Source organism: Triticum dicoccoides, chromosome 2B, assembly GCF_002162155.2.
Source record: "Triticum dicoccoides isolate Atlit2015 ecotype Zavitan chromosome 2B, WEW_v2.0, whole genome shotgun sequence".
In the NCBI taxonomy this organism is placed as follows: domain Eukaryota; kingdom Viridiplantae; phylum Streptophyta; class Magnoliopsida; order Poales; family Poaceae; genus Triticum; species Triticum dicoccoides.
Window position 1 is genome coordinate 375,437,588 of NC_041383.1, and position 72,089 is coordinate 375,509,676.

Below are 72,089 nucleotides of genomic sequence, written 5' to 3' on the forward strand. Positions count from 1 at the left end.
GGCATGGTTAATACTTAATAGTATAGCCAACGGTTGACTACCAGAAAGTGCCATGTCATCTGTAGCCAACATGTATAACAATCGATACTCAAAAACTAATTCTTAAAGATCATTTCTTGCAAAGCACAGTAAGTGTTATTTCTTCACAAGTTTTGGATGCAGGTTGAACAGTTGAATGCTTTTGTTTGCAAAAGATACCTTTTTATCTATTTCACCCAGATGTGTGTGAGCTCTAGAGATGGAATAATATCCGAAGAAACCTATCGATACCTGTTACACATGAGATGATCCCCACATCCTTTGTAAAAATAAACAACTCCCCGATCAATGCATTTCACTCTTCCGTGCAACGCACGGGCACCTTACTACTATATATTAGTACGACCAAAAATTGAACTAACATTATATATAGTACGATAAATGCTGATGCATGTCACCTAAAATTATATCATTGAAAACTATGTTCAAATACGAATCCAACGATATAGTTTTTGTTGACATGCGCTAACATTTTGCCAGTTAAATCTTCAGTCAAATTCAATGGGGGACTAATAAACCACGACCAATGTAGTACAAGTGTAGAGGGCGGCGTTGCACGGGAGTATCACTCCGCTCGTGGCGCGGCAGTAAAGCCGTCATATCACAAAACCCAACCACTGCCAGTAATAAGTGGCCTGGTAAAATAAACGGACAAGCAACCATCACATCCCTTCGTCTTTTTGCATTTCATCTCTCTACATTTACTTTCTTCGGTTCATCTCGCACACTCGATCCCTAGCTACTACTCCTAGTATCCCTAGCTACTACTCCTAGGGCCAGTTCTTTTGGCGGCTTAAAAAATAAGCCGTCTCTTCCCCAGCTTTTACCATAAGACAAGTCACATGCAGAGTAACATTAAGGCGCCTCACTCATTCATTTGGGTTTCTAAACTACTACTAGTACTCCCTTCATTTTTATATACAAGACCACAAACTAAAATTGCAGGTACCAAGATAAAAATCAATGTGTGCTTTACAAATCAATTTATTTTCTCGTTTACTGGGTTAATTAATAGGGTGCATGCACATTAGAAGAAATTGAGTGGGCGTGAGAGAGGAAGTAGATGAGTTTGTCATTATCATCCACTACATGCATGCTAGTAATTAAGCCATGGGTTACTAGTATGAGGAAACATCATTAATATTTGTCTCGATTACTGTTGGTGGCCTTGTATAGATGCAAAATGTATTTTTTATAGTTGCCTTGTATACAAAAATGGAGGGAGTACCTCCGTCCTAGTTTATTCCTCGCTATTGTAATTTGTGGTAAATTTTGACCAAAGATTTAACTGATAAAATGTTAGTGCATGTTATATCACAAACATTTTATTAGTTAAATTTATGATTAAAATTTGACACAGATTACAATGGGGACCAATAAACCAGGACGGAGCTAGTAGTAATGGGATTACTACTAATCTAGAAGCCTAAGCAAACTGGCCCCTGCTACTCCTACTAGTAGTACTAGTACTCAAGTGGAATTCCAATTGCATGGCACAACTTGTTAGGCAAAAAAATTGATACAGGGTGTAGGAAGCGGTTTGGGAATTTGCATGCCTTTCCGACCAATGAGATACTCCGTACAAAGTATGACAGAGAAATAACCACAGAGAAGGAAGCTAAAAGTAAACAATCAAACGAGCATTTTTGCATTTGTTTTGCATTGAATCGTTTCACAAGCTTGACTAGTGCTGTTTTTCTACTTTTACAAAAACCGCATCGTAATGTTAAAACGTGCATTTGTCCATACATAAGTAATAGTAGTACTCCCTCCGTCTAGGTGTATAAAGTCTTCCCTCCTTCTTGGTCACAGAGCACAACGAAAGATGACTTATTCACCTGGACGGAGGGAGTAGCAGAGTCTGCAAGCATATATAGAGAGAGACGTGTAGTGCGATAGTATATAGTACTAAAGTTTGTGCTATATGCATCTACTTACAAAATGCGTACAAATACACAAGGTTTCCAAACTTTCCCTCTTACATACTTAATTAAGGACGCTAATAATTCCCTAACGTTCGGGATTTATCATTTGCGTCCAAAACTAATGAGATCACCTTACGAAACTAAATTATACTCCAATTAAAAGCCCCGACGCTCGCAGGAGCGCTTGCGGCGTGCCACGAGTGCCCTGGTGCACGGTCGTTTCCCAGCGCGCTGACACAACACCTCTTCCTCAACCTCGCAACTCGCGAGGTGTTGATTGGCGGCTTGCCAGCGGGTGAGCATGATCTCACCGGTGTGGTGATCCGGTGCCAGCAGGTACTCCTCCTCGCTGGAAGCATGCACCCGGTCCACATACCGGCAAGCGTAGATGAGGCGCTTGGGCCCGACTGCACCCAGGGCTTTGGCACGGGCATCCTCCGCCACCCTCACGGCCCTTGCATGAGCCTTCTGCCAAAGAGTCAATTGCCTGACTCTCTCGGACGCGACATAGACCTGCCAGGAAGCTTGCCCCGCGACGCGCTTCTCTTTCTCGGCCTTCTTCTCTGCCTCTATTTTGGCGTGCTTTGCCGGCGGCAAAGCCTCCCACATGGCGACATCCATTTCTTTCCAAAGCTCCTCAAGGCTGGGGGGCTCGGCGGGCGGCGCGGTGTTCTCCTCGTATCGGGGAGCTTACGCGTCCTCCGACGCGCATGCTGGCGAGATTGGGAACGCCGATGCGTCCACCTCGACGCGTCGCGGCGAGGAGTGGAACGCCGACGCGTCCTCCTCAACTAGTGGTGGCGAGGAACGGAATGGCAACGCGTGACCGTCTGGATGGTGCAGCAAGGGGCGCCTATGGCTTGGGATGGGCAATGCCATGGTGGTCGACATGAGAGGGCGGGGGAGGAGATAGCGATGAACGTGAGCGTTCTTCCGAATGTTGTGGGAGGCGTAGTATTTATAGTGAGCAATGGGACACCTACGTAAGATATGGACTGAGCTTGCACTGACTTAACTGCAGGTCCAATTGCGTCACTGACATGTGGGCCAGACCCTTGTTGGGCCCATATGTCAGTGATCCAATGCACTTGCAGTTAAGTAACTGAAGCAGCGTCCCGGAAGATATGTTGCGTGATTAACGTAACAGCTACGTGGGCATATTTGTTGGAGTAAATTACGGGGGAGGGAAGGGGTGGAAATATTGCTGGTCACAACGGATTGGACGAGCATGGGGGGAGGAGACTAGAGTCATGCATGCGGATTTTTTCCACATGGGGTGGAGTGGTGGGACCACCGGAGGGAGAAGGAGAGTCTGGCAGGCATATTGTTTCCACACATGGAGAGGAAAAGATTTGGAGATGAACGGGCTTCCTGCAGCTATGGGGGACGGTGCATAATAAGTCATCTTGCATGTCGGGCTAGGTATACTCTCAAGTCATTTCAAACATACACGCCCACACATGTTCATATTTCAAGGTGCACTAAATTATTGCATGTGATGATTAAGGCTGGCCATAATGGTGGTATCTTAGCTGGTATCATGCACACGGGAATAGCAAACATGCTGATGTGGCAAAGAATTAAAGAAGAAAGGTGGGTTAGAGTAACTAGTGTTCATGCATGCATTGGTAAACATATTTTTTTTGTGAAGAACGACAACATTAGTTGAGTACTTCTGCAGACTACAAAAACTATTCCACCGCCTCTATCTTGCTAAGAGTAGGTGAATTTTTTGAATCGAGCCCTTTAAACTAGAAGGTAGGTAGTAGTACTCTAATAGCTAACCTTGTTGTGATGACAAGATAGGACATGGCACGCACCTGGACGGAGGAACTAGTCTGCATTGTGCATTTAAGTTTTGTCTGAAGTGAATGTACCTCTACTTTGACCAAACTTATAGAAAAATGTATCAACATTCACAATGTCAAATCAATACTTTATACTCATTATAAAACTTAGTTCTTATACTCATTATAATCAGTATTGTAGATATTGATATTTTTAGTATAAATTTGGTCAAACACTTTGCAAACGGTTGACGGAAGTAAAAAGGACCAGAGGGAGTATCATGCATGCGGAGTAGGCAAAAAAATTGCTCATTTATAGCCGGTCGAAGTCTCAAAGTGCGACCGCACGAGGGAGGCGAAAGTCATGGGAGGTGCGACAGTTGATGGAATTAAGTGAAGTTACATCCACACGCCGGCATGGCGTGCGAACAGGTAGAAGCTATACCGTCAGGCCTATGATATGGGTCTAGTAGACATGACATCTAGTGAGACCCGCATAGTTCTCGAGAACTCTTGGGGGCTTGCAGCCGTTTATCCATCGGGAAAGCTAGCAACCCCACGCCGTTTGCACGCCCTACTCGTCCCCGTCTTCTACCTTACAACAGTTCGCTCCCAGTCGTCCCGTCCTTTCACATTAGTTTGCTCCGAGTTCTTTTTTGCGGGGTACAACAGTTCAACTTCTCCTAACCCTCCTCCAAAATCCATGGCCTCCCAAATCTCCATGGTCGCCGTTGAGTACCGGGTTAGATCCATCATCGGCGATGAGTTCATCGTCATCTACACACATGGATCCGCGACGGTGAAAGCATGCCTTGCTTGCTTCCTACGCATGTTCAACAGTTCAACAGATGAGTGGGTCGCTACGCTAGATGTTGAGTACACCACAGTCCTGGAAAGATAAAAGATTATAAAGGAGGCAGAGAGGAAGAAGCCCACCATGATCCAGGTTGGCATACATAACGTGTGCTTGGTCTACCACATATGCCATGCTGACGTTGAGTGCCAGGATTTTAAGAACTTCCTCAAGGATGAAAGAGTGAAATTCGTTACTCTAGACTTTAGGAACGATAGGGATGTCCTGCATCGGATAGGTCTTGTTGTAGGCCAGCCCTTCGATCTCCAGAAGGCAAGCCTGGTGTCCTCCTCTCAGCCTTCAATGCTGACCCTGGCAGCAGCCATGATTGATCCTTCATATGCTAAACTGAAGAAACCTCATCACGAGTTTCGTCATGCATGGGAGTCGAAGACATTAGATGAAGATCACATCCTGTACACAGCAATGGATGCCTACCTTTGTTTAAATATCTGCAAGGGTTTGATGAAGAAGCAGAGCCCAGTGTCCGGTTCGGAGTGTCGGCGAAGAGGAAGAGGAAGAGGGACAAGGACGAAGTCGGGGACGTGGACTCGGACTCCGAGTAGGTGACAGTGCCGTCGCTCATGCTGGTTCTACAGTAGTGTCAAGCGGACTAGTTGCTTAGTTTATTTTCAAGGGTGTGTTGTGCTGAGGCCCTAGCAGAACTATGTTTATGTTCTTTCTCATTATTTGAACTCTTTAGTACGTACAGTAGTACTAGTACTATGTCTTACAACTATTCTTCTTGCAGTTTGTACTACTGCTCGTATCTTCGTGTTCCTACTGTATTTAATACGTTAGTACTAGTAGTATAATTTGGGCCAGTCGATTTGTTAAAGAAGTTCGATGGAGCGAAGGAAGAAGACGGAAGAAGAGGTGGAAGAAGCCCTTCTAGCCATCCATGTTGCATCAAACGGCTCACAAGAGTCGACTGATCCAAATTGCTCCTTCAAATTGCAGGATACGCGTGGCATTAAAGGTCTGGAAGGTAGATTCCGCGTCCGCACCTAGTTTGCGGGCTCGACGCATGCGCGACCGGCTTCTGCCGTGACAGCCACCATGCGCGGCTCCTCCGCTCGGGCGGAGATGACAATGACACGCTAGTTCCTCCTCGCCGGCGTGCTGGAGCATGCGCTTGTCCTCCTCTTCGTACGCTGCGTGCATAGATGCGCCTCCACCAGCTGCTCGTGTGCTTGGCAGCGCGGCGGCATCGCGAGGAGGGACTGCAGACGGCGTGAGCGGGCGAGCCTTCGGCTTCATGGCACAGGGATGGCAGCGACACGGCGGTGATGGGCGAGAAATTGTTGGCCGGAGCAGGTGGACGCCGGCATGTGCAACGGCGGCGGTGGCATATTGATGAGTGCATGTATGGGAGCTTACTTTAGTTTTATATAGGCTTGGTCAAACTTAAAAGAAAATCGTACTAGTACACGTAAACATTAGACTTATGCAGCGCTTTTATTAGTTAGTACCACAGCCACGATACGGAATCCTGTGCAAACGCGTGAACCGCCGCCGCGCGGTCGATTGAACGGTGCGTCACCATGCCACGCTCGAAGGACATCCACCGAACCTTTTTGTGTGTGAAAACAATCCCCGAATATTACTCAACTTTTTTTCCTGGAAAAGTTCTTGACGCTACAATATTTCCATATATTTGAATTTAGCTCCAGTTCGTGTTTATTTGGATTTGGACGTTTTAGGTGCGCCCTAGTCTTTTTAATACTGATTTTGTGTGTGTGGCTGAGAGAGAACGTGTGTATGTGTCCATATGTGTGTTGTGGCGGAAGGGCAATGTGGAGACGGTGTGCGTGTGATAGAGACATAGAGAGGTGTGAATGTGCAAATGATCATGCATGAGTGAGACATAGACAGATGCCGATACATTATGTATACATGAGAGAACGGTCTTCTAGTTTACTTGTGTGTGTGTGTGAGAGAGAGAGAGTGAGAGAGAGGAGCATCCGTAACACAACAACCATCTCTCTCGATTCATCCGTCCCTCGCACGATCGCAAGCAACACATGCATCAACGCGCACATTTTGACACCCTCACCCGGCCCCTGCCCACCCCAAGGCCCGCACAATCTCTTCGTGAATACCCTGTTTAGCATGTAGCTTTCCGTTACATACACATCCATTTCTCTCCTTAGGTTTGTTTTCTCTCAATATCTGTCACACACACACACACAGCACAACACACACACACACACCCCCGAGCACACAATTCATCCCCATCCAAGGTTATATGGCGACCACTCTCGCTTGTGCTTCTTTGCACCCTAGCATGCACACCACCTCAATCTTCAAAGAGGGCATCGAGGAGATCGAAGACGGCGACCACACCGCGCTAGAGAATGCGGGGCCATTTGGAAGCAGGATGATGTGACGACGGCTGACTGACTCCTCCCCCCACCCTCTCTCTCTCACACACAAAATTACCAATCCCTCTCTCCGCCACACAAAATTATCAATCCCTCAACCCATGAGATCCTTCCCCTCTCGTCCATGTTTTTCCAACTCTATCATCAAACCCGTTGTCTCTTCTCCTTCCACGTATACAGAATCCGGATGCACACGCATCTCACGTATATTACATGTCTCCATCTTTCTCACAGACCTAACTTCTTCCTCTCTCTTTCTCTCTCTCTCTCTCTCTCTCTCTCTCTCTCTCTCTCTCTCTCTCTCTCTCTCTCTTTCTCATTAGGTTTGTCTCCTACTCTCGCGCCCACATACATACAATCTTTCCCGCCCTATCTGCTCCATCTTCGCAATCTCTCTCTGCACGTTTCATTCACACATTGGGATATGTTCAAAATGTTGCTTCTATAATGGCTGATGTACAATTATGGTTGTTTTTTTTTGCATCCTACAAAGTAATAAATATGAAATGCATTTAGATTCTCATTTGACTAAGATTATGTGAGTTTGAGCATGTTGTGAAGTACTATAGACCTTGTATACATCTTGGAATTCAACAATGATTGTAACTATTGAATTGTATAGACCATTACATTCGAAGTCAGTAGCCTAATATATTTATTTCACAATTTCAACAAATGATTAGTTCACTACAAACTAAGAAAACAAATGTGTATTCCCTCCGTTTTTATTTAAGTCTGTGTATTAGCATTGGTCAAAGTCAAGTTTTGTAAACTCCCAGAAAGCTTATAACAAAAAATATTAACATATACAATAACAAATAAATACCATTAGATTCATTATTGAATGTACTTTCACATCATACATATTTGTTATGGTAAATGTTTATATTTTTCTATAAACTTGGTCAAACTTTAGGAAGTTTGACTTCGGTCAAACCTAATATGCAGAGTTTACAAGTACTACTCGCTAGTTGCTTAGCCGAATCACTCAACACGCCACATGGGGAGTTCAGTGTCACAAAATTTTGAGGTCGGCGGGAAAATCTCCCGCGACCCTAATTCGAGGAGTGGGAAGTTACCATCATAGCCTTCGGAACAGGCCTACGGATGACGCTTGGTAGGGGGCTGTTTTTGTAACTTCAGGTTCACCCTACCCAGCCAACCCCACCCCGGCACCCAGAGTAGTACACCTGAATACTCCCCATTTTCTATCCCCACCACAAAATAGACTTCTCCACGTCATCGCAGCCTTCGTGCTCCTCCCCTTCTACATCGGTGCACTCGTCCACCGCAGCGCATCTGCCTCATCGACGACCTCGTACGCCGCACTAGAGCCGGTCCATCATCGTCATCGTACATGGAGCCTCTTCCCCGGCACTGCCTTCCACGGTCTCGGATCTTCTTCCCGAAAGCCGACGCCAAGCGCAGAAGCACCACCGTCGTGGAAAATGAACTGACTCTCGTTGCCGACCATGATTCACAGAGGCCGCCGTGACCATCGCTCTCCTCCTCGATTGGTAATGTGTATATTGAATCACTTAGCAGTACATGTGCAGTTCCAATTTTGTTCAAACCTACCCTTCAAATTTCCTGGGTGCTATTGTTCCCATAAAAGTAATTGGTTATAGCCTCCATTGTGCAACAGAATATCAGCTTGTAATTGTGCGTCGCTCCTGTATTGCGCTGTCCTTGGGTAGGTTTTTCATCTGCAACCAGTAGTGTGGAAAATGATGGAAAGTTTTTTAGAACTAGCAAGATGCCCATGCATTGCACGCATCAAGATGCATTTGTATGAGTAGTTTATCTTGTGGGAGAAAAGGATGAATGAGGGAAGGCCTTATTTGCAAATCTGGAGAGGAGTATGGGTATCTTTTTGCAAAATCTCCATTGTTTCCTTCGTATCTGTCAGATATAAATCGGACGGCCTATATTGTAGGATGGCAGGCACACCATCATCACCAACTATGCTTTTTTATAAATACAGTATAGAAGTAGTGATAAATATTAAATATAAAATAAATATAACAGTAGAGAAGAGAGTAGAGATAGCAGAGACATCGGGAAAGGATCGCGCGCGTGTGGGAAAAAGCGGCCGGGCGTGCGCTAGTTTTGGCGCGCGGCGTCCGGTGCGCTTTATAAAATCCAACACCCTTCCACCACTCTGTGCCTTGCCACCGCTCTCTCCCTGCTCTATTCCTCGCCACCGCTCTCTCCCTGCTCTTCCTCGCCTTGACGCCGCCGCGTCACCGAGAAACTTGGGGATACCGCGGCGTCCGCGTGCGCTCCTCTGACGGCTTCTCCGCCGAGATCCGGTTCCGCGAGATGTGCCTCAGCCTCGGCAATTTCGACACCGCTAACAATGACGCCCGCGCATACAACGCGGCAGTGTGGCGCCTCCGGTGGCCTCATAGAACATTGAACTTCCCCAACGTGCCGACGCAGGAGCGGGCGCAGGAGCTCGCGCCTATGCCACGGCTTAGCACCTACGAGGATTGTCGCGACAACCGGAGGCGGGAGCACCATCTCGGACGAGGAAGCCATGGCGCTGTGGTGCCAATGTTCCTGCAGGACATCATCAACGAGCGTGAGTTCTACGCGCAAAGGAGGGCGGAGCGAGCCGCCTATCATGAGGACAAGCGTAGGCGAAAAGCAGACGCTCAATTCAACATGAGGCTAGGAGCAGCGTCGCCCTGGGAATCCGATGACGATCGGTATCTTCACGCCTACAGTCAGACGTCGGAGGAGGACATCACCGAGGAGGAGTCGGACGACAAGGAGTAGTTGAATTATCTATTTTTTATCTATCAATGCTGAGAACTATCCTCTACTCTGTAGTCTCTCTACTTCTCGATCTCAGCACTGTAAACGCTTTTTAAAGCACCGCACATTGCGATTTTGTTCAAGATGCTCTAAAATGGCAGACGAGTGCTTTAATGTTGCCCACAAGGTGCATGAGTATTACTAGTAGTATATTTGAGATTTTAAAACCACGAGTGCGAACATGTAGAGTAGCAATGAAGACCAAACACGGGATATTGGGGACATCTTCAAGAACGTGGCAAGTTAAAGAGGAGCTGCACCAGCCTGTAAAACGAGCTTTGGTAATTAACACCCTTTCAATTAGTTTCGTTTAGCCTCGTGTTCTTCGATGTGTATATGTTGTAGTTTCTGTTTGTCTTAAGTCTCGTGTTCTTCGATGTGTAATAAGAAGAGTCTTAATCATTCTAATGCTTTCGTTTTTAGCTTGATGTAGGAAGTGGGTGTTCTCACCTTGTAGTCTGTTTTTATATTTTTTTCCTTTTGAAATCACTTCTCTGAGTTCTGTTTATCTGGCTTCTACTAAATGGATCTAGGTTGCTCTAAGTATTGATCTAAAAAAGAAGTAACTTCATGTGAGGATACAGTTCCTGCGAGGAGGAAAGTATGGACAACCTCGAGATCATGTTTCCAAAATGAGGCTGGATTACACACAAGGTGCCAGTTCCCTAATGATGCTGGATTAGACACAAGGTGCAAATTCCCAGATGATGCTGGATTACACACAAGCCAGGTGGAGTCGTCAGCTGTTCGTGTCCTCGTGGCTCTAGTAAAGGCTGAAAAAAAAGCGTGCAGCAGCCCTTGAGAATGTAGCTGAGTTCCTAAAGAAGTGAAAAGAGCAATCAGATGCTCTCTTGACCCAAGCCAAAGAAGAGATGGAAGAAGCCAGAAATAAGCTAGCAGAGGTAGAGCAGGCTAGGCGTCTCCTGCTATCTAAAACTGTTGTCAATACAAAATTTCCTTCATAATAGCTAGGTTCAAATGTTTATCCAGTCAGCATGCCTGTTGTGATGTCCGTGCATCTACTGATGTGGCACAAAATATTTTTTTCGGGTCATGTAATAACAGCATTTACTTTCCAAACAATAAGAGATGAAGCATTGGACATGGTATAATTCACGCGCAAGCCCAACATTCCAAGTTCAACTTCCACATCAAACTCATGTTCACAGATATCTGCACATTCATACATAATGTCCACAACCATGATTCGCTTCAAAGCTAAAAAAAATGTGAGGAGAGTTATAAATAAAGAAAAACCTCTACTAGTTCCTGCTACCAGTGCGAGCACAACAAGTCAAGACCATGCGTAAATTAATTATATTTTAGTGATTTTTTGTGTTCTAAAATGACGGCTGGCTCGTGGAAGGACGTGTTGCCGGCACACGCGCGGATTCAATGAAGGCAGGCGAGGCAGTCTGAAGCCGGTTGCACGCGACGAGGGGCGTGCTCAGCCGGGCCTGCAGTGAGTGGGGCCCTCTTGGCCGGCGCGCCGGTTCAATGCCTGCGCTATGAGAGGTCGCGTCCGTGTCACAGCAATCACTCCCTCCAGTCCTTTTTTGTTTGGGTATAAAAAAATCTCGTTTTCCATTCACATTTTACAAGTAAAATTCGTGGGCAAACTTTGACCGAAAATATGATGGGGACTAGTAAACCAGAATGGAGGTAGTAGTTTTTTTAATCAAAGAAGGGTTTCCCCCTTCCGATTTTCATTACTGAAAACCAGCATCTAAATCTAAACCATAGTATTTGCCCTAGAACTACCAGGTTCAACATCTCGCAATATAAACCCATACAACCATACACCAAGGAGGTACGTAGTACTATGAATTCCATTTTCGCTCCATACCAATCATTCTAAAAACTACTTAGTACTTATAACGCGCCATTGAAAATCGGAACGCTTAACCCCGCTAAAAATGATATTTTAAACATGGCTACTCGATCTGTGGCAACTGGCGAGCCACCGCCTCCAAGTCGTTCACCTGTGGTCCCGACCATCAACTCCTACGAATCAAATTATCATGCGAGCTGACTATTCCTACAAAAGTGCTCCACCACGTACCCGGTACCCGCGAATGCAGCAATCGTGCACCTAGGGTTTTAGGGTTTATTTGTTAACGTTGCCTTTACGTAACACTCATGTGTGCGAGACAGCGAGAGACCGACTGCGTGCGTGCGCCTCTTCTCTTCGTATATGTACTCCACCGTTTGTCTGGTGTCCAAAATATTATAATAACTACTAGCAATGTGCCAATGCGTTGCCACACGATCAAATTAGATTAATACATATTCATCGATTTGATAGAAAAAAGTCTAGTTTTGAAATACGTATATCACTAAAAATATGTCATGTTTCACTCAAAATATACTCCTTTGGCGGTTTTGATGAGATAAGGGAGGAATGTTGTTGGTTTCAAGATTCGAGAAGTGGTATATGTCTAATTTCTACTCTTACTAGCAAGATGCATGTGCGTTGCACGAACATCAAGATCTTGTGGGAGAAAAGGATGAACGAGGGAAGGCCTTATCTGCAAATGTGGTGAGGAGTGCGGCTAAATTGCCATATTTTCCTTCCTATCCGTCAGATATAAATTGGACGGCCTACATTGCAGGATGGTAGGCCCACCATCATCACCAACTCTGTTTTTGTCCCTACTCTTATAAAAAAGCATAGCCGGTGATGATCGTGTGCTTGCCATCCTGCAATATAGGTCGTCCGATCTATATCTAACGGATAGGAAGGAAACTATGGCAATTTTGCAAAAAGATACCCACACCCCTCTCCACATTTGACAATAAGGCCTTCCCTCGTTCATCCTTTTCCCCCACAAGATAAACTACTCATACAAATGCATCTTGATGTTCCGTGCAACGCATGGGCATCTTGCTAGTTGTTGCAAAAAGCCCATGTGTGTGTGAGAGAGAGGGAGAGTGGAGGAGGACGGAGTGCATGTGTGACAAAGGCACAAAGAGTGTGTGTGCGAGAGGTATCAGCTTAAAATGAGGCGATAGTGTGTGTCTGCACGATTGAGAGGGCGTGTATCAAGAAGGGAAGAAAAATCTACATAGATACAAGGAGTGGGAGAGAGACATGTATGCAATAGTGGAAGCACGAGTGTGCGGGTGTATAACCTATCTAGAGGCTAGTCGATAAATGTTTGTGAGAGAAATATGAGTCGGGGTGCGAAAGCGAGAGTTTTGTGAGAGAGAGAGGCGATAGTCGGGAAGGGGAGTGGAAGCAGGAGTTGTGTGTGCGAGAGAGGGGGGGGGGTTGTCTGACCGGTAAACAAATGAATAATGTCAGTCTGGGATGGAGAAGAAAAGGAGACCGCAACAAATGTTGTGTTTACAGGAGAGAGAGAGAGTAATTTTAGTGGTATGAGTCATACTAGAGACATATAGGGTGTGTGAGAGAATCCCATAGAGAGAAAGACAAAGTGAAAGATGAGTGGAGACTGTGTGTGTGGCGGTGAAAAAGAAAGCTTAGGTACCGAGTGATACCAGAGAACAGTAGAGACGTGAGAGATAATGAAAACCGTGTAATGTATAATGATAGGGAGAGTGTGACACTTCTCAAGGGAGACATCGAGAGACCATGTTTGCGAGGATAGGAGAAACATGAAGTGAGCGTGCGGGTGAGCTGGAGAAAAGAGAGTGATAGCTACATGAAAGAGCATGCATGCAAGAGAGATGGGCGTGAAAGGAGTGAACATAAAAGGGATTCAATATTTGAATTAGAGATGATGATACATGTAATCCATACTCGAACCAAAATTATGCTATCAAACATGCATACTCATATGAATTCACGCGCATCTATGTTATTTAATATGTAGATATTACTGATTCATACATTTTAGTAGAACATAATTTGGTTTAATTTTTTTGAATTCAACCTTATGATTTTGATATCATTGTATTTGTAAATCATATTATACATCTAAAGGAGCAGAATTCTTTGTTGTGCTTTTGAAAGTATATATAAAAAAATGATGTATATAGAATTTAATTCCAATCGAAAATGGATCTCGCCCAAAAAAAATAGAATACAAACGGGATTCGAATTGAGTTGGCACGGTAAACATTCACTCTGCAAAATTTGAATGAAGCAGGGAAAGTCGCAATAACCGTCCGAAACCAAAATCTGCGAGATGGAAATTACTAGTACTGCCTATCCCTGCCACACAAAGCCTATCTATTGGATTTCTATAGGTTTCGATAGGGGTAGGTTGGTAATTTCACCCAAACGTGACATAACCGCCTCTCACCCGGATTCATACACGGTGGGCGCCAAAACACAGTTGTCCTCGGCCGAAATCGACTCCCTTCCCGATTCATACACGATGGGCGCCAAAAACAAACTCTCGTCAGCAAATATTCGGTGTATGCGAGATTACCGTCCTATCCCCAACCGACTAATATTGTTGTGATGTAGGAAATTTGAAACGGGGGCTATGTTTTTAAAATTCCTTGCATTTGAGACAAGCGCGCCCTGAATACATTGTTCCCCCCTTCCTCTCTACCTCCCTTTTCCCCATTCGTGCTCTGTGGGCGCCAAAACACCCTCTCCACCCCAGCCTCCTCCGTCCGCCACCCCATCCACCGATGTCCTCCTCCACCATGCCGGAGCTGATACCCCGACGCCTCCGTCCATTACAAGATATCGACCTCTCTCATCGACGACTTCAGACTGGGATCCTTGCATCCTGTCCTCTCGCTTCATCCCAGCCGTCGTCCACCTTGCCGGTGCTGCTCCTACAACCGTCTCGTCCACCGCGGCCCGCCACCACCGTCTACCCTCCTAGATATGCTTCCACGCCGCTGACAGCCATCGCTACTGCAGCACCGTCAAATTCTCAGTAGATGCATACACAGCGCCGCACCAGAGGCGGTACTCTTTCGTATCTGCTCAACTTATTTATCACAGCAAGAAAATAGATCGCCACTGCTTTACTCTGATTTCTTGTCTTGGTTGTGAAGTTGCCTTTGTCCGGTTTGCACCTTCAGATCCGCCATGGCACGCTCAACACTATACTCCCAATGCTTATGGTTTTCCCCTTTTATATTCCACACTAGTTAAATCACAGTAGACTAAATTTCAAAATTGGGTCAGTCGATTTTTCAGAGATCACCGGAGTTCGCCAGTGCGAATGAAGGGGCTCGGGTGGTTGTGGGTGGGTGGTGGTGGGGCCTCGCCGAACGAAGAAAACTCGACGTGGGTAGGGTCGGGGGTGGGGGTGGGGGTGGTGGAGGAACACATGCGGTGGGGGCTGGTGGTCCGGCCGGTGGCCCGTGCGGTGTTCTGTATGGGAAGAATCAGAGACGAGGAAGAAGAAGGGTTAGGAGACGTAGGAACTTCATCCAACCGCCTGAAATGGTCGAGAGACAGCAGGGAGTTGCATTCTTAATGCGCTCTGGTTCATCATGTGTGGGCACTGCGCAACCAACATTTTGTTATCCAAAATCTGCTTGCTCTTCTTTACCATGTTCCTCTTCCGTTCTTCTTTAATATGTACTCTCTCCGTTCCTAAATACAAGTCTTTGTATAGATTCCACCATGCACTACATATGGAGAAAAATGAGTGAATTTACACTCTAAAATGTATCTGGATACATCTGTATGTGATCCATAGTGGAAATCTCTACTAAGACTTATATTTTGGAACGGAGGGAGTATGATAGTAGTATAGTATGTTCCTTGTACTGAAGATGACCAGAGACATTTGCAATGTAGAGGTCTATACGGTCGGTTGTGATGGACACTTTGAGCCTCTTTGATCGTAGGATTTTGTAAACATAGGAATAGGATTTGTAGTGGCCTGCCCACTTGAATCCTATAAGAATAGCAAGGAAATGCGGGGAGCTGCGTCTCCTATTAGAGTTACACTGATATTAATAGTAACGCACCTTCAGTTAAAGAGAACTGGTGTCCGAAGCCTTTCTAGCCGTACCGGCAGTACCAACACATATATTCCAACAAGTTCCACTTTGCTGATTTTACTCTGATGCTTACGGTTTTCCCGTTATATCTACACTACGATCTGTGTAGCTGCTTTGTGTCGCACTAGCAACAGTCCACTCTTGAAGCTAAACACTGCAATGACTTACAAAACTGGCACCAAGGCATTGAGTGCCATTCTGGATGCAATGAAACTCATACGCTCCCCACCTGTTGATTCTTGTTCAGAATATGATCCTAATGACTATTCTAACCTCGAGGAGTCAAAGGCAGATGGCCTGTCCTGTTCACCCAACAAGGTGCCTGTTCTAATTTGGCAAGGTTTTATTGATTGTGCGTATCTTGCATATGTTGTCTTGCATTTCTTCTACTTTGTTGCACCACCATTTGCTTAGTTTACTCGTCATATATGTCGAGATGCCATGCCAATCCATTATCAATACATATTCCATCTGTCATCATACCATGTTTTTTCACTCAAATGTTGTTCTTGTGCATCAGACATCAAAAAGGAAGAGGGTGATTGCCGAACCTGAAGGAGCGCTAGCAAAGTCCTTGAAAAACGTGGTGGTGCCAGAGAAATCAGACAACACCCCACTTATATTGGCTGTACAACCAGTGACACAAAATGTAGGACCGACTCTAGTAGACTGTACCCATACTTCACCGGCCCCACCACTAGCTCCACCACACAGGACCTGCACTCCAGCAAAAGGTATACCGATTTCAGTTGCCATAGCACCAGCCGTACCATAGAAAAATCCCACTCCAACAAAAAGTACAGCAAGTCCACCGGCCGAAGACCTATCCCAACTGCAGGGACGACAAATTCCTGCAGGTTGGAACCCCATTCCAGTTATTCCCAGTTTAAAAGACAATGCTTTCAATGTTGTTAGGGACTACGTGCATATATTCCCATCATGGGAAGAATATAGTGAAGACAAACACCATTTTCACATCTTCCTGTCCAACTTACGTGTAAGTGCTATTATTCATGGTTATTATTTTCCTATTTTCTGCTGATTGAACACATCAATGATTTACATTACATTTTTGTAACTAGGCAAGGGTCAATCTGGATAGTCATGACGAGCAAAGCTTGCTTGGGCTTTCAAGGAAGCATTGCAGCAGTATTGGTGTTACTTGAGGAAATCACACTTTGATGGCAAGTCTATAAACGAATCTCTGGTGAAGTCTCCTGTGCTAAATTTAGAAGACATTCAATGGAAAAACCTTGTTATGCACTGGTATCATTCCTAGGATGAGGTATTGTCTATGAAATCACATGACAATTTGAACTTCTACTTTTTCGCATGTGCCTTACGGATCTTTTTTGTAGGAAATCTGCTTGAAGAAGAATTCCGGTTAGAAAAGAACGACATAATATCGTAAATATGCTGCCCGCTGCTTTGCTCTTGCTAGTACCTATTGTCCTGTATCACTGTACTTGCATACATACCTGGTTCATTATGTAACAGCAGTATGCATGATAGCTTGCTTATCAATTGTTCGCTCCAAATTATCTGATCTGTATGAATGGTTACATTAGTGTAGAATATATCCAATGCCAATGAATTTTTTTAGCTCTACATTGTTCTTCTAAGTACATGGTGTCCTTTATCAGTGTACTTATATTGACAGGTAGTTGTTCATGTACCATCACTCTGCAGCTTATTTTCCTTTGCCCTCCATTTTCTACACATCAATTCTATATTTACTCTTTCCATAAGGTTGGATAACACCGATGGTACTGAAGAAGTTTAGCTGTGCATTACTCTTGGCTGTACCTTTTGCCTGTATCACTGCACTTACATTTATAGCTACTTGGTTATGTAGCATCACTCTTCATCTTATCTTCAAAATTCTGCATTTTTTCGTATATTATCACATCTATATTTACTCTTAACAAAATGTAGAATAAAGGCAATGCTCATGAAGAAGATTTTGTGGTAAACTTCTTGAATTGCCCCCCCCCCATCAACATGGACAAGGGCTTTATAGAGCCTGTCTTCACCAATAAAGTAAGTTTGTCCTTCTCAAGCCTTCAAACTTTGTTGTGTATATTTGGTTAGGCATGACTACAACAACTGTTTATTTTTGGTGTTTGCATCAAATTGCATGTTTAAACTTTATTATGTAGTTCATAAACAAAAGTTTGTCCTTCTCAATTTAAGTTTTCAGTTGTACAACAAAGTTCCTTCTTCATACCATATAAATTAAACTATACAGAGCAAGTGATCTTCTTTTGCACTGCATGTATGCTTCTGTTCTTCATCCGTAATCCAGTGGTGTGGTGAACCTACCCACTACAGCACAATGTCATATTTTGCAATGTCTTAAGTATGAACAATGTCATATCATTCTACTATTATTTAAACCGTCTCTTTATTTGCCAATCTGAAATGGGATAAATAGATAGCACACTAACCATTGATACTTATGAGTTCTTGATCTGTAATCCAGTGGTGTCGTGAAGCTGCAACTCCTTCACAATGTCATTTCCTACCATGTCTTGACCTGAACAATACCGTATTGTGTTAATGCAATTTTAAACTGTGTCACTTTATTCGTCAGTAAGAAATGTGATGAATTGTCAGCACTGATACTTTTATGTGCAAAATCTGTCATATGTCTGCTTGTTTATCTTTCAAAGTGAGGAGGATATAAGTGTTAAACAAGCGCAGTCTCATCAGCTTGCTCAGCTGCTTGCGCTATAGCTCCCCAGGAGGGCTAACCTTTCTTGAACTCTATTGAAGTGTTGTCGGTTTTGTATATTATTTTGTCGGCATGTTTATTTGCACTGGTGGCGATCTTTGATGCCCAGTGTATGTAATATGTTGTCTGCTTGTGCTCTGTTATCATAGTGGAGAACTTTGATGCCCGGTGGATGTAATATGCCATAATTTCTATATTGTATAGTCTAGGTATTTTCCTATTCACGATGCTGCAGTTATTTTACTGTACATATATCCTGCGTTCGCAGTAAACTGGCCAAACCGTAAAATTACGGTACATAATCGGGCCGTCATGCAATCACGATGTATGATTCGCGTCATGGGCCCCGTCATCTTGGTCCGTTGAAAGGCCAAAAGCAAACTGGCCCACTAGTAGATTCGGGCCTTTAATAGGACGAGTAAACTGTCGGCCCTCTTTTCGCAAGAAAACTCAATGGGCTTTAGGAGGCTGAGAAGTAGGTTGGGTCTGAAACGTGCCGAATAGCTCACGGGCCGGCAGCAGCCCGAAAAGGACCCCGACCCATGATTGTGCGAATCAAATCACGGGCTTTTAACAGGCCAAAATTGTCTCGGTCCTTGTTTGGCCCAATCAGATTATCGGCTGCGAGCAGGCCGGATGCAAACTGGGCCATAGTTAGGCCTAACTATATGACGTGCTTTTAACAGGACGAAATTGATATAGGGACGAAATGTTAAACGAGCCCTTAACAAGCCGAAACTAATATCATGCTGAATTATTAAATGAGCCTTTAGCAAGTGGGCCCAAAAGCATAGCGTCCAGTTGACAGGCCGAATCTGATATGTGCCATAATTTAGCCCAAAGCCTCTTAAAGGGCCGGACCTGATCCGGGCCGTAATTTGGCCCAGAACATGGTAGGCTTTTAATGGGCCGGATCTCACATGGGCCATTATTAGGCCCGTAACGTGACAGGCCGTTAATGGACCGAATCAAATATTGGTCGGCATTTGGCCCAAAACATGGCAGCCAGTTGGGCCGACCTACTAGGGTCCTCAAAATCCTGTGGGCCTACAGCTGGGCCGCCCATTAATGTCGGTGAAATCTCATGGGCCTTTAGCTGGGCCGGCACATTATGATCCGCAAAAAATCTTGTGGGCCTTTACCTGGGCCAGCCCATTATGGCACACAAAAATCTTGTGGGCCTTTACCTGGGCTGGCCCATTATGGCCCGCAAAATCTTGTGGGCCTTTAGCTAGGCCAGCCCATTATGGTCTGCAAAATCTCATGGGCCTTTAGCTGGGCCGGCCCATTATGGTCCGCAAAATCTTGTGGGCCTTTAGTTGGGTCAGCCCATTTAAACTTTATGGGCCGGTCCACGTGTCAACATATCATAGGCGCATCTATACCATTGGATGATTGACACCTGTGCCAACGTGGAGCTGGCACGTGTTTCCTCCAGCCAATCATAATTTTACACATGTAAAATCCCCATTGGTCCGAGCTGTTAACGGGTTGTCGGATCCAAAACCGGACCAGATAGCTTAACGGCGTTCCGTTACGGTGGATGCCACGTGTCTGTCACCCTTGACGAAAGCACTTCTGTGAGGCACGATTTATCGTCATGGAAGTGGACACTTCTGTGATGATAATTTTGGTAATGTCATGGAACACTTCTACGACAACACAGGTATGACTATCTTGATTCTGTCATAAAATCATCATGGATGTACATGCATGACAAAAAACGTGACCTACTATGACAAACACGTATCATCACGGAAGTGTATTTTTTGTAGTGCTCCAGAGTTTACACCTCCGGTCATATTCACGTAGTGCTTAGGCGAAGCCCTGTGCGGATCACTTCACCATCACCGTCACCATGCCGTCGTGCTGAAGGAACTGTCCCTCGACACTTTGTTGGATCAAGAGTTCGAGGGACGTCATTGAGATGAACGTGTGCAGAACTCGGAGGTGCAGTACGTTCCGTGCTTGATCGGTCGGAACGAGAGGAAGTTCGACTACATCAACCGCATTGTCAAACGCTTCCACTTTCGGTCCACTAGTGTACGTGGACACACTCTCCCCTCTCGTCGCTATGTATCTCCTCAATAGATCTTGCGTGTGCGTAGGAATTTATTTGAAATTGCATGCTATGTTTCCCAACACTACTCTCTGTAAATCTTCACATGCATTCTATTGACACGTGTCGATTGTCTTCACCGTGTCCTTGTCAGTCAAAGATTAAGAGATAAACATTTAAAATGCTTTTAATATCCTTATATTTTTGTGTGAATCCATAGAAGCCGAAATGACCACCCGACAAATCGGGTGCGCATGGGGTCGTGGCACAACATTTAGCTCAGATGTGAACTGCCAGGGGTAGATCTGTAAATACACTGCACCGCTCCCTTCCTTATAAATTCCCAGCCCCCTGCAGTCATTAAAATCTTACTTCCCTAAATGTTTCGCTCAAACCCTAGTGCTGTCGCTAACTTCCATCGTCGCCGGAGACGAAGCGCTTTGCTGCCGCGACCTCTCCATTGTCCTCGTCATGCCGGTCGCGGTCCTTCTTCGTCCACCGCCGCCATAGTTGTCTTCCGCCACCAAGTTAGGGCGCGGAAGATTGAACTGCTCGGCCTCCATCCCACCCCATCTAGCGGTTCTTCGTCTATTCTTGAGTGGTAACTAAAAGCTTAATTTTACCGTTTATTTGATCAGACGAACTTTCTAAATCTTCAGAAAGTTGTTTTACTACTTCCAAATCTAGATCTTTCCTTCTCCGAATCTCATAACTTGTAAGTACATTCACTTATGCTTCACAACTAGTTAGATTCCTCACTTGTACTTATTCATGGATTCCTACAAATCTGGAACCAACTTACATCGATAAGTGAATGTCTTCGCACTATGAGGTCAATGTCTTCAAACTGATTTATCTTCAAAATCCTTTGAGAATGCATATGACCTCTTCCCCTTCCCTCGCATCTCTAATGTTGCCACAGGTACACGTTCGTGGGAGAGTCTCTTAGTTCTCATAGTCTGCATTCATTTGCAGAATTCTTACAGCATCACACTGAATCTCCTGAAGCCAGTTCTTGCCTGACCAGCAAAGTGAAGCCTATCACTTCTATGAAGCCAATCAATCTTGTGAAACCAATGGCAAGTGGAAAATCTGCAAAGAAAGGTTGCAGACAGCATCGTGATAACACTGCAAAGGACCTGCCACTAGATCTCTATGAACTATACAAGTCTGATCCTGAAGAGAGCTATGGTGAGCGCAAATCTCGAGTCCAATGGATTCGAAGATACTGGGCAGAGTAGTGGTTTCTATACCACTTTGTGACTCAAGAGTACGCATACAAGAATGCTGTGAGGCCACCTTGGGCTGACATTGTGTATAGGAAACTGCACCCAAAAACCAAGGCTGAAGCCATTCAGAGAGGCTTCTTTCCTTGTATGGTCAGAGGACCAATGCCTGGGAATGCCGACCCATCCATTCTTCGATGGTGTCGTTAGGATGATCTGTTTGAAGCCAATCTCGAATTTGCTAAAGCTTTAGCGGTTCAAAACAAGAAGGACTTTGGGATTGACTTCAACCCAGGTCCAGCTACACCAAGGCCTGATGGCAGTAGTGAGGCCAAACCAAACCTCATCGCCCCCTTTGATGACTTTGACTCCTTTTTGGCACACTGTGCTATGTAGAGAGCTAGCATTGAAGACGCTACTGAAGATGAGGAACAAACTACAGCTCCAGAGCCCCTGAAGTTAGTGAAGAAGTTAAAAGCTTCAAAGCCTATTGGTGCTACAAAAGCTTCAAGAGTGAAGCCATTGAGATCTGCATTGCCTGAATCCAGTGTGAATTCTGAAGACTTGTCCCGCACATCTTGAGAAAGAAGATCTCATGCCAAGGCCTCACTCTAGCAAGCATCAAGCACAATGATGAAGATGTAATAGATCTACCCAGTGATGAAGATCTCGCTAATGATGCACATGAGATGCTAATTAAGAGCAAACAGGAGGCTGAAATCTTCAAGGATTTGCCTCTGTTTGATGCAGATATACTGAACAATTTCATTGATGAATGTTTGAAGACACTTCTCTTACCATTGATGATTTGCAGCTGCCCATTGGCATCAGTGTGGCGTTCCAAGACTGCATTGCTAAAGAGCTTCCCATTTCTCAAAAGTTCATTGAGTAGAAGAACAAGATTGACCATGAGAAAGCTGTCTTCAAGAAGCACATGGCCAAGCTCAGTGTCACAGATGTTCAAAACTTCAAGTTGATAATGGTTGACCTCAAGGCTGAGTTTCTCAAGCATTGTGATGAATCCAAGGGCTCCCGTGAGCACCTGAAATATTATGTTGAGAAATGTGTTCAAGCTCACAATGAAGCTTTGAAGAGAAAAGCACTTGGGCGTCCAGGCATTGACCCCAAGTTGGCTGCTAAGAAGAAGAAGCCAACACAAACTGAAGTTGAGGCTCCAAGGCAGGAAAGGCCAAACATTATCTTCCCTGCCAGTATGACTGACTTGAAGCCTAAGGTTCCATCAACTGCTTCCGGAAGGAAGAAGATGAAGCAGGCAGAGGTTGAAGCCAAAAGGCGCAAGCATCAAGAAGCCTCTGATGCTGCTCCATCTTAGAAAAGGCTGAAGACAAAGCCTCAAAGGCTTCAAGAAGGGCCCAAGAACCAACTTCCTCGTCTACTCCAACGGAGCCACTGCTTGCGACGCCTTTGTCTGTCGCCCTTCCAGCCTCCTCCAACCACGAACGTCGTCTTGTTGTTCATGAGCCTGTTCCCATAGAGGCTCGTGAATCTGAAGAGATCCCAGCTGCTGACACCATTGCAGCTGAAGACGTTGGTTGTGAAGACAACATTGGTGATGATGAAGTCCTTCCTCAAGTTCCCCAGCTTATGCAAAAACCGGTATCATTGCCTGCTCCCACAAGCAGTGAACAGATTAGTATTGGCGGTCCCATGATGCCAATCACTCAAGATGATTTCTGGGATGAGCAACACCCCAACTCCCCTCTCCATGAAGTCATACCGCGCACTCCACCTGCTCAAGTTGCCACCCCAATCCTTGAAACATCCTAGGCAACACCAGGAGACATGGAGAAGACTACTCCATCACCGCAAGCGCCGCCCTCTTTCCAAAGGCTTCGTAGAGGCCCAAGGACAACGGTCTCCATGTCTAGCATTCCCGAGGAGGATGTGCCTGCCACAATCTCAGTAGCACGTCAAGTGTTTCCTGAAGCCATCCCCTCAGAGTCTGCTCAAGAGTCTGAAGCCAAAGAGGCTGAGGATATTCCGGCTGCATCAGCTGATGGAAGAGAAGTAGAAGAAGAAGTTATCCCCCCTGCTGCACCAAGCGTGATTCCAGAAGTGATTCTGCCTGACCCCCCGGTGGTTGAAGCCTCTGATGATTCTGCTGCTTCTACCACTCATAGTGAAGCCAATTATGTTGTCATGGCTGAAGACAATGTGCAGCCTGAAGCCAATCTTCAGACTGAAGCCCTTGATGCCATAGAAGACATTCAACCATCCACTTCGGATGTTGCTGCCGCACCACCAGTTCCACACACTATGGCAAGGGCCTTCAACCATGAAGGTGAGATGATCAGCGTCAGATGGACAATTCTCACTCCCGCTGAAGAACCTGGTCCAAAATATGATTACCGTATCGAGCAGAGGCCTCAGACGCAGAAGCCAAAGCCCAGAATACCAAGGCTTCCAAGTGTTGTCACCACTCAGGGCTCATTTAGTGTCTTAAGCTTCAGAGAGCACAACACTTTCTTTGACAAGGCCAAAAATCCTTACAAGAATCCCAATATATCTTCTGATAGTTTCTGGAGTCATCACCAAAGAAGCTATTACTCATGAATCTTATTTAACCAGGACAAAATCTTCCCACACAAGTGCATGTGTTGTGATGCCATGGCTGGACTGCTGTGCTTTGAAGAAGCCCTTGATTGCTTTCAAGAAGTTAGCTTGCTCCTGCGACAAGGAGCACCAGAATGAAGAGCTCCTGCTTCAATTTTATGCCACCCTTCATATCTCAGGCTACAATAGGGATCTGGAGACATGGATCCTTTAGTGGATGTCAGGTGATGTACACCATGAAGCCAAAGCTCAAGACATCATCGAGCTTACTTCCCTGTCCACTCCTGGTGATCTCTATGAGCCACGTTGCCAGCACTTTGAACAAGAACTTGAAAGCATCTTCCAGAAACCAGAGCCGAACATAAGTCAAATGTTGAGCATGATGAAGCCATTGCCAGTAGAAGCTGAGTACCCCAAGGACTTCCTTGTACATGACCTTGAGTACCTGCCTCACACCATATACCATATTCTGAGGCATACTCTATGGACAATCACCAAAACTAAATTGCCTGAATGGACATGTACTTCACAACAAAAACATGAGTGGCAAGAAAAAATAAACCAAAGAAACTTACCCACAACTTGTTGAACTCCCTCCAAACCTTTTTGTCCTTCTTAATAACTTTGGCAATAAGATCAGAGTTCCAAACTGAACTCTTGGTACCACGCTTGCAATTGGTTCGACCACATCTAGTGAGTCCAGGTATAGTAGGTACATCTAGAAGCAAAAAAATGAGCAAATGAACAACAAGGAAAAAAAATTAAAAGTCTATGGAAAAATACAAAAAAGGAGAAAAACAAGTTAGACTTATGATGTCTACTACTGATAGAGGCGGGGTGTCCCGATCTTTCGATGAGATGATAAATATCGATTTGGTGAAGATGACTTTGACGATCCGACTACGGACGTGCGAGGACATCGCGCCTTAGCAATCGCTAAACCAACTCCGAGAGGTTATTGACCATGCCGGAGCACGATCAACCTGACCACGAGGGTCTGTTTCCTGCGAGCAAACGAAGAACAAGCAAGAAACTGAGATTGCAATCTGGATATTGCGAATATAAGATGAAAGCTTTATTGATCAAGGTGGGGTTCTGTGACGCCTTTGTCTGGTCGTTGAACAGAAATGAAGTACGCGAAGTTGCAGCTATGGCGAACTTTTAATCTAAACAAAACCCAAAGTCTAAACGGTGCCCTAAGGGCTGTATATATGGAGGAAGGGGGGATTTCGTGGCCCTTGGAGGAGGGGTCCGAAACCAACCCTAACTCTTGTTTCCCCACACATACAGACTCTAAAAACAGCCTATACTTATGTATTTCAAAAATACATGGGCCTGGCCCAATAATAAGGTGACGCAGCACCTAGAATAGCCTCTAGACGAGATTTATGAAGTGGCATCTTGTATATTTCGTCCAAGGCTTCATGCACTCCTTATGGTGGCTTCAAAGTCCTGAAATCATCACTTGTAACTCCGTTCTTGATCCCCTTGCGCATGCCATCAACTCCATGCGTGTTCTTGCTCCAATGGTCATCCTTCTCCAAGCTAGGCCCTTCATTTGTAAGCAAAACAAATGTATCCAATTTAGGCAGCATCATATTCTCTTGAACATTAGAATCATTACCAAGAAAGAAAGTTCCTGATAATTTAATTGGCGTGCGCGAGCTCTAGTAATTGGTCCAGTATATGTAGCAGTAGGTGTTTGATAGAGGCAAAGGTGTCCCGTCTTTCGATGAGATGATGGATATCGCTTTGGTGGTAGTCGACTTTGACGATCCGACTACGAACGTGCGTGGACGTCGCGCCTTAGCAATCGCTAAACCAACTCCGAGAGGTTATTGACCACGCCGGAGCACGATCAACCTGACCACGAGGGTCTGTTTCCTGCGAGCAAACGAAGAACAAGCAAGAAACTGAGATTGCAATCTGGATATTGCGAATATAAGATGAAAACTTTATTGATCAAGGTGGGGTTCTGTGACGCCTTTGTCTGGTCGTTGAACACAAACGAAGTACACGAAGTTGCAGCTATGGCGAACTTTTAATCTAAACAAAACCCAAAGTCTAAACGATGCCCTAAGGGCTGTATATATGGAGGAAGAGGGGGGAATTTTGTGACCCTTGGTGGAGGGGTCCGAAATCAACCCTATCTCTTGTTTCCCCACACATACGGACTCTAAAAATAGCCTATACTTATGTATTTCGAAATTACATGGGCCTGGCCCAATAATAAAGTGACGCAGCACCTATAATAGCCTCGGGACGAAATTTATGAAGTGGCATCTTGTATATTTCGTCCAAGGCTTCATGCACCCATTATGGTGGCTTCAAAGTCCTGAAATCATCACTTGTAACTCTGTTCTTGTTCCCCTTGCGCATGCCATCATCTCCATGCTTGTTCTTAATCCAATGTTCATCCTTCTCCAAGCTAGGCCCTTCATTTGTAAGCAAAACAAATGTATCCAATTTAGGCAGCATCATATTCTCATGAACATTAGAATCATTACCAAGAAACGAAAGTACCTGGTAATTTAGTTGGCGTGCGCGAGCTCTAGTAATTGGTCCGGTATTTATAGCAGCAGGGGCTGTGGGTGTAACAATTGTATTGATGTCCTCATCATCCTCCCCTTCTTGAAATAAAGTCGTCCTCGACGGAAGTTCATCTTCCTCACCCAAATAAGGCTTCAAATCTGCAATGTTAAAAGTGGGACTAACCCCAAAATCTGCAGGCAGCTCAAGTTTATATGCATTATCATTTATTTTCTCTAACACCTTAAAGGGACCATCAGCACGTGGCATTAACTTTGATTTGCGCAAATCCGGAAATCTATCCTTACGCAAATGTAACCAAACAAGATCTCCAGGTGCAAACACAACATGATTTCTACCCTTATCTCCAGCAAGTTTACATTTAGCATTCATACGCTCAATGTTTTCCTTAGTTAACTCATGCATTTTTAAAATCAATTCAGCACGTTGTTTAGCATCAAAATTAACCTTCTCCGAAGATGGAAGAGGCAACAAATCAATAGGTGCACGAGGTAGGAAACCATACACAACTTCAAAAGGGCACATCTTAGTAGTAGAATGCAATGAACGATTATAAGCAAATTCAATATGAGGCAAGCATTCCTCCCACATTTTCTTATTATTCTTCAAAACAGCCCTAAGCATAGTAGACAACGTTCTATTGACTACTTCAGTTTGTCCATCAGTTTGGAGGTGACAAGTAGTACTAAAAAGCAGTTTAGTCCCCAACTTAGCCCATAAACATCTCCAAAAGTGGGTAAGAAATTTAGTATCACGATCTGAAACAATAGTATTTGGCACACCATGCAAGCGAATAATTTCACGAAAGAACAAATCAGCAACGTTAACAGCATCATCGCTTTTATGACATGGTATAAAGTGTGCCATTTTCGAGAATCTATCCACGACAACAAATATGCTATCCCTCCCCTTCTTTGTTCGAGGTAAACCTAAAACAAAGTCCATAGATATATCCTCCCAAGGAACACTAGGTACAGGCAAAGGCATATATAAACCATGAGGATTGAGTCGTGACTTAGCTTTTTGACATGTAGTGCAGCGAGCAATAAAACGCTCAACATCCCGTCTCATCTTTGGCCAAAAGAAATGTGTAGCAAGTACGTCCTCCGTCTTCTTCACACCAAAGTGTCCCATTAATCCTCCTCCATGCGCCTCCTGCAACAACAAAAGATGAACGGAGCTAGCTGGAATGCATAGCTTGTTAGCATGAAACACAAATCCATCGTTAATGACGAACTTGTTCCACATTCTTCCTTCTTTACAATTCTGCATTACATCTTTAAAATCAGCATCATGCACATATTGATCTTTGATGGTCTCCAAACCAAATATTTTGAAGTCAAGTTGTGAAAGCATAGTATAGCGGCGAGACAATGCATCAGCAATAACATTTTTCTTTTCCCTTCTTGTGTTTAATGACATAAGGAAAAGTCTCAATGAATTCAACCCATTTAGCATGTCTACGATTCAGTTTAGCTTGACTTTTAATATGTTTCAAAGATTCATGATCAGAATGTATAACAAATTCTTTGGGCCATAAATAATGTTGCCATGTTTCTAAAGTCCGAACAAGAGCATATAATTCTTTATCATAAGTAGAATAATTCAGACTAGGCCCACTCAATTTTTCAGAAAAGTATGCAACAGGTTTGCCATCTTGTATTAACACACCTCCTAATCCAATTCCACTAGCATCACATTCAAGCTCAAAAGTCTTATTAAAATCAGGAAGTTGGAGTAAAGGAGCATGTGTCAACTTATCTTTCAATACCGTGAAGGCTTCTTCCTGTGCGGTACCCCAAAGAAAAGGCACATCTTTCTTTGTAAGCTCATTGAGAGGTGCAGCAATGGTGCTGAAATCTCTCACAAAACGCCTATAGAATCCAGCGAGGCCAAGAAAACTCCTCACTTGTGTGACCGTTTTGGGCTGCGGCCAACTCTCAATAGCTTCAATCTTGGCTTTATCAACTTCAATTCCCTGTGGAGTAACAACATAGCCAAGAAAAGATACTCGGTCGGTGCAAAAGGTGCACTTCCCAAGGTTACCAAACAAACGTTGATGAGGACATCAATACAATTGTTACACCCACAGCCCCTGCTGCTATACATACTGGACCAATTACTAGAGCTCCTGCACGCCAACTAAATTACCAGGTACTTTCGTTTCTTGGTAATGATTCTAATGTTCATGAGAATATGATGCTGCCTAAATTGGATACATTTGTTTTGCTTACAAATGAAGGGCCTAGCTTGGAGAAGGATGAACATTGGAGCAAGAACAAGCATGGAGATGATGGCATGCGCAAGGGGAACAAGAACGGAGTTACAAGTGATGATTTCAGGACTTTGAAGCCACCATAATGGGTGCATGAAGCCTTGGACGAAATATACAAGATGCCACTTCATAAATTTCGTCCCGAGGCTATTTTAGGTGCTGCGTCACCTTATTATTGGGCCAGGCCCATGTAATTTCGAAATACAGAAGTATAGGCTATTTTTAGAGTCCGTATGTGTGGGGAAACAAGAGATAGGGTTGATTTCGGACCCCTCCACCAAGGGCCACGAAATTCCCCCCTCTTCCTCCATATATACAGCCCTTAGGGCATCGTTTAGACTTTGGGTTTTGTTTAGATTAAAAGTTCGCCATAGCTGCAACTTCGCGTACTTCGTTTGTGTTCAACGACCAGACAAAGGCGTCACAGAACCCCACCTTGATCAATAAAGCTTTCATCTTATATTCGCAATATCCAGATTGCAATCTTAGTTTCTTGCTTGTTCTTCATTTGCTCGCAGGAAACAGACCCTCGTGGTCAGGTTGATCGTGCTCCGGCGTGGTCAATAACCTCTCGGAGTTGGTTTAGCGATTGCTAAGGCGCGACGTCCTCGCACGTTCGTAGTCGGATCGTCAAAGTCGACTTCCACCAAAGCGAAATCCACCATCTCATCGAAAGACGGGACACCTTTGCCTCTATCAGAAAGCATAGTATAGCGGCGAGACAATGCATCAGCAATAATATTTTCTTTTCCCTTCTTGTGTTTAATGACATAAGGAAAAGTCTCAATGAATTCAACCCATTTAGCATGTCTACGATTCAGTTTAGCTTGACTTTTAATATGTTTCAAAGATTCATGATCAGAATGTATAACAAATTCTTTGGGCCATAAATAATGTTGCCATGTTTCTAAAGTCCGAACAAGAGCATATAATTCTTTATCATAAGTAGAATAATTCAGACTAGGCCCACTCAATTTTTCAGAAAAGTATGCAACAGGTTTGCCATCTTGTAATAACACACCGCCTAATCCAATTCCACTAGCATCACATTCAAGCTCAAAAGTCTTATTAAAATCAGGAAGTTGGAGTAAAGGAGCATGTGTCAACTTATCTTTCAATACTGAGAAGGCTTCTTCCTGTGCGGTACCCCAAAGAAAAGGCACATCTTTCTTTGTAAGCTCATTGAGAGGTGCAGCAATGGTGCTGAAATCTCTCACAAAATGCCTATAGAATCCAGCGAGGCCAAGAAAACTCCTCACTTGTTTGACCGTTTTGGGTTGCGGCCAACTCTCAATAGCTTCAATCTTGGCTTTATCAACTTCAATTCCCTGTGGAGTAACAACATAGCCAAGAAAAGATACTCGGTCGGTGCAAAAGGTGCACTTCCCAAGGTTACCAAACAAACGTGCATCACGTAGAGCAATAAAAACGGCACGTAAATGTTCCAAATGTTCCTCCAAAGATCTGCTATAAATCAATATGTCATCAAAGTAAACTACCACAAATCGTCCAATGAAAGCACGTAAAACTTCGTTCATTAATCTCATGAAAGTACTAGGTGCATTAGTTAACCCAAAAGGCATGACTAACCACTCATATAATCCAAACTTAGTTTTGAATGCTGTTTTCCATTCATCTCCCAATTTCATACGAATTTGATGGTATCCACTACGCAAATCAACTTTGGAGAATATTGTAGAGCCACTCAATTCATCAAGCATATCATCTAGCCTAGGAATAGGATGACGATAACGAATAGTAATATTATTAATGCCTCTACAATCAACATACATACGTGATGTACCATCCTTTTTCGGCACTAGAATAATAGGAACAGCACAAGGACTAAGGGATTCGCGTATATAACCTTTGTCGAGAAGCTCTTGTACTTGACGCATAATCTCCTTCGTCTCCTCTGGATTGGTACGGTATGGTGCACGGTTTGGCAATGAAGCACCGGGAATTAAGTCAATCTGATGCTCAATCCCTCGAATAGGTGGTAATCCCGGTGGCACATCTTGTGGAAAGACGTCAGCGAACTCCTGCAAAATGTTAGTGACAGCAGGAGGCAAAGAGGAAGGCACGTCCTCGAATGAAAATAATGCCTCTTTGCACACAAAAGCATAGCAAATAGATTTGCTGAAATCTAGCTCATCAATATCAGATTTGGTGGCAAATAAACATGCACTTTTCAATTTAATTTCAAAAGCAACACTAGATGGTTTATTATTAGGCTTCATTTGTTGCTCAAATTCTTTTGCCACAATCTGATTTTCACTCTTATTCGTCTCCTGTTTTGCTTTATTAGCTCTATTAATATCATCTTTCAAAATGGAATCAGGAGTCATAGGAAGCAAAGTAATATTTTTATCCTTATGAACAAGAGTATAGTGATTGTTTCTACCATGGTGTACAGAATTTTTATCAAATTGCCATGGTCTACCAAGTAATAAGGAACATGCTTGCATAGGTACCACATCACAATCAACATAATCAGCATATGTAGAGATACTAAAATGCACACGAACAGTACGTGTTACCTTAACCTTGCCACTGTTGTTGAACCATTGGATGTAGTAAGGATGTGGATGTGGTCTTGTGGTGAGAGAAAGCTTCTCCACCATCTCCATGCTAGCCAAGTTGTTGCAGCTCCCTCCATATATGATGACGTGCATAGAACGTTCTTTCACAACTCCCTTGGTATGGAACAAATTGTGCCTCTGATTTTGCTCAGCTTGTGTGACCTACACACTCAAAACACGTTGAGCAACTAAACATTCATACCTGTCAGCGTCTTCAGGAGCCATGTATTGCGTCTCATGATCAGAATCATCTCCACCATGTTCTTCACGTGTAATAAGAGCCAAAGTCTCCTTATCATAGTCACTTGCGGACTCATATCCACCATCCGCGGTAGCAATCATCACACGCGGAGATTTGCATTCTCTCGCATAATGACCTCCTCCCTTACAACGACGACAAATAATATCACTTGTGTGCCCTGTTGATGCCATGGAAGAAGCAGAACTCTGTGCAGGCCCAGCAGGTGCGCTCTTGGCAGATAATGGTGGTTGTGCCTGTTTTCTTGTATCACGACTGGAGGAGACACCTGATTGAGGTGCTGGTGCAGTTGAAGTAGAAGATGCACGCGGTGTCCATGATGAAGGTCGGCCTGCAGAAAAGTTAGTTCGCGCCAATGCTTGTCGATCCTGCACTTCACGTTCAGCTTTACAAGCAAGATGGAATAAACGAGTGATATTAGTATACTCCTTATAGTCTAGAATGGTCTTAATCTCTCTATTTAATCCACCCAGAAAACGTGCAAGCATAGCTTCATTCTCCTCAAAAATACCACATCTAATCATGCCAGTTTGTAATTCCTGATAATATTCTTTTACAGAATTTTTTCCTTGTCTTAAGCGCTGTAATTTCTGAAGCAATTCACGTTGATAATATGGTGGAACCCAACAAGTACGCATAGCAGTTTTCGAAGCAGCCCAAGTAGTTGGAATAGGATATAATCTACAATGTTCAGACCACCATACACATGCAAAACTAGTGAAAGCACAAACAGCAGCGGCAACCCGTCTCTCCTCGGGATATTGTAAACATGTAAATCGTTGTTCAGTTTCTAACTCCCAAGTAAGATATATATCAGGAACATATCTACCCTCGAAAGGTGGAATATTCAATTTCAGTTTAGGAAGATGGTCATGATCTCGTACCTGAGGGAAAGCCCTACCATTGTGATTATTTGCATGTGGACGACCTGGTGGTTGTGGTGCAGGTGGTTGCACGTAGTTCTGATTTTGAGAAACCTCATCCTCGTAATCTCCCACATAATCATCCTCCTCCGCATCAGCAGCAGGAGCCACAGAAGTATCAACAGCAGCACCAACAGTTTGGCCAAACGCAAGAGGAACACGGCTCGCTCGGCGGAGATCTGTTTCACGACGTGGAGGTAGTCGTTGTTGTTGTTGTTGGAGAGGTGCGTTAGGTGCAGCGGGTGGTGGTGGTGGAAGACGCGCGAGCAATTCATTAAACTTGTTATCGAGCTTTGTTTCGAACGTCTTCTCCATGCCATCTATCTTCTCCATGGCCTCTTCAAATCTGTTTAGCACATCTTGCACCTGTCCACTCATCATTTGCTGAAATTTATCATGCAAATCCTTATTCGTCATGTTCTCCCAGTCAGTCTCATCGGCTTGTGATCCTGGCATGGTTAGCAGCAATAGAAACACACAAGAATATGATCCTACATACTACTAACAAGAGGTGGTGGTGGGTGTCACAAATCCGTCAAGCAAATCTCAAATTCTTACCAGTTCTTACCCAGCAGCAGGCGGTGATCGGCAATCGTTGTAGTCAAAAACTCTCAAAGCTTGGATAGAGCGATTACCAGGGAGAGTCAAACGCACGACATAGATGTATGTGGAGCTGGGAAGGCTTATAATATGGTAGCAAAAAGGGTCAGCAATAATCAATTCAGAGATGCAAAGTTGAATAAACGCTCAATGATGGTACTGTGCTGGTCCTAGGCTAGACTGTGCTAGAGACGTGAGCCTAGAACACCAACAAAATCACGGCGCGGCACGTAAACAAGGGAAAAGCACACTTTGGGTTTTTTTTGCTCTTTTTTTTGCGCCGCTTTTTTTTTTGCGAAAAATCACTATAATGGCGAGTGTCTCAAAACTCTTCCTAGGTCAAACTGACAGGATGGGCACGAAATTTTTTCGAACAATTTTTTTTTGACTGCCCGGACCCAAAAACTGGAAACGGGTCAAAAAAACTTCCTATAATGGCACCTGTCTCAAAACACTCAGAAACACCTAAAAATAGGATAGCCAGAAAATTTTCCGAAAAATGCGTTTTCGAAAAATTTTGGGCCTAAACGGAGGGTGGTTTCCGGACTCTATTTTTTTTCCGAAACCTACTCCGACAAGGAAACACGAATCGGAATCTAGATGGATCTCGAAAACAAACCTAATCTGACAAGAACTCGGATTGGTGGTGGATATATGGTCGTAGATGGCAGCGGTGGTGGTATATGACAGCGGTGGTGGTATATGGATACAGATTCGAAGCGGTGGCGGATAAGCGGCGGTGGTAGATGGAAGGGGCGATGATGATGGTGCGGCGGCAGCATGACAACTTATGACCAGAACTCGAAACTCTAAAAGACTAGACTCTAAGACCAGCAACTAGACACGACGATGCAACCGCAAATTCAACAAAGCAAAACCCTAAAAAGATTATGCAAAGGCTCAGATTGGTTTGGATATGATGAACTAACCCTAATTTTTTTGTGGCTTTTTCGTGGACTGTAGGTATGAAGAACAGATTCGATCTAAACTACGAAAAACTGTAAAATCTCACCGAGCAACCTGGAAATCTGATACCACTTGATAGAGGCAAAGGTGTCCCGTCTTTCGATGAGATGATGGATATCGCTTTGGTGGCAGTCGACTTTGACGATCCGACTACGAACATGCATGGACGTCGCGCCTTAGCAATTGCTAAACCAACTCCGAGAGGTTATTGACCACGCCGGAGCATGATCAACCTGACCATGAGGGTCTGTTTCCTGCGAGCAAATGAAGAACAAGCAAGAAACTGAGATTGCAATTTGGATATTGCGAATATAAGATGAAAGCTTTATTGATCAAGGTGGGGTTCTGTGACGCCTTTGTCTGGTCGTTGAACACAAACGAAGTACGCGAAGTTGCAGCTATGGCGAACTTCTAATCTAAACAAAACCCAAAGTCTAAACGATGCCCTAAGGGCTGTATATATGGAGGAAGAGGGGGGAATTTCGTGACCCTTGGTGGAGGGGTCCGAAATCAACCCTATCTCTTGTTTCCCCACACATACGGACTCTCAAAATAGCCTATACTTATGTATTTCGAAATTACATGGGCCTGGCCCAATAATAAGGTGACGCAGCACCTATAATAGCCTCGGGACGAAATTTATGAAGTGGCATCTTGTATATTTCGTCCAAGGCTTCATGCACCCATTATGGTGGCTTCAAAGTCCTGAAATCATCACTTGTAACTCTGTTCTTGTTCCCCTTGCACATGCCATCATCTCCATGCTTGTTCTTAATCCAATGTTCATCCTTCTCCAAGCTAGGCCCTTCATTTGTAAGAAAAACAAATGTGTCCAATTTAGGCAGCATCATGTTCTCATGAACATTAGAATCATTACCAAGAAACGAAAGTACCTGGTAATTTAGTTGGCGTGCGCGAGCTCTAGTAATTGGTCCGGTATTTATAGCAGCAGGGGCTGTGGGTGTAACAATTGTATTGATGTCCTCATCAGTGTTGTGGGTGTAACAATGGTATTGATGTCCTCATCATCCTCCCCCTCTTGAAATAAAGTCGTCCTCGACGGAAGTTCATCTTCCTCACCCAAATAAGGCTTCAAATCTGCAATGTTAAAAGTGGGACTAACCCCAAAATCTGCAGGCAGCTCAAGTTTATATGCATTATCATTTATTTTCTCCAATACCTTAAAAGGACCATCAGCACGTGGCATTAACTTTGATTTGTGCAAATCAGGAAATCTATCCTTATGCAAATGTAACCAAACAAGATCTCCAGGTGCAAACACAAGATGTTTTCTACCCTTATCTCCAGCAAGTTTATATTTAGCATTCATACGCTCAATGTTTTCCTTAGTTAACTCATGCATTTTTAAAATCAATTCAGCGCGTTGTTTAGCATCAAAATTAACCTTCTCCGAAGATGGAAGAGGCAACAAATCAATAGGTGCACGAGGTAGGAAACCATACACAATTTCAAAAGGGCACATCTTAGTAGTAGAATGCAATGAACGATTATAAGCAAATTCAATACGAGGGAAGCATTCTTCCCACATTTTCTTATTATTCTTCAAAACAGCCCTAAGCATAGTAGACAATCTTCTATTGACTACTTCAGTTTGTCCATCAGTTTGGGGGTGACAAGTAGTACTAAAAAGCAGTTTAGTCCCCAATTTAGCCCATAAACATCTCCAAAAGTGGCTAAGAAATTTAGTATCACAATCTGAAACAATAGTATTGGGCACACCATGCAAGCGAATAATTTCATGAAAAAACAAATCAACAACATTAACAGCATCATCGCTTTTATGACATGGTATAAAGTGTGCCATTTTCGAGAATCTATCCACGACAACAAATATGCTATCCCTCCCCTTCTTTGTTTGAGGTAGACCCAAAACAAAGTCCATAGATATATCCTCCCAAGGAAAACTAGGTATAGGCAAAGGCATATATAAACCATGAGGATTGAATCATGACTTAGCTTTTTGACATGTAGTGCAGCGAGCAATAAAACGCTCAACATCCCATCTCAACTTTGGCCAAAAGAAATGTGTAGCAAGTACGTCCTCCATCTTCTTCACGCCAAAGTGTCCCATTAATCCCCCTCCATGCGCCTCCTGCAACAACAAAAGACGAATAGAGCTAGCTGGAATGCATAGCTTGTTAGCACGAAACACAAATTCAACATTAACGACGAACTTGTTCCATGTTCTCCCTTCTTTACAATTCTGCAATACATCTTTAAAATCAGCATCATGCACATATTGATCTTTGATGGTCTCCAAACCAAACATTTTGAAGTCCAGTTGTGAAAGCATAGTATAGCGACGAGACAATGCATCAAAAATAAAATTTTCTCTACCCTTCTTGTGTTTAACAACATAAGGGAAAGTCTCAATGAATTCAATCCATTTAGCATGTCTACGATTCAGTTTAGCTTGACTTTTAATATGTTTCAAAGATTCATGATCAGAATGTATAACAAATTCTTTGGGCCATAAATAATGTTGCCATGTCTCTAAAGTCCGAACAAGAGCATATAATTCTTTATCATAAGTAGAATAATTCAGACTAGGCCCACTCAATTTTTCAGAAAAATATGCAACAGGTTTGCCATCTTGTAATAACACACCTCCTAATCCAATTCCACTAGCATCACATTCAAGCTCAAAAGTCTTATTAAAATCAGGAAGTTGGAGTAAAGGAGCATGTATCAACTTATCTTTCAATACCGTGAAGGCTTCTTCCTGTGCGGTACCCAAAACAAAAGGCACATCCTTCTTTGTAAGCTCATTGAGAGGTGCAGCAATGGTGCTGAAATCTCTCACAAAACGCCTATAGAATCCAGCAAGTCCAAGAAAACTCCTCACTTGTGTGACCGTTTTGGGTTGCGGCCAACTCTCAATAGCTTCAATCTTGGCTTTATCAACTTCAATTCCCTGTGGAGTAACAACATAGCCAAGAAAAGACACTCGGTCGGTGCAAAAGGTGCACTTCCCAAGGTTACCAAACAAACGTGCATCACGTAGAGCAATAAAAACAGCACGTAAATGTTCCAAATGTTCCTCCAAAGTTCTGCTATAAATCAATATGTCATCAAAGTAAACTACCACAAATCGTCCAATGAAAGCACGTAAAACTTCGTTCATTAATCTCATGAAAGTACTAGGTGCATTAGTTAACCCAAAAGGCATGACTAACCACTCATATAATCCAAACTTAGTTTTAAATGTTGTTTTCCATTCATTCCCCAATTTCATACAAATTTGATGGTACCCACTACGCCAATCAACTTTGGAGAATATTGTAGAGCCACTCAATTCATCAAGCATATCATCTAGCCTAGGAATAGGATGACGATAACGAATAGTAATATTATTAATGCCTCTACAATAAACACACATATGCGATGTACCATCCTTTTTTGGCAATAAAATAACAGGAACAACACAAGGACTAAGGGATTCGCGTATATAACCTTTGTCGGGAAGCTCTTGTACTTGACGCATAATCTCCTTCGTCTCCTCTGGATTGGTACGGTATGGTGCACGGTTGGGTAGCGATGCACCGGGAATTAAGTCAATTTGATGTTCAATCCCTCAAATAGGTGGTAATCCCGGTGGCACGTCTTGTGGGAAGACGTCAGCGAACTCCTGCAAAATGTTACTGACAACAGGGGGCAAAGAGGAAGGCACGTCCTCGAATGAAAATAATGCCTCTTTGCACACAAAAGCATCGCAAACAGATTTGCTAAAATCTAGCTCATCAATATCAGATTTAGTGGCAAGTAAACATGCACTTTTCAATTTAATTTTAGAAGCAACACTAGATGGTTTATTATTAGGCTTCATTTGTTGCTCAAATTCTTTTGCCACAATCTGATTTTCACTCTTATTCTTCTCCTGTTTTGCTTTATTAGCTCTATTAATATCATCTTTCAAAGTGGAATCAGGAGTCATAGGAAGCAAAGTAATATTTTTATCATTATGAACAAGAGTATACTGATTGTTTGTACCATGGTGGACAGAATTTTTATCAAATTGCCATGGTTGACCAAGTAATAAGGAACATGCTTGCATAGGTACCACATCACAATCAACATAATCAGCATATGTAGAGATATTAAAATGCACACGAACAGTACATGTTACCTTAACCTTGCCGCTGTTGTTGAACCATTGGATTTAGTAAGGATGTGGATGTGGTCTTGTGGTGAGAGAGAGCTTCTCCACCATCTCCATGCTAGCCAAGTTGTTACAGCTCCCTCCGTCTATGATGACGCGCACAGAACGTTCCTTCACAACTCCCTTTGTATGGAACAAATTATGCCTCTGATTTTGCTCAGCTTGTGTGACCTGCACACTCAAAACATGTTGAGCAACTAAACATTCATACCTGTCAGCGTCTTCAGGAGCCATGTATTGCGTCTCATGATCAGAATCATCTCCACCATGTTCTTCGCGTGTAATAAGAGCTAACGTCTCCTCATCATAGTCACTAGCAGACTCATACCCACCATCCTCAGTAGCAATCATCACACGCTAAGATTTGCATTCTCTCGCATAATGACCTCTTCCCTTACAACGACGACAAATAATATCACTTCTGTGCCCATTTGATGCCATGGAAGAAGAAGAGCTCTGTGTAGGCCTGACAGGTGCGCTCTTGGCAGATAGTGGTGGTTGTGCCTACTTTCTTGTATCACGGCTGGAGGTGGCACCTAATGGAGGTGCTGGTGCAGTGGAAGTAGAAGATGCACGCGGTGTCCATGATGAAGGTCGACCTGCACAAAAGTTAGTTCGCGCCAATGCTTGTCGATCCTGCACTTCACGTTCAGCTTTACAAGCAAGATGGAATAAACGAGTGATATTAGTATACTCCTTATACTCTAGAATGGTCTGAATCTCTCTATTTAATCCACCCATAAAACATGCAAGCATAGGTTCATTCTCCTCAACAATACCACATCTAATCATGCCAGTTTGTAATTCCTGATAATATTCTTCTACAGAATTTTTTCCTTGTCTCAAATGCTGCAATTTTTGAAGCAATTCACGTTGATAATATGGTGAAACCCAACGAGTACGCATAGCGGTTTTCAAAGCAGCCCAAGTAGCTGGAATAGGATATAATCTACAATGTTCAGACCACCAAACACATGCAAAGCTAGTGAAAGCACAAACAGCAGCAGGAACACGTCTCTCCTCAGGATATTGTAAACATGTAAATCGTTGTTCAGTTTCTAACTCCCAAGTAAGATATATATCAGGAACATATCTACCCTCAAATGGTGGAATATTCAATTTTAGTTTAGGAAGATGGTCATGATCTCGTACCCGAGGGAGAGCCCTACCATTGTGATTATTTGCACGTGGACGACCTGGTGGTTGTGGTGCTGGTGGTTGCACGTAGTTCTGATTTTGATCAACCTCATCCTCGTAATCTCCCGCATAATCATCCTCCGCATCAGCAGCAGGAGCCACAGAAGTATCAACAGCAGCACCAACAGTTTGGCCAGGCTGAAGAAGGACATGGCTCGCTCGGCGGAGGGCTGTTTCGCGACGTGGAGGTAGTTGTTGTTGTTGTTGCAGAGGTGCGGCAGGTGCAGCCGGTGGAAGACGCGCAAGCAGTTCATTAAATCTGTTATCGAGCTTTGTTTCGAACGTCTTCTCAAGGCTAGTGATATTCTCCATGGCCTCTTCAAAATTGTTCAGCACATCTTGCACCTGTTCAGTCATCATTTGTTGAAACTTATCATGAAGCTCCTTGTTCGTTAAGTTCTTCCAGTCAATCTCGTCGGCTTGTGATCCTGGCATGGTTAGCAGCAATAGAAACACACAAGAATATGATCCTACAGACTACCAACAAGTGGTGGTGGTGGGTGTCACAAATCCGTCAAGCAAAACTCAATTTCTTACCAGTTCTTACCCAGCAGCAGGCGGTGGTCGGCAACCGTTGTAGTCAAAACTCTCAAAGCTTGGATAGAGCGATTACCAGGGAGAGACAAACACACGACGTAGATGTATGTGGAGCTGGGAAGGCTTATAATATAGTAGCAAAAAGGATCAACAATAATCAATTCAGAGATGCAAAGTTGAATAAATGCTCAACGACGGTACTGTGCTGGTCCTAGGCTAGACCGTGCTAGAGACGCGAGCCTAGAACACTAACAAAATCACGGTGCTGCACTTAAACAAGGGAAAAGCGCACTCTGGGAAAAAAATTCGCTCTTTTCTTTTTGCGCTGTTTTTTTGTTTTTTTTGCTCTGGTTTTTTTTTGCGAAAAATCACTATAATGGCGAGTGTCTCAAAACTCTTCCCAGGTCAAACTGACAAGATGGGCACAAAAAATTTTGACCATTTTTTCCCAGAAATCAGGGCAGCGACGACGAAAAAGTGCGACAAAAAATCACTATGATGGCGAATGTCTCAAAACACTCCCGGGGACCTAAAAATAGGATAGGGAAAAAAATATTTTCGGTCGCCGAAATTTTGGCCTAAAAACTGCCTGGGGGTCTCCAGACTCTTTTTTTTTCTCCGACACCTACTCAGGCAAGGAAACACGAAACGGAAATTAGATGGATCTCGGAAACAAACCTACTACGAAAAGAACTCGGATTGATGGTGGATATATGGTGGTAGGATATGGCAGCGGTGGTGGTATATGATAGCGGTGGTGGTATATGGATATGGATCGGTGGTATATGACAGCGTTGGTGGGATATGGCAGTGGTGGTGGTATATGGCAGTGGTGGTGGTATAAGGCAGCGTTGGTGGGATATGGCAGTGATGGTGGTATATGGCAACAACGATGAAGATGGTGCGGCAGCGGCGTGACAAACTGTGACATAACTCAAAACTCTAAAGGACTAGACGCTAAGACCAGCAACTAGACACGACGATGCAACCGCAAATTCAACAAAGCAAAACCCGAAAAAGATTATGCAAAGGCTCAGATAGGTTCGGATATGATGAACTAACCCTAATTTTTTTGTGGCTTTTTCGTGGACTGTAGGTATGAAGAACCGACTCGATCTAAACTACGAAAAACTGTAAAATCTCACCAAGCAACCTGGAAATCTGATACCACTTGATAGAGGCGGGGTGTCCCGATCTTTCAATGAGATGATAACTATCAATTTGGTGAAGATGACTTTGACAATCCGACTATGGACGTGCGAGGATGTGGCGCCTTAGCAATCGCTAAACCAACTCCGAGAGGTTATTGACCACGTCGGAGCACGATCAACCTGACCACGAGGGTCTGTTTCCTGCGAGCAAACGAAGAACAAGCAAGAAACTGAGATTGCAATCTGGATATTGCGAATATAAGATGAATTGATCAAGGTGGGGCTCTGTGACGCCTTTGTATGGTCGTTGAACACAAACGAAGTATGCGAAGTTGCAGCTTTGGCGAACTTTTAATCTAAACAAAACCCAAAGTCTAAACAGTGCCCTAAGGGCTGTATATATGGAGGAAGAGGGGGGGGGGATTTCGTGGCCCTTGGGGGAGGGGTCTGAAACCAACCCTAACTCTTGTTTCCCCACACATACGGACTCTAAAAACAGCCTATACTTAAGTATTTGGAAAATACATGGGCCTGGCCCAATTATAAGGTGATGCAGCACCTAGAATAGCCTCTAGACGAAATTTATGAAGTGGCATCTTGTATATTTCGTCGAAGGCTTCATGCACTCCTTATGGTGGCTTCAAAGTCCTGAAATCATCACTTGTAACTCCGTGCTTGATCCCCTTGCGCATGCCATCAACTCCATGCGTGTTCTTGCTCCAATGTTCATCCTTCTCCAAGCTAGGCCCTTCATTTGTAAGCAAAACAAATGTATCCAATTTAGGCAGCATCATATTCTCATGAACATTGGAATCATTACTAAGAAACGAAAGTACCTGATAATTTAATTGGCGTGCGCGATCTCTAGTAATTGGTCCAGTATATGTAGCAGTAGGGGCTGTGGGTGTAACAATGGTATTGATGTCCTCATCAACTACACAACCTTCTTGTGGACTCGTGTTGGGCCTCCAAGCGTAGAGTTTAGTAGGACAGTAGCAATTTTCCCTCAAGTGGATGGCCAAAGGTCTATCAATCTGTGGGAGGCATAGGATGAAGATGGTCTCTCTCAAACAACCCTGCAACCAAATAACAAAGAGTCACTTGCGTCCCCAACACAACCAATACAATGGTAAATTGTATAGGTGCACTAGTTCGGCAAAGATTGTGATACAAGTATAATATGGATAGTAGATATAGGTTTTTGTAATTTGAAAATATAAAAACGACAAGGTAACTAGTAACAAAAGTGAGCAAAAACAGTATTGCAATGCTTGAAGCAAGGCCTAGGATTCATATTCTCACTGGTACAAATTCTCTCAACAATGATAACATAATTAAGTCATATAGCAATCCCTCAATGTGCGACAAAGAGTCACTGCAAAGTTCCTATCACAGAGAACATAAGATGAAATTGCTTGTAGGGTAGGAAACCACCTCAAAGTTATTCTTTCTGATCAACCTTTTGAGCTATTCCTATAAGTCTCACTAATAGCCCTAGAGTTCATACTAAAATAACACCATATGATATAGAGCAATCAACCCTAATGTCACCCTAGATGCTCCAACCTCACCACAAGTATCTGTGGGTTAATTATATGATATTCATCAAACAACTTTAGATTCATAATATTCAATCCAACACAAAGAACCTCAAAGAGTGCCCCAAGATTTCTACTAGAGAAAAAAGGATGAAAACATGCATCAACCCCTATGCATAGATGACCCCAATGTCACCTCGGGAATCCGTGAGCTGACTGCCAAAACATACATCAAGTGAATCAATAGAACACCCCATTGTCACCATGGGTATCCCATGCTAGACATACATCAAGTTTTCTCAAATCCACAAAAGTATTCAATCCGATAATAGTGAAACCTCAAAGGTAAAACTCGATTCATCACAAGAAGATAGAAAGGGAGAAACACCATATGATCCAACTATACTAACAAATCTCGCAGCACATCAAGATCGTGCCAAATCAAGAACACAAGAGAGAGAGAGAGAGAGAGAGAGATCAAACACATAGCTACTAGTACATACCCTCTGCCCCGAGGGTGAACTATTCCCCTCCTCGTCATGGTGGTCGCCGGGATGATGAAGATGGCCTCAGGTGATGATTTTCCCCTCCTGCAGTGAATACTTGGATTCAATAGATACGTGGAGCTACATATGGGGAAATGAATTTTATTCTTCCATTAAGGCATATAATGTACTGATTGGTCACAAACAAACTCCACCACATTTCAACTGGATTGGGAAGACCTCCTGTCAGCCCAAACACAAAGTGTTCTTCTGGATGCTCTTACATGATAGAGTAAACACAAGGAATCTCTTAAGAAGGAAAAGGTTTGAATTGGAAGTTTATATCTGTACAGTGAGGGATTGTCAGCAAGTAGAAACATTACATCATCTATTTTGGGGGTGCCCTTTTGCCATTCAATGCTAGGATTATATCTGTCCTACCAGAACTCCCAATCTATCAGTATTAGAAGTGTACAAAGATCTCAAGGACAAGCTCAACTACCCTTTTTCATGGATATTATTATCTTAGGGTCATGGGCTATATGGATATCCAGGAACAACAAAATATTTTAGAATATCACCCCCACATTTCAAGGATGGAAATTCATCTTCAAGGAGGAGCTCAAATTACTCAAATTCAGGATGAAGAAGAAATATGACTTACAATTTTCTGCTTGGTTGGAGTCTTCTTGTAATTGTAGCTTCAGTAGTAGATTCTTAGATTCTTAGCTCTTTTTAGCTTTCTTAGTTTTATTCTTCCTTATTTTTCCTCTTTTCTTCTATTCTTTTTTCTTTGTAGTTCTTTGGGGCTTATCTCAAGCCTATCAGACCTTTTATTGTTCTCTGTTTCTTATTAATAAAAGTTGTTGTGGGGTTTTACCCTACTGTATATAGTAAAAAAGGTGTCAGAACGGGCTCCCGGTTTGTTTTTCGTGGCTACAGAGGCTTGCGGTGGCGGAACTTCTAGTCTAGGGTTCTTATCGGGGGTTTTGGTATTTATAGGAATTTTTGGCGTCGGTCTCACGTCAAGGGGGTGCCCGAGGGGCCCACAAGCTTGGGGGGCATGCCCTAGGGGGTGGGCGCGCCCCCAGGCTTGTGGCTCCCTCGTCCACTTCCTGGCCCACCTCCAATTCTTCGGGGGTCTCTTTTGGTCCATAAAAAATCCTCATAAATTTTCAGCCCATTCTGAGAACTTCTATTTCTGCACAAAAAACAACACCACAATAGTTCTGCTAAAAACTGCATTAGTCTGGGTTAGTTCTAATCAAACAGTATCAAAACCATATAAAATTGTTGTAAACATGGCACGAACGTTGGAGACATATCAGCATACCGAAGCTTAATTCCTGCTCATCCTCGAGTAGGTAAATGATAAAAGAAATAATTTAGGAAGTGTGAATGCTAGCATAGTGCATAAATTTGATCAATGATAGTTACAAACACTTTTTCTAGCATCATTATATACCATAAATAGTAGCTCATCTCATAAAACTTCTCATGATCAAGTAACAAGTTATTCACATGTTAAAGCATAGACCATAAATGATACGGGGCTAACCCGGTGTAGGCCAATCTTTCACGATTGGAGTGGGATCCCTCGAAGAACATGAAGAACACGGGGAAGAACAGGGAGAAATCACTAGGGGAAACACTCAAGAACAAGTCCAATCACACATCCACTGACAGTCAAACACACAAGATCCACAAGGTACATGAACAACAAAGGGAAAGATACAAGGTAAGGTTCATCTCCAAGAGGAGGTCTTGATGGTATCCTAGACGGATCTTCCTGCGAGGGGGTCTTGATGATATCCCGCATGATCTTCTCACATGGAGGTCTTGAACTCCATGGGAGTGGTAGTCTCTCTCTCTCAAGTAGAGGTAGGAGCAAAGCTCACCTAAGAATGAGCTATCACTTTGCTAACCCTAGAAAGGATGAAGGGGAGGTCTATTTATAGTCTAAGCCACAAAGGGGTAAGTGGGAGAGGGATACAAGGCCAAACGAGCGGCTGCGCACAGGCAGCGTCGGATGTCCGGTCGAGGTCGAACGTCCGGACGGCGTCGGACTTCCAACGTTTTGGCTCAGGACAGGTGGCGCCGGTCGTCCGGTCGGCCTCGGTCGTTCGTGCGTTGGGACTTGTCGGACGTTCGGAGGGAGTTGGGCGTCCGACCATTGTAGCACGCGTTAGCTGTAGCTCTTCTGGCTGGTGAGGTCTCCACGCGTCGGACGTCCGGAGGTCATCGGTCGTCCGGAGGCCGTCGGACGACCGAGAGCTGTAGCTTGTAGCAGCTCCCTTTCTTCCGTCTTTGCTTCCATGCTTCCCTCGCGGATGGTGTAGTTGTTCCGTTGCGCCCGCACTCCTCCTCGTCATCCGTGAAGCTTCGGCAATACATATGCATGGACACGAGTGGAGTGTCAAGTAGTATACCATCCTGGAAGGGGTCAAGTGAACACGTGTAAAGGAGATGATTCACCTTTATGTATGAGAAGTAGAGGTCGCACGTGTCACTTGCCAAACGGACTCTTGACATGGTGATGCTCGTAGGATTCTCCGCATCATCCCCTACCGCTTGGAAAAGATGCGACCTCGGATTGAAAACCAAATCACCATGGGAAAGAGATGGTGGTGCCGTGTCAAAGTGGTCAATCACCAAGCACTCATCATCTAGTAGCGTGAAATGGGCAGTCTCCAATGTTGCACCGTCTTGTGATTCCTTCAAAAGGATCAAATATAAAAAACACTTGGAAAAACAAATGTGGTTAGCGTTAGTGCAAAACCAAGCATTCAAGAGGTGAGTCACCAAACAAGTGTTGTCATCAAGCATAGCATATGGTTTGACAAAGGATTGTGTCATGACATGTAAGCATATGAATTGAGAAAATTCAAGGCCATCATGGAAACAAGCATGTAAATGTGAGGTAGAGCTGCAAATATGTGTGACAAGAGAATAAGCATCTACCTCAAGTTCATAGCAATCATGCTTAATTTGTTCAATGAAATGTCTATGATAGGCATAGGAAGGATTCACAACACCAAATAAAATGAAGTGTCTAAACACATGGGCCAAGTGCAAGACAATGTAAGCATAACATGCATAGGGTGTAGTGAATATAGTGTGGCACTCAACACAATAGAAAGAGCAATTGTTCATCATGTGTGAGGCAATCAAGTGAATCATGTGACAAGACAAGGGACATGGCATATGTGAAGAAATGATATTGGTGCAACCAACCATATGATAGTAGCAAGTAGTCCAAGAATTGAATGCAACACACAATGTATATATGTCATGAGGCATGGAAATGTGGCAATCATGGGTGAAAGCAATATCTCTAACATGCCTGCAAATGGTGCAGGCAACACATGAAGTATGATCAACAATATCCAAGCTCAAGAAGGATGTCACCTTGAAAGCGTGTCCTTGTGCATTCTTCACAATGCCGAAGTGGTAGGAAATGTGGTGTAGAAGCGAGTCGTGGTAGAATGTATAAGGCTTGCTCTCAAGATCTCGAATGGTCAACTCACGTGAAGTGGAATTTGACATGAAGTCCAAGTATCCTACACATACACAGCAAAACAAAGAACGTATGCACATGGTAGATAAACACATCATCCATCATGATGGTTCTCATCTTTTGCACATAACCATTAGTAGCACAATTGGGTGAATAATATGATGCAACAATGGCTATATTCATGGCACTAGGTATATGGTGCAAAGAAGTAAGACAAGCATGCTTCACAAGGAATATGTCAAAATCTCCAAATATATGCGAGAATGCGATGGGGGCAATCTCATTATTAAGACTGCAATCAATGTTGCATGCAATACATGGTAAATCATCTAGCATGAGAGAGGCAACATATGGAGATATGTGACAAGAAGCTATAGCAATCACGTGCAAAGCATGGAAATGGTTGTCATCAACCGCTTGAAATGAGCAAGTATGAATCATGGGTGATGCAACATGAAAAAGCATAGAGATAAAGTCGTGCAAACTAGTTGAGCGAAGATGCAACACACTAGGGGAAATCATGGAAATCTTGTCATGTGAGCAAATAATAGAAATAGACAATGCACATGACATATCGCAAGCACGAACACAAAGCAAGATGAAAGTATCATCATACTTATGGTGCACAAAGCAAACATGGCAATAACAAGCAATATCTCCACCAAGCTTGCAATGATACATACAAGTATGGGAATCAACCATCATGTGTAATGCAAAGCATAGGTTAAAATGCATGGCAAAGGCATAGGAATGGGCATATCATGCAAAGTGAACATGGCAAGATGTGCATATAATATGTAATGGACAATAACCCATAGCCAAGTGATGGCCATGTAGAAGAAATGCATGAAGTGTTTGCGCAATGGGGATAGTGGTAAGGATACTCCACGGTATCCCAAGTCATCGTTGCTCTCTAGAGCTTGTTTTGTCAACTCATGGGATTGTGAGGTTGACAAGTATTCATGGGTACCTACACAAAAGAGACACAAACCAAAGAAATTATGCGCGTGGTAAATGTATACATCATCCATCATGATGTGTATGTGCACATTAGAGTTAGCACAAGATAAGCATCACTGAAAGATATTTGATGCATGGTATAAGAACACGTCATCCATCATGAAAGAATATTTATTGTGTATGCCACGATGGGGACACAAATTGAGCATGAAATTATATGACACAACAATAGCATTTTCATTCATGGGGAGCTTACTGTGCACACAATCATGAGAATCATGCAATGAATGGGATGGATCAAAATCTCCTAAAATGTATGAGGAAACTATGGGGGTCTCCTCATGAGCAATAGCGGAAATATCGTATGGAGAAAATGGAGAACATCCAAAACAATGCATATCCGAAGCTAGGTGGTCATGGCATGGCATATGAGAAAATGATGCAAAGTGATCATATCAATAGCATCACAAGAAAAACAGATGCCAATAACCATGGGCTTATCATCTATGCCATATGTGCAAATTGGGTTTATTTTAATGGCATATGCATAGTCACTCCGAAGAGATTGCAAATAAGACATATGGTTGAACTCATGCATAGCATATGACAAGTCAAGCGGATTATCAAACATGATGTGACCTAAAGAATTGTCACAAGAAATCCTATGTAACATGGCATCACAACTAATAGACTCCACATGAGAATTATCATACTCATCATAAATGGGCAAATCATCGCATGGGGAAATCATACTAGCTTAATTCCTGCTCATCCTTGAGTAGGTAAATGATAAAAGAAATAATTTAGGAAGTGTGAATGCTAGCATAGTGCATAAATTTGATCAATGATAGTTCCAAACACTTTTTCTAGCATCATTATATACCATAAACAGTAGCTCGTCTCATGAAACTTCTCATGATCAAGTAACAAGTTATTCACATGTTAAAGCATAGACCATAAATGATACGGGGCTAACCCTGTGTAGGCCAATCTTTCATGATTGGAGTGGGATCCCTCGAAGAACACGAAGAACACGGGGAAGAACTGGGAGAAATCACAAGGGGAAACACTCAAGAACAAGTCCAATCACACATCCACTAGACAGTCAAACACACAAGATCCACAAGGTACATGAACAACAAAGGGAAAGATACAAGGTAAGGTTCATCTCTAAGAGGACGTCTTGATGGTATCCTAGACGGATCTTCCTGCGAGGGGGTCTTGATGATATCCCGCATGATCTTCTCACATGGAGGTCTTGAACTCCATGGGAGTGGTAGTCTCTCTCTCAAGTAGAGGTAGGAGCAAAGCTCACCTAAGAATGAGCTATCACTTTGCTAACCCTAGAAAGGATGAAGGGGAGGTCTATTTATAGTCTAAGCCACGAAGGGGTAAGTGGGAGAGGGATACAAGGCCAAAGGACTGGCTGCGCACAAGCAGCATCGGACGTCTGGTCGGGGTCGGACGTCCGGACGGCGTCGGACTTCCAACATTTTGGCTCTGGACAGGTGGCGCCGGTCGTCCGGTCGGCGTCGGTCGTCCGTGCGTTGGGACTTGTCGGACGTCCGGAGGGAGTTGGGCGTCTGACCATTGTAGCACGTGTTAGCTGTAGCTCTTCTGGCTGGTGAGGTCTCCACGCGTCGGACATCCGGAGGTCATCGGTCGTCCGGAGGCCGTTGGACGACCGAGAGCTGTAGCTTGTAGCAGCTATGTTTCTTCCGTCTTTGCTTCCATGCTTCCCTCGCGGATGGTGTAGTTATTCCGTTGCGCCCGCACTCCTCCTCGTCATCCGTGAAGCTTCGGCAATACATATGCATGGACACGAGTGGAGTTCCAAGTAGTATACCATCCTGGAAGGGGTCAAGTGAACACGTGTAAAGGAGATGATTCACCTTTATGTATGAGGAGTAGAGGTCGCACGCGTCACTTGCCAAACAAACTCTTGACATGGTGATGCCCGTAGGATGCTCCGCATCAATAAACTTTCTTGAAAACTAACAAACTATGTTCTCAGTCATCAAACAGTTGCAATCCTTATTTTCAGGAAGGGTCTATGTAAGAGCTTTGATTTAGCAAATTCCACATAGTCAACTATCATATAGTCTTCCATGATTGCTGACACTCAAAGCATATTTTTAGAACAAATAGCATCCATCGAACACAAAGAAAGGTAGGGCCTTAATGTTTCGTCTCCCAACTTATTTATCATATAGATAATGGTCAACAATAATAATTCATGATCAAATATATTTGAATGGCCATATCTGCTTGGATCTTTCCCCACCACATGATACTTGCCAACTAGAGAATAATTGAGGTTGAAATGAGAAGGAATACTATTGACTCTAGCATAAAAGTAAAAGATAGGCCCTTTGTAGAGGGAAGCAGGGATTTGCAGAGGTGCCACGTCTCAAAGCTTTTTAAAATAGAGATGAACATAATTTTGAGAGGTATGCTTTCATTGTCAACCTAACGACCGAGAGTTCCCAATATCTTCCATGCAAGACACATTATAGGTGGTTCCCAAACAGAAAGCTAAAGTTTTACTCCCCCTCCACCAACAAACACAAGCCATGACTAGCCGAATCCTCGGGTGCCCTTCATACCAACAACGATCCGGGGAGTTTGTTTCATTATTATTTTTTGATTTTGATCATAGGACTGGGCATCCCAATTACCAGCCACTTTCTTGTGAATGACAAGCGAACTAACAATCATCGTGAGAATAACCCACCTAGCATGGAAGATACTGACCGCCCCTAGTCACTTCATGAGCAATTTGAGCTTACAAAACATATTATTATTTGAAGATTCAAAGTTTGGCACATGCAAATTTACTTGGAACGATAGGTAAATACCGCATATAGGTAAGTATGGTGGACTCTCATGGAAGAAACTTGGTTCAAGGATTTGGGATGCACAAGTAGTATTCCCACTTAGTACAGAAATTTTGGCTAGCAAAAGATTCTAAACGGCAAGCACCACATGTTGTAGGATCCATAACAATATAACTTCTATAAAACTATACCGAACATAACTCATTACATTGTCTTCCTTGTCCAACTTCAACTAATTTGCTCAAGTTTGAAAATAATTAATGGGGCTCACAATCATAGAAGATGTACAAGATAGTATATTTATATGTGAAATCTCTCTTCCTTCAATATTCTTTCATGAATTGCTCAAGTAAGCAATGCTGTGTTTGCTAACTTTCAAATAAATTTTACCACCTATGCTTCTTATATGAAGTCATTACTCCACATGGGATAAGCATATGAAACATATATAATTTCAGATTTGTGATATTCAATTCATTCAACCATTTACTCATAGGATATAAGTGAAGATCAATGAGTAGCCAAATAATTAAGTAGCGAAGACTCTCTATCATAAATAAATTCTTAGATCTTAAGTATTTTATTCAAACAACAAGCAAAACAAAATAAAATGACATTCCAAGGATAGCACATATCATGTGAAGGAGCAAAAAGTTAGGCTCAACCAAAATTGACCAATCATTGTTGAAGAAAAAGGTGGGATGCCAAGTGGGGCATCCCCAAGCTTATATGCTTGAGACTTCTTGAAATATTAACTAGGGGTGCCTTGGGCATCCCCAAGCTTGATCTCTTGTGTATCCTTAATTCCTCTCATATCACGGCTTCCCTAATTCTTAAAAACTTCATCCGCACAAAACTCAACAAGAACTCGTGAGATAAGTTAGTATAAATCAATGCAAAACCTTATCATTCTCTACTATAGAAAATCACCAAAATTATAATTTAACATTTCATACTAAATGCCTCTGCATATTTAATATTCCTATCCTGAAATAGAATCATTAAAGAAGCAAAAATATGAAAACAATGCAAACATAAGAGCAATCTGTCTAAACAGAATAGTTTGTAAAGAGTGCAATAACATTCATACTTCCCTAACTCCAAAAATTCTGAAAAATTACCACACTATATAAAATTTCTTATAGCTTAGCGTGTTCAAATTTAAAGGTTTTATCATATTATTACTATTCACAAATATTCGAAACATAACAACAAACTTTCTGTTTTCAAACAACAACATATAGACTTGCAAACTAAGCATGGTAAAGGCTATACTTGAAATTTTTATTGAACTAAAAGATGCAAAACATTAATGTAGCGACCCGACCTCAAAAGGTCAAGCCTCTGTGTATCTGTGCCATCCCTGGACCAGTATCTGGCAGACACAGTACGTCAATGTATATATCAAAGTGCAATCACATGTATAAATAACGTAGAACTGATATATACCTCATAAGTCTCAGCGGAAACAAACAATCGGGTGTGGAGTCCCATCAACGCCATTGACAGGTTAAGTGTAGACTGTAACCCTGTATCGTAACTCTTACTCGTCGAAGAAAAATCTGCAACATGATACGTTGCAGACATGTAGCTCAGTACATTGAATGTACCCGCAAGATCACTATAAGAAAGGAGATGATAAAACTATACTACATGCAATATGGCTTTGTGGCTCTGTGTCTGAGTTTTATTTGCATAAAAGCTGGTTTTATTTTCCCTACAACAAGGGAATATCAGATGTCTGTACTATGGAGTTTTCTATCATGACATGGTTCCGCCAACCGCTGTCTCATAGCCCAATCATCATAAGTTGCCCACAATTATGTTATCAGTCCAGTGTTGAGAGTTCCGAGATAGATCCAAGTCCAGATGCTCAAATTGTCCGTAACCGGGGACACAACTAATTGATTAGGTTTTAACCCTCTGTAGAGGTTTGTACACTTTACCTGCAAGATTCGATCCCTCTTTTTACGTTCTCGTACTCCAGGGTGTTTGAGAGCAAGATGACTGAAACATGGTCTTCCAAAGAGTTCCTCTAACCACTATCCGGTGCTCATCCAATCCTATCGTAGTTCTACATCTGCTAGCACCGTACCAACTAGAGTCAAAACTAAGGCCAACTAAGCCAGAGCCCGTAATGACTTGTGATTGCACAGGTAAGCTTCCGGGCATGAAGTATTCATCTGTTTCTTTGAGTCTGGGTGAAGCTTTCTGCAAGATGTCATGGCACTTCTCGATGCATCTCGGCCATCCACTAGTTTCTCCAGGGTGCCCGTCAACCGTCCTCCACCCAGTAGTGTGTATTGAATTCTTGTCTCGAGTCTTGAGGTCTTGAAGATGCAGTCCTTGCAGATGCCATCATGAAGTTGTCGTCATTGACGTAGAGTCCTCCATTCTCACACCACTCCCGAGCACTCATACCAACTCCGTCTACATTAACGTAGCATTAAAACTATATAACATCCCGGACTTGATAACAGGAAGATGGGTTCCTACCTCATGCATTCTACTCAACTACAAGAAATCAATATCACTACTGGAGGGACTATTAAAAGGGTGCTACTACATGCAAATAAAACATATGTATGAAAAACATGGTCAAAGTGAACTTGCCTGGTATTACTTGATGAAGATTATAATGCTCTCGGAATATCACTTGGTAGAACTGTTTGTCACCCCGGTCAAATCTATAATAAACAAGCATTTCATTCACATAAGCAATCATTTCTAGCAATAATAATAATTTATTTAATATAGCATTCCAAAATTTAGAATTTTGGGATGTTACAAACCTACCACACTTAAAATGAATCTCGTCCTCGAGATTCAAAGAAGCTAGCAAGAAAAGATTAGGGTTTGGGGGTCTTCCATCAATACCATTGATCGGAATGGTCTAGTGTGCTACCACACTTAAAAGCGGGGTTATGGTTCTGACGGAACTCATGTACTCCATCCTTTGGGTAAGCAATGTCGGTCTTCTCACATCTTCACAATAACTAAGTCACTGAGGCTCTTTCGGTAGGACATAACATTTTCTTCAAAATCTTGTATCCCTTCTTCACGGTAAGGTTCTTCCGATACTGGTCTTCTTATCTGACGGGTCTGTCGTCAATACTAAACAACTACTGATATCTCATGGTGGTCAACAATTTCTGGTTTTTGCAAGAAATTGGTCTGGGTTGAATCTCACCGTATATCCTACAAGTGGCAACGGTTGCATGTACAGGGTTCCATCGTCCTACCATTATATGGTTTAAATAAGGTCTGATATCGTCGTCTCTCTGCGATGGGTAAGTCACTCAGATTTACCATTCCAAATAGCAAGAGCAAATGATAAGAGTAAGTCGGTATGGTGATCAATCCATTCCGCACCTGAATCATAACCATGTATAAGATTTAGCGAATCTCGCATTTCTAACACTCATGCATTCTCACAAGCATTGCAGAATTTCTCTTGTTCTGGAACTAGGTTCGGGTAAATCCATTGGTTCTGCAAGCTGAACAAGACATCTATAGTTTCTTCACCACTCTCGGGGTTGTGCGTAACCTCCTATGAAACATCTGTGGATCCAATCATATCTTCTTCCAAGATTTCTTCTTCTAGGAAGTACTAGATCCTTATTAATTTCCTGGGCCTATGGGTTATGGACCCACTTTAACATCTACAAAGCTTTAATTCATCCTAGGAGTTACAATTGTTCCATATTCCAACATTTCACCTTCTATAATACAATATTACCTCATTTCTTCATATTCCTGAGGTACCCAACATATTGGAATAAAACTCATACTCATTTTGTCCAAACTCCACTCTACGTAGTACATTTTTCATTCCCATTGGTCAGGTGTTCTTATAGGGTACTACCACCCTTAAAATGAAATTCACAAATTCATCCATAAACCATATTTCTCATATCCTCGAAAATGGTCAAGACATTTGTTCATAGAGTAACAACTAGTACAATTCAACGTATGAATCATGACACATTAACTTTATTATTCATTCACGAATCATTACAATAGCTGAGCACCCATTACATAACTCAACTCATCGTATTCATGAAAATGAAATTGCTTCCTACTACACTTATTACCAATATGAAAATTCCAACTACTCAGCTCCAGCTTTCATCTTGTAGGGACATTTAGTAGCATATCCTGCTTCTCTACAATGAAAACAAATAACTTTTGATAAGTCTTTGGGCTTCTTGGGGATGGTGTTGCTCTTTGGGTTCTTTGCTTTTTCTTTGGACATTTATCAGTGTATGACCTAAATCCTTCCACCTGAAACAAGTGATTTGACTCAGGTCTTTCTCTGCAGAAATTGGGTTGTTCTAGGGATGCCTTCATTTTGTCTTTTTGGATTTCTCCGTAATGATTAGAGCTTCCATTTACTGAAGGTCAAACTTCACCTCTGCTGTCAAAAAGTCTCTGAGATGCTCTTCGCTTTACTTTGTGCAATACTAGAAAAAATGCCCTTCGTCTCCACATGAATAGCAAGCATGAGCGTAAAATCTGTTTAGGCCTTCTCCATCAGGGTCTTCAATAACATCCTTCATCATAGATTCTTCAAGTTTCCCTGAGGGCTTCTTTTCGCTGCTTGGTAATTTCTTGTACCATGGGGTAAATCTCACATTGAGCAGGGTAGTGCATAGTTCCTTCACACAGGAAGCAAGTCACCTTCCTAGTTGGGCATTCTTCCTCTGGGTGATTTTCCTCACAATTAGGGCATTCATCCTTGTGATATTCATTGGTGTGTTCTATGGCTCCGCAAATCTTGCAGGCACAAGGTTTCTTCATCAGGTTATCACAGTGCTTCCCGATGAGACGTGATCTCATCAGAGTCTTCTTGAATTCCTCCCAAGTTCTTGCTCCATTACATCCTTGTATGGCTTGATGCATTTTCCACCAGGTTGCAGTACTCTCGGTAAAATACTGAAGAGCATATTGAACCTCATACTTCCTTGCAATCAAAATTTTCCTTAAGTGATTCTCCATGTTCTGAATTCATAGCTCTGCCTCCAACTGAGTCATCAGCCCAGAGAATACTGATGTCTACTACACAACCTTCTTCTTGTAGACGTTGTTGGGCCTGCAAGTGCACTGGTTTGGAGGATAGTAGCAAATTTCCCTCAAGTGGATGACCTAAGGTTTATCAATCATAGGAGGCGTAGGATGAGGATGGTCTCTCTCAAGCAACCCTGCAACCAAATAACAAACAGTCTCTTGTGTCCCCAACACACCTAATACAATGGTGAAGTGTATAGGTGCACTAGTTCGGCGAAGAGATGGTGATACAAGTGCAATATGGATGATAGATATAGGTTTTTGTGATCTGAAAATATAAAAACAGCAAGGTAACTAATGATAAAAGTGAGCGTAAACGGTATTGCATTGGTAGGAAACAAGGCATAGGGTTCATACTTTCACTAGTGCAAGTTCTCTCAACAATAATAACATAGATAGATCATATAACAATCCCTCAACATGCAACAAAGAGTCACTCCAAAGCCACTAATAGCGGAGAACAAACGAAGAGATTATGGTAGGGTACGAAACCACCTCAAAGTTATTCTTTCGGATCAATCTATTCAAGAGTTCATACTAGAATAACACCTCAAGACACAAATCAACCAAAACCCTAATGTCACCTAGATACTCCATTGTCACCTCAAGTATCTGTGGGCATGATTATACGATATGCATCACACAATCTCAGATTCATCTATTCAACCAACACAAATTACTTCAAAGAGTGCCCCAAAGTTTCTACCGGAGAGCCAAGACGAAAACGTGTGCCAACCCCTATGCATAGGTTCATGAGCGGAACCCACAAGTTGATCACCAAAACATACATCAAGTGGATCACGTGATATCCTATTGTCACCACAGATAAGCTCGGCAATACATACATCAAGTGTTCTCAAATCCTTAAAGACTCAATCCGATAAGATAACTTCAAGAGGAAAACTCAATTCATCACAAGAGAGTAGAGGGGGAGAAATATCATAAGATACAACTATAATAGCAAAGCTCGCGATACATCAAGATCGTGCCATCGAGAGAACACGAGAAAGAGAGAGAGAGAGAGAGATCAAACACATAGCTACTGGTACATACCCTCAGCCCCACGGGTGAACTACTCCCTCCTCGTCATGGAGAACGTCGGGATGATGAAGATGGCCACCGGTGAGGGATCCCCCCTCCGGCAGGGTGCCGGGACGGGCTCCCAAGAGGTTTTTGGTGGCTACAGAGGCTTGCGGCAGCGGAACTCCTGATCTATCTTCGTATTCGATGGTTTTAGGGTATAAGGGAATATATAGGCGAAAGAAGTCGGTCGGGGGAGCCACGAGGGGCCCACGAGATAGGGGGCACGCCCAGGGGGGTGGGCACGCCCTCCTATCTCCTGGCCTCCTCGAAGCTTCCCAGGCTTGTACTCCAAGTCTCCCAAATCATGTTCATTCCAAAAATCATGCTCCCGAAGGTTTCATTCCGTTTGGACTTCCTTTGATATTCCTTTTCTTCGAAATACTGAAACAGGAAATAAAATAACAATATGGGCTGGGCCTTCGGTTAATAGGTTAGTCCCAAAAGTAATATAAAAGTGTATAATAAAGCCCATAAACATTCAAAACAGATAATAATATAGCATGAATGCTTCATAAATTATAGATACGTTGGAGACGTATCAGCATCCCCAAGCTTAATTCCTGCTCGTCCTCGAGTAGGTAAATGATAAAAGAACGAATTTATGAAGTGTGAATGCTAGCAGGTGCACAAGTTTGATCAATGATAATTTCAATCACCTTTTCTAGCATGATTATATGTCATAACAATAGTTCATCTCATAAAACTTCTCACGAACAAGTAACAAGCAATTCACATGTTAAAGCATAGACCATAAACTTTCTTGAAAACTAGCAAACTTCATTCTTAGTCATCAAACAATTACAATTCATCTTATTTTCAGGAAGGGTCTATGTCAGAGCTTTGATTTAGCAAACTCCACATACTCAACTATCATGTAGTCTTCTACAATTGCTAACACTCGCGCAATACTAATGGTTATGGAGTTTCAATCGGACACTAAGAAAGATAGGGGCTTATAGTGTTGCCTCCCAACGTATTCACCTTTGGGTGATGTCAACAATAATAGTTCATGCTAACTTACATCCAATTGGATATATATATCAGGATCTTTCCAACACGAGGTGCTTGCCAAAGGATAAAATGAAAAAAGGAAAGGTGAAGATCACCTTGACTCTTGCATAGAGTAAAAGACATAAAGTAAAAGATACGCCCTTCGCAAAGGGAAGCAGAGGTTGTCATGCGCTTTTATGGTTGGATGCACAAAATCTTAATGCAAAAGAACATCACTTTATATTACCACTTGTATATGGACCTTTATTATGCAGTCCATCGCTTTTATTGCTTCCATAATAAGATCGTATAAAGATTATTTTATTCACACTAATAGATCATACATATTTAGAGAGAAATTTTTATTGCTTGCACCGAGGAAAACTTACTTGAAGGATCTTACTCAATCCACAGGTAGGTATGGTGGACTCTCATGGCAAAACTGGGTTTAAGGATATTTGGAAGCACAAGTAGTATCTCTACTTGGTGCAAGGACTTTTGGCTAGCATGAGGGGGAAAGGTAAGCTCAACATGTTTGAATGATCCATGACAATATACTTTAACTGAGATGTGAGAAAACATAACCCATTATGTTGTCTTCCTCGTTCAACATCAACTCTTTAGCATGTCATACTTAATGAGTGCCCATAATTATAAAAGATGTCTAAGATAGTATATTTATATGTGAAATCTCTCTTCCTTCAATATTCTTTCATGAATTGTTCAAATAACCAATACAATGCTTGCTAACCTTCAATAAATTCACAACCTCTACTTCTTAGATGTGAAGTCATTACTCCCCATGGGATAAGCAAATGAAACATATATAATTTCAGATTTATGACAATCAACTCATTCAACCATTTACTCAAAGGATATAAGTGAAGCACACGAGTAAATGACAAACTACTCCAAAAAGATATAAGTGAAGATCAATGAGTATCTAAATAATTATGTAACTATGTGAAGACTCTCTCTCATTTAAGAATTTCAGATCTTGGTATTTTATTCAAACAGCAAGCAAAACAAAATAAAATGGCATTGCAAAGATAACACAACTCATGTGAAGAAGCAAAAACTTAGGCTCAACCGATACTAACCGATAGTTGTTGAAGAATAAAGGTGGGATGCCTACCGGGGCATCCCCAAGCTTGAGCTTTTATGTCTCCTTAATTCCTCTCATATCATGGTTTCTCTTCTTTTTATCAAAAGCTTCATCCACAACAAACTCAACAAGATCTCGTGAGATAGGTTAGTATAAACCAATGCAAAACCTTATCATTTTCTACTGTAACAAATCACTAAAATTATTAGTCAACATTGAATACTAAATGCCTCTGCATATTTAATACTCCTATCCTCAAATAGAATCATTAAACAAGCAAACATATGCAAACAATGCAAACATAACAGCAATCTATCAAAACAGTATAGTCTGTAAAGAATGCAAGATTCATCATACTTCTGTAACTCCAAAGATTATGAGAAAACTACTACGCTGTAGAAGATTTATCACAGCTCATTATGCAAAAAGTTTCAACATGATATCATTCTCTGACTTTTCTAGGGAATTTTTTCAACAGTGGTAAACTTTCTGTTTTCAAACAGCAACATGTATACTAGCAAAATAAGCATGGTAAAGGCTATCCTTGACATTTTTATTGAAAGTATAGATGAAAATCATTATTCTAAATAACAGCAAGCAAATACTAACAAAATAAAATGACGCTCCAAGCAAAACACATATCATGTGGTGAATAAAAATATAGCTCCAAGTAAAGTTACCGATGAACGAAGACGAAAGAGGGGATGCCTTCCGGGGCATCCCCAAGCTTAGGCTCTTGTTTGTCCTTGAATAGTACCTTAGGGTGCCTTGGGCATCCCCAAGCTTAGGCTCTTGCCACTCCTTATTCCATAGTCCATCGAATCTTTACCCAAAACTTGAAAACTCCACAACACAAAACTCAACAGAAAACTCGTAAGCTCCGTTAGTATAAGAAAATAAAACCACCACTTAGGTACTGTAATGAACTCATTCTAAATTCATATTGGTGTAATATCTACTGTATTCCAACTTCTCTATGGTTCATACCACTTAATACTAGCCATAGATGCATCAAAATAAGCAAGCAACACACGAAAAACAGAATTTGTCAAAAACAGAACAGTCTGTAGTAATCTGTATCAAACGTATACTTCTGGAACTCCAAAAATTCTACCAAATTAGGAAGTCATAAGCAATTGGTGTACCAATCCATAGTAAAAAGAATAAGTTCAGAAGCACGTTTCTGTGAATTAACAAAACAAATTTACTTGGTGCAAAAGTTTGTGATTCTCAGCAGGATTAACACAACTATCACCGTAAGCTATCCTAAAGGTCTTACTCGGCAGTTTATTGAAACAAAAGCTATAAAACATGATTACTACAGTAGCATAATCATGTGTACACACAAAAATAGTAAGGATAAGTATTGGGTTGTCTCCCAACAAGCACTTTTCTTTAATGCCTTTCTAGTTAGGCATGATGATGACAATGATGCTCACATAAAAGATAAGAATTGAAACATAACGGGAGCATCATGAAGCATATGACTAGCACATTTAAGTCTAACCCACTTCCTATGCATAGGGATTTTGTGAGCAAACAACTTATGGGAATAATAATCAACTAGCATGGGAAGGTAAAACAAGCATAACTTCAAGACTTTAAGCACATAGAGAGGAAACTTGACATTATTGCAATTCCTACAATTATATATTCCTCCCTCATAATAATTTTCAGTAGCATCATGAATGAATTCAACAATATAACCAGCACATAAAGCATTATTTTCATGATCTACAAGCATAGAATTTTTACTACTCTCCACATAAGCAAAATTCTTCTCATTCGGAATAGTGGGAGTATCATAAGAGACTCGAATACTAAAAATTGTTTCCACATTAAAAGAGTAATGTTCAGAAAAAGGGTAATCATAATCATCACTACTTTTTATAGCATAAGTTTCATCACAATAATCATCATAAGTAGCAACTTCGTTCTCATCATAATCGATTGAAACCTCTTCCAAGATAGTGGAATCATCACTAAATAAAGTTGACACTCTTCCAAATCCACTTTCATATTCATCACAATAAGATTCAACATCCTCCAAAATAGTGGGATCCCTACTTCCTAAAGTTGACACTCTTCCAAACCCACTTTCATCAACATAATCATCATAGATAAGAGGCATGCTATCATCATAACAACTTTGCATATCAAAACTTGGGATGCTAAAAATATCATCTTCATTAAACATAGCATCCCCAAGATTGGGACAAACATTAATTTCAGCAAATATATTCTCAAATATTTCATCCTCATCAAACATAGCTTCCCCAAGCTTGGGCCTTTTCATATCATAAGCATAATCACTCTCATCATTAATAGTATGGATAGCACCAATAGTATAGCAATTATCATCATCACAATGAGTAGTAGGAGTGACATCATTTGGGAGGGATACCTTTTTACCTTTGTTGCTCCTTCTTTTCTATTTCTTCACATTATGTGTAGGTTCAACCTTCTTCTTTGAGATCCTATTTGATGAGATTGGTTGAATAGAAAGCTCCTCCTCGTTACCTGATTCATCATAAGAAATAATAGGAGGATATTGGGAAGTCTCTTCCCTTTCATTAGTATTCTCATCATCCTCTATTTGCTTTCTTTTCTTTAGGTAATTGTCAATATAAGGATTTTCAATGGAATGCACCGCACAATACAAATAAATCTTCTTTAGATCAAAATCAAGAAATCTATCAAGATTAAATTTTGGAATACCCTCAGTTATACGTTCCATTTCTTCATACCCCAAAATAAGACTAAGCTCTTTATGATGCTCAAGGGTAATCAAGTTATCACAATTTTTGGACACGATTCGATCATGAAACAATTTGCATTGGAGATATAAATGACCACGTCCATTGCAAAGTTCACAAGGAGCGCAAAAAATATTGAATTTTTCAGCACAAACATCAAGACTTTCTTGCAACCCTTTAGTTTCTAAATACTTATGCCTCTTGCAATATCTATTTTCCCTATTTGGTGTGTACTTGCAAACCTAATCCACTCCACAAAAATCGACATGCTTATAAGAGATATTTTCATCATAACGAGTGCAATCATCATTAGTACTATGGATATTCAAAGAGTTCATACTAACAACATTGCAATCATGCTCATCATTCAAAGATTTAGTACCAAGAATTTTAATGCATTCTTCTTCTAGCACTTGAGCACAATTTTCCTTTCCATCATACTCACGAAAGATATTAAAAAGATGAAGCGTATGAGACAAGCTTAAGTCCATTTTTTTGTAGTTTTCTTTTATAAACTAAACTAGTGATTAAAACAAGAAACAAAAAGATTCGATTGCAAGATCTAAAGATATACCTTCAAGCACTCATCTCCCCGGCAACAGCGCCAGAAAGGAGCTTGGTTGACGGGGTGTGAGTGCCGCTTACCTAGCCTCCCCGGCAACGGCGCCAGAAAAGAGATTGATGTCTACTACACAACCTTCTTCTTGTAGACGTTGTTGGGCCTGCAAGTGCACAGGTTTGTAGGACAGTAGCAAATTTCCCTCAAGTGGATGACCTAAGGTTTATCAATCCATAGGAGGCGTAGGATGAGGATGGTCTCTCTCAAGCAACCCTGCAACCAACTAACAAAGAGTCTCTTGTGTCCCCAACACACCTAATACAATGGTGAATTGTATAGGTGCACTAGTTCGGCGAAGAGATGGTGATACAAGTGCAATATGGATGATAGATATAGGTTTTTGTGATCTGAAAATATAATAACAACAAGGTAACTAGTGATAAAAGTGAGCGTAAACAGTATTGCATTGGTAGGAAACAAGGCATAGGGTTCATACTTTCACTAGTGCAAGTTCTCTCAACAATAATAACATAGATAGATCATATAACAATCCCTCAACATGCAACAAAGAGTCACTCCAAAGCCACTACTAGCGGAGAACAAACGAAGAGATTATGGTAGGGTACGAAACCACCTCAAAGTTATTCTTTCGGATCAATCTATTCAAGAGTTCGTACCAGAATAACACCTCAAGACATAAATCAACCAAAACCCTAATGTCACCTAGATACTCCATTGTCACCTCAAGTATCCGTGGGCATGATTATACGATATGCATCACACAATCTCAGATTCATCTATTCAACCAACACAAATTACTTCAAAGAGTGCCCCAAAGTTTCTACCGGAGAGCCAAGACGAAAACGTGTGCCAACCCCTATGCATAGGTTCATGAGCGGAACCCGCAAGTTGATCACCAAAACATACATCAAGTGGATCACGTGATATCCCATTGTCACCACAGATAAGCACGGCAAGACATACATCAAGTGTTCTCAAATCCTTAAAGACTCAATCCGATAAGATAACTTCAAGAGGAAAACTCAATTCATCACAAGAGAGTAGAGGGGGAGAAACATCATAAGATCCAACTACAATAGCAAAGCTCGCGATACATCAAGATCGTGCCATAGAGAGAACACGAGAGAGAGAGAGAGAGAGATCAAACACATAGCTACTAGTACATACCCTCAGCCCCGAGGGTGAACTACTCCCTCCTCGTCATGGAGAACGCCGCGATGATGAAGATGGCCACCGGTGAGGGATCCCCCCCTCCGTCAGGGTGCCGGAACAGGCTCCCGAGAGGTTTTTGGTGGCTACAGAGGCTTGCGGCACCGGAACTCCCTATCTATCTTCGTATTCGATGGTTTTAGGGTATAAGGGAATATATAGGCGAAAGAAGTCGGTCGGGGGAGCCACGAGGGGCCCACGAGATAGGGGGCGTGCCTAGGGGGGTGGGCGCGCCCTCCTATCTCCTGCCCTCCTCGAAGCTTCCCAGGCTTGTACTCCAAGTCTCCTGGATCATTTTCGTTCCAAAAATCACGCTCCCAAAGGTTTCATTCTGTTTTGACTCTGTTTGATATTCCTTTTCTTCGAAATACTGAAACAGGCAATAAAACAACAATATGGGCTGGGCCTCCGGTTAATAGGTTAGTCCAAAAAGTAATATAGAAGTGTCTAATAAAGCCCATAAACATTCAAAACGGATAACAATATAGCATGAATGCTTCATAAATTATAGATACATTGGAGACGTATCAAATACCAGTCCAACTTCATTCATCATCTATTAGGTCCAAGGGTTTTAGGATGAGATAAGAGAGAGACGGATAGAGAGAGATACACACAATACAAACAATAGTTTTGAAGAAACGGCTTTTATTTTGTGAACATCGAGAAAAAACATCAAACAGATGACAGCTCACAAATCGTCGCATCTAACATAAGTGTGTAACAGGGGTTTGGTCTTCTAAAGGTCAAATAAATCTTTAGATTCTTCAAATCCTTCAAGTCGTCAATCATTGTAGCTTCAATTCTTCTAATGCATTGTGAAATCCTCTTTAGTCTAAAGAGATCATCAGTTGTCCGATATCTTGTCCTTCTTGGAGCGGCTTCAGTTGATCCTCCGTGTGGTCAAAAGGGAAAGGGGTATATTCTAACTACTTGTGGTAAGAGGGAATGTTTGATAAAATTAGAAAAGATGAGAAGTAAAGGGTCTTTTTGAAAATAAAGTTTTGGAGACATCCCGTCCTAAGGGATTTTCAGTTTCGAGGGTCACATCCTACAGTCAACATGCGCTCTGATACCATTTCTGTAGCGACCCGACCTCAAAGGGTCAAGCCTCTGTGTATCCGTGCCATCCCTGGATCAGTATGTTGGCACACACAGTACGTCAATGTATATATCAAAGTGCAATCTGTCGGATATCGGGTTCCGGCAAAACCCTTAAGGTTCGAACTCTGGGGTGCGCGCGAAGATCTTCCCCCTACCGATCCACGTCTCAATGCCTCGCCGTGAATCTAAGCTACTCAATGAACAACACAAGGGACACAAGGTTTATACTAGTTCGGGCCACCGTTGTGGTGTAATACCCTACTCTAGTTTGTGGTGTGGTGGATTGCCTCAGGGGCTGATGATGAACAGTACAGAGGAAGAACAGCCTCGCGAGAGGTGTTCTTGGGCTGGTGCAGTGTTCTACTTAGGTGGGTTCGATCGTCTTTGGATCAGATGAGAACTCCATCCCCCTCTACTGCGGTGACGAGCCCTATATATAGAGGCCCTGGTCCTCTTCCCAAATATTGAGCGGGAAGGGAGCCAACAATGGCCATTTTGAAGGGGAACATCTAGTACAAGTTATCCTGACTAAAGTTGGTCTTCGGCTGCCAAAGGCACTGGCGATGACGCCGTCTTGGGCTCCATAGTGACCTCCGTCCTGCCACTCTGCTGATCTTGGTCTCGTTGCACCAAAATGGTAACCTTTGCTTGATGCCTCGGTACTCCGCGCCTGCGCTTGCCCCCTTTGCACCAAAGAGGAAACGAGGACACTGTGCAGGCTGGCGCCCGCCTGGTCTTAATTGTCATGGCTTGCATCATGGACACCTCACAAGGTACTCCTGCCTTGATCTCTCTGCCTCCTCGCGAGCCTGCCTGGTGAGGCCGTTCCTAACGAAGCCTTGCATCGTCTGCCCCACGAGGGTCTTGAGCTTGAGTTGATGAAGACGGGTCGTACTGGCCACCACTTGATCCACGCCGTAGGCCGCAGGCAGGAAAGTCTGGGGACCCCCGTTCCCAGGACGCCGACACAATCACATGTATAAATAACGTAAAACTGATATTTACCTCATAAGTCTCAGCAGAAAAAAACAATCGGGTGTGGAGTACCATCCACGCCATCGGCAGGTTGAGTGTAGACCATAACCCTGTATCGTAACTCTTACTCGGCAAAGAAAAATCTGCAACATGATACGTTGCAGCCTTGTATGTCATTACATTGAATGTATCGGCAAGATCACTATAAGAAAGCAGATGATAAAACTATACTACATGCAATATGGCTTTGTGGCTCTGTGTCTGAGTTTTGTTTGCGTAAAAGCTGGTTTTATTTTCCCAACAACAAGGGAATATCAGGAGTCTGTATTATGGAGTTTTCTATCATGACATGGTTCCGCCAACCGATGTCTCATATCCCAATCACCATAAGTCCCACAATTATGTTATCAGTCCAGTGTTGAGAGTTCCGAGATAGATCTAGTATAGATGCTCAAATTGTCCATAACCAGGAACACGGCTAATCGATTAGGTTTTAACCCTCTGGAGAGGTTTGTACACTTTACCTGCAAGATTCGATCCCTCTTTTTACGTTCTCGTACTCCATGGTGTTTGAGAACAAGATGACCGAAACATGGTCTTCGGAAGAGTTCCTCTCACCACTGTCCGGTGCTCATCCAATCCTATCGTAGTTTTACATCTGCTAGCACCGTCCTAGCTAGAGTCACAACTAAGGTCAACCAAGCTAGTGCCCATAATGACTTGCGGTTGCACAGGTAAGCTTCCGGGCATGAATTATTCATCTGTCTCTTTGAGTCTGGGTGAAGCTTTCCGCAAGATGTCATGCCACTTCTCCATGCATCCCGGCCATCCACTGGTTGCTCCTGGGTGCCCGTCAACCGTGCTCCACCCAGTAGTGTGTATTGAATTCTTGTCTCGAGTCTTGAGGTCTTGAAGATGCAGTCCTTGCAGATGCCATCATGAAGTTGTCGTCATTGATGTAGGGTCCTCCATTCTCACACCACTCCCGAGCACTCATACCAAACCCCGTCTACATTAGCATAGCACTAAAACTATATAACGTCCTGGGCTTGATAACAGGGAGATGGGTTCCTACATCATGCATGCTACTCAATTACAAGAAATCAATATCACTACTGGAGGGACTATTGAAAGGGTGCTACTACATGCAAATAAAACATAGGTATGAAAAACATGGTCATAGTGAACTTGCCTGGTATTACTTGATGAATATTATAACACATTCAAAATATCACTTGGTAGAACTATTCGTCACTCCGATGAAATCTATAATAAACAAGCATTTCATTCACATAAGCAATCATTTCTAGCAAGCGATTTCTAGCAATCATAATAATTTATTTAATATATCATTCCAATATTTAGAATTTTGGGATGTTACAATTAATCTAAATAGCAGCAAGAAAATCAAACTAAAAGAAAATGACGCTCCAAGCAAAACTCATATCATGTGACGAATAAAAATATAGCTCCAAGTGAGGTCAGATAATGTTGGAGACAAAAGAGGGGATTCCTTCCGGGTCATCCCCAAGCTTAGTTGCTTGGGTCTTCCTTGAATATTACCTTAGGGTATTTCCACTCCTTATTCTTCTTATATCGACATCTCACCGAAAACTTGAAAACTTCAATCATACAAAACTTAACGGAATTTCGTGAGATGGGTTAGTATGATAAAGCAAATCATTCACTTTTGTACTGTCAAGATAAGATTCATAATTATTCTCACATAATGCCTACTGTACCCTACAATTTCTAAAATTTATATTGACAAATATAAGCCATAGAAACTATAAAACAAGCAAACTATGCATTAAGAACAGAATCTGTCAAAAACAGAACAGTCTGTAATGATCTGAATAATGACCATACTTCTGTTGCTCCAAAAATTTATAAAAATTAGGAGAATGTAGGAAATTTGTATAGCAATCATATGTAAAACATTCAGTATTCTCCAATGATTTTTAACAATTCTGTTACTAGGCACAAAAGTTTCTATTTTTGCACAGAATCAAGTCAACTATCATCCACACAATCCCAAAAGCTTTACTCGGTACTTTATTGAAACAAAAGCTATAAAACATGATTAATACAGTAGCTAAATAATGTGAACACACAAAAACAGTAGGTATGAGTGTTGGGTTGTCTCCCAACAAGCACTTTTCTTTAATGTCTTTCTAGCTAGGCATGATGATTTCAATGATGCTCACATAAAAGATAAGAATTGAAACATAACGGGAGGATCATGATGAATATGGCTAGCACATTTAAGCCTAACCCACTTCCTATGCATAGGGATTTTGTGAGCAAACAAATTATGGGAACAAGAATCAACTAGCATAGGAAGACAAAACAAGCATAACTTCCAAAATTTCAACACATAGAGAGGAAACTTGATATTATTGCAATACCTACAAGCATATGTTCCTCTCTCATAGTTATTTTCAGTAGCATAATGAATGAATTCAACAATATAGCTATCAGATAATGCATTCTTTTCATGATCCACAAGCATAGAAATTGTATTACTCTCCACATAAGCAAATTTATTCTCATTCATAATAGTGGGAGAAAATTCAATGAAATAACTATCATATGACACTTGATTAACATAATGATGACACATTTCATGGTTATCAATATTCTTTATAACATAGGTGTCATCACAATAATCGTCATAGATACCAACTTTGCTATCATAATAAATTGAAACCTCTTCCAAAATAGTGGATTCATCACTAAATAAAGTCATGACCTCTCCAAATCCACTTTCTTCATAATTATTACAATAAGATTCAACACCCTCCAAAATAGTAGGATCATTAGTACCTAGAGTTGACACTCTTCCAAACCCACTTTTCATCAATATAATCATCATAAATAGGAGGCATGCTTTCATCATAACAAATTTTCTCATCAAAGCTCGGGGGACTAAAAATATCATGTTCGTCAAACATAGCATCCCCAAGCTTATGGCTTTGCATATCATTAGCATCATGTATATTCATTGCAATCATGACCATCATTCAAAGATCTTATACCAACCATTTTATTGAATTCTTCTTCTAACACATGAGCATAATTTTCCTTTCCATCATTTTCATGAAAGACATAAAAAAGATGCATGAAGCCTATGAGTCAACCTCAATTCCATTTTTCTTTGTAGTTTTCTTTTAAAAACCAAACTAGTGATAAAACAAGAAACTAAAAGATTCAATTGCAAGATATAAATATATACCTTTGAGCACTCACCTCCTTGGCAACGACACCAGAAAAGAGCTTGATGCCTACTACGCAACCTTCTGATGTCTACTACACAACCTTCTTCTTGTAGACGTTGTTGGGCCTGCAAGTGCAAAGTTTTGTAGGACAGTAGAAAATTTCCCTCAAGTGGATGACCTAAGGTTTATCAATCCATAGGAGGGGTAGGATGAAGATGGTCTCTCTCAAGCAACCCTGCAACCAAATAACAAAGAATCTCTTGTGTCCCCAACACACCCAATACAAAGGTAAATTAGGTGCACTAGTTCGGCGAAGAGATGGTGATACAAGTGCAATATCGATGGTATATAAAGGTTTTTGTAATCTGAAGTAATAAAAACAGCAAGGTAACTAAGGATAAAAGTGAGCGTAAATGGTATTGCAATGATAGGAAACAAGGCATAGGGTTCATACTTTCACTAGTGCAAGTTCTCTCAACAATAATAACATAGATAAATCATATAACAATCCCTCAACATGCAACAAAGAGTCACTCCAAAGCCACTAATAGCGGAGAACAAACGTAGAGATTATGGTAGGGTACGAAACCACCTCAAAGTTATTCTTTCGGATCAATCTATTCAAGAGTTCGTACTAGAATAACACCTTAAGACACAAATCAACCAAAACCCTAATGTCACCTAGATACTCCATTGTCACCTCAAGTATCCGTGGGCATGATTATATGATATGCGTCACACAATCTCAAATTCATCCAACCAACATAAAAGTACTTCAAAGAGTGCCCCAAAGTTTCTACCGGAGAGTCAAGAAAACGTGTGCCAACCCCTATGCATAGGTTCATGGGCGGAACCCACAAGTTGGTCACCAAAACATACATCAAGTGGCACGTGATATCCCATTGTCACCACAGATAAACACGGCAAGACATACATCAAGTGTTCTCAAAGTAAAAACTCAATCCGACAAGATAACTCCAAGAGGGAAACTCAATTCATCACAAGAGAGTAGAGGGGGAGAAACATCATAAGATCCAACTATAATAGCAAAGCTCGCGATACATCAAGATCGTGCCATAGAAGGAACACGAGAGAGAACACGAGAGAGAGAGATCAAACACATAGCTACTGGTACATACCCTCAGCCCCGAGGGTGAACTACTCCCTCCTCTTCATGGAGAGCGCCGGAATGATGAAGATGGCCACCGGTGATGGGTTCCCCCTCCGGCAGGGTGCCGGAACGGGCTCCTGAGAGGTTTTTGGTGGCCAAAGAGGCTTGCGGTGGCGGAACTCCTGATCTATCTTGATATTCGATGTTTTTAGGGTACGTAGGCATATATAAGCGAAAGAAGTCGGTCGGGAGGTGCTCGAGGGGCCCACGAGATAGGGGGTGCGCCCTACGGGGGGGGGGGGGCTCCTATCTCGTGGAGTCCTTGAGGATCTTCTGACTTGATCTCCAAGTCTCCAGGATCATATTCTTCCCAAAAATAACGCTGCCGAAGGTTTCATTCCGGTTGGACTCCGTTTGATATTCCTTTTCTTCGAAATACTGAAACAGGTAATAAAACAGCAATATGGGCTGGGCCTCCGATTATTAGGTTAGTCCCAAAAATGATATAAAAGTGTATAATAAAGCCCATAAACATCCAAAAGGGTTAATATAATAGCATGGAACAATCAAAAATTATAGACGTATCAAGCATCCCAAGCTTAATTCCTGCTCGTCCTCGAGTAGGTAAATGATAAAAACAGAATTTTTGATGTGGAATGCTACCTAGCATAACTCTCAATGTAATTTTCTTTATTGTAGCATGAATGTTCAGATCCAAATGAGTACAAAATAAAAGTTCATATTGACATAAGAAATAGTAATACCTCAAGCATACTAATCAAAGTAATCATGTCTTCTCAAAATAACATGGCCAAATAAAGTTATCCCTACAAAATCATATAGTCTGGCTGTTGCTCTATCTTCATCACACAAAGTATTTAATCATGCACAACCCCGATGACAAGCCAAGCAATTGTTTCATACTTTAGTAGTCTCAAACTCTTTCAACTTTCATGCAATACATGAGCGTGAGCCATGGACATAGCACTATATGTGGAATAGAATGGTGGTTGTGGAGAAGACAAAAAGGATAAGATAGTCTCACATCAACTAGGCGTATCAACGGGCTACGGAGATGCCCATTAATAGATATCAATGTGAGTGAGTAGGGATTACCATGCAACAGATGCACTAGAGCTATAAATATATGAAAGCTCAACAAAAGAAACTAAGTGGGGTGCATCCAACTTGCTTGCTCACGAAGACTTAGGGAACTTTTGAGGAAGCCCATCATTGGAATATGCAAGCCAAGTTCTATAATGAAAAATTCCCACTAGTATATGAAAGTGACAACATATGAGACTCTCTATCATGAAGATCATGGTGCTATTTTGAAGCACAAGTGTGGAAAAAGAGATAGTAACATATGAGACTCCCTTCTCTCTTTTTCTCTCATTTTATTTTTTTCTTTCTTTTTCTTTTTCTCTTTTTTTATCCCCTTTTTTTCTTTGGCCTTTTTTTGGCCTTTCTTTTTTTTTCTTTTGTAAAGTCCAAAGTCTCATCCCGACTTGTGGGGGAATCATAGTCTTCATCATCCTTTCCTACTAGGACAATGCTCTAATAATGGAGATCATCACACTTTTATGGATTTACAACTCAAAGCTAGAACAACATATGAGTCTATATGAATTTTTCCGGCGGTGTATCGGGATATGCAATGAATCAAGAGCGACATGTATGAAAATTATGAAGGTGGCCTTGCCACAAGTACGATGTCAACTACATGATCATGCAAAGAGCAATATGATAAAAGTAATGTGTTTCATATGAATGGAATGGTGGAAAGTTGCATGGCAATATATCTCAGAATGGCTATGGAAATGCCATAGTAGGTAGGTATGGTGGCTGTTTTGAGGAAGGTATGTGGTGGGTGTATGGTACCGGCGAAAGTTGTGCGGCACAAGAGAGGCTAGCAATGGTGGAAGGGTGAGAGTGCGTATAATCCATGGACTCAACATTAGTCAAAAGAACTCATATACTTGTTGCAAAAATC